Source organism: Coptis chinensis, chromosome 3 (genome assembly GCF_015680905.1).
Source record: "Coptis chinensis isolate HL-2020 chromosome 3, ASM1568090v1, whole genome shotgun sequence".
Lineage (NCBI taxonomy): Eukaryota > Viridiplantae > Streptophyta > Magnoliopsida > Ranunculales > Ranunculaceae > Coptis > Coptis chinensis.
Genome location: NC_141458.1, coordinates 66,337,518 through 66,393,688, shown reverse-complemented (window position 1 = coordinate 66,393,688; position 56,171 = coordinate 66,337,518). Strand labels below are relative to the sequence as shown.

At 36.8% G+C, this 56,171-nt stretch overlaps 1 protein-coding gene across 11 annotated transcripts; it reads right to left on the bottom strand.

The window, feature by feature from the left end:
* Positions 1-29,848: 29,848 nt before the first annotated feature.
* Positions 29,849-42,610, bottom strand: LOC147510461 (homeobox-leucine zipper protein ROC3-like). 11 transcript variants are annotated; one of them, XM_086602429.1, is made up of 11 exons: positions 40,897-42,610; positions 40,742-40,814; positions 39,805-39,876; positions 37,823-37,941; positions 32,319-32,428; positions 31,664-31,801; positions 31,474-31,521; positions 31,129-31,335; positions 30,641-30,696; positions 30,142-30,275; positions 29,849-30,054 (listed from the first exon to the last, which is right to left on the bottom strand). In XM_086602429.1, the coding sequence occupies exons 1-5, from the start codon at positions 40,919-40,921 to the stop codon at positions 32,361-32,363; spliced, it is 357 nt and encodes a 118-aa protein (XP_086458555.1). In that variant the 5' UTR covers positions 40,922-42,610; the 3' UTR covers positions 29,849-30,054; positions 30,142-30,275; positions 30,641-30,696; positions 31,129-31,335; positions 31,474-31,521; positions 31,664-31,801; positions 32,319-32,360. The 11 variants fall into 11 exon arrangements, 4 of the variants coding, with proteins under 4 accessions (XP_086458555.1, XP_086458556.1, XP_086458557.1 ...); XM_086602430.1 differs by having other exon boundaries at positions 30,641-31,335; positions 40,897-42,183; positions 42,276-42,610; XM_086602431.1 differs by having other exon boundaries at positions 30,641-31,335; positions 31,639-31,801.
* Between the last annotated feature and the right edge of the window lie 13,561 nt (positions 42,611-56,171).

The following is a 56,171-nucleotide window of genomic DNA, read 5'->3' as shown; positions in this document are numbered from 1 at the left end:
ATTCAAGTTAATATACATACAATAATCAAAACATCTACAAATGAGCATGCATACAGTGATCTTTGTAATGAAATGTACGAGCAGGGTCGTTTCTGGATCCTTTGGATAGCGTCCTTAAGTAGGTTCTCACAGGTATGTGTCGAAACACAATTTCTCTCTTATTTTTCCACTCAAGTTTTGCTATCTCTAGTGTGTAGTGGGCACATGTTTCCTCACATACTCAATGACAATCAGAGGAGTCTACTACTTATTATCACACCACCCTACTCCTAATTGAGCTAGAGATCTTTATTAGGTTTTATTGGGCTTAGGTGGTAGTGTAGAAGAAATTGGAATGGAAAATTCAAGAATGATAAGTATGAGAGAATAAGGTCTTTGAGATATTTATACTAGAGAAATCCTTATTTTCTTTCCTACTTCTAACATGGTTTTCCATACATGGCTTTTTTAAGCTTTTGTATTCCCTTTTGATTTGATTTGAGGGAAATTCTGCCTTTGATATTTCTTTTGATTTTTGGAAACATATTTCTATTTTTCTTTTTCTTTTCTTCTGAAACAGGTAACTGATTTTGATTTGTGACAAGTTTTTCTCTTCATTTTTCAGCACTTCATCCTATTTTTCATACTCATCATCTAGGTAGACTTATTTATTTGTGGTTAATAGATGGGTAATGAATTTTTGGTGAAATAGAAAGGGTTAATGAAAAGTTCAGTGGGGCGACTAGCGGTAAAATTTTTTACAGGTGTGAATTTTTGGCTATATCGATCCAAAGAAGGCCTAAATTCTCGCCTAGGATTTGGGTAGTGATCAAGTAAGTAGACGTGTGAACTTCTCTATTCGGAAAAACTACTCATCTGTGTCATTACTCATATATCACACATTTTGAGGCTTTTTGGTTAGATTCTTACAGGATATGGAAACTAAGTTGTCTAACCGTGGGTCCGTAAACTTATTCTTTGTGTACATTTAATGATAGTCGGTGCATGAATGCTCATGAAAAGATGTAAAAACTATTGCATACGTATTAAATTAAGTTTCTAAGAACAAGTCCTAATTCTGATGCTAGGGTGAGATTTCTAAATATTTTTCATCACAGAAAAGGAAACAACAATTTGTCACTAAATACGTTTATTTAGACATAAAGTAAAACTATATACAACTATGCATGCTTAATTTTTGCGTAAGGTTCTCACCACCCCCAAACAGTCAGACACTGTGTCCTCAAAGTGTTAAGAGGAAGAAAGAATATACCTGAGAGGCTTTGAGCAAAAATATAGCTGACATCTTCCACACAAATTTATTGTAACACACTATATACATTATACATCATAAAAGTAAAAGCACACTGTTAGGTTATTTATTTCTTTTCATATCAAAACGTAAAACAAATATGTACATCAACTCACATTGCCCCAGTTATGAACTGGGGGATGGTCCATCCTTGCTTCGTCTCTGTAGAAATGTCATTCCTTTGCATCACGCCAATCTATCATAGCTTTCCAGACTTCGCTCCATTTCCTCTTCTTTGAAGTGTCTAGATGAGCTATCATTTTATCGTCATCAGGGAAGGAACAAACTTTTCTTAGATACCTTGACGGGCGCCACCATGTCCGAAATCGCAAGGAACGAATTATCTTGTTTGTTGGACACATAGAGTCTACCTTTACCCAATCATGAAACGTTGCCGCAAACTGTGGGAAGTACGTTCTTATTATCCTGCATGCTGTGACTAGCAAAGTGATATAGTGCTGTCAAAAGGACCGAGCCCTCTTAAGGTTCTCAATTACTAGGTCTGACTGGTCTGTGATGTCGAAGGTGGTATGTTGCTGGGCCAGTGCATGAAACGTCTTACAAGCTGATTTTGAGGCAGTGGAAAAATGCCAATCCCCCATGATGTTCAGAAGAATAAATAACATGGCAGTTCCAACATTCATGGTCATACTGGCTAGTGGAATAGTGATGTCTGGCCATCGGCCAGCTTCTGCACGTTCAATGACCTGGGCAAGGCCATCGCCATAACGAGCGGCAAATTTTTCCCAAGAATAGTCGTTAAAGTTATTTTCTATCATGTATTAAATGGGGATGTCTGGCTGAAAAGGAGGAAGGTCCAGAGCCATATCAACTGCTGGCTCGTAAAAAGGGTGGCGGGTGTTACCAATATGGATTGCAAATCCATTCGGCATGAAACCAACAGTAGGTAGATCCTCCATATGACTGTAAAAGTAAGTTGCCAAACCTGGAGAGTATGTCTGCTCAGCATGTAGTATCAAGGAGTTCCAACCAACTCGAGTGATGAAGTCTCTGAAAAGATGTCCATATGCTGAAGAATTCAGCAACGAATGGAAAGATTGTTCTGGAATGTTCTTACGTTTGTATAATGTTCTTACGTTTGTATAATGTCATCAGTCCTTGTTGAATTAAACGAAGGCCTTCCATGGGATTAAATACATTGCTTAATGCATTTTCAGTGAAGATGTTGTCAGCGGAACAAGCTTCTTCAGTTTCTGTACTGACATGGTTCTTTGCAACGTCGGGATTCCAAAAACCGTTCCTACAAACTGAGTGAATGGTAAGAATGTTAGCTGTTATGAGAGGAGTATTACGAGAAGTACTAGAAAAACCCCCAACGCATCATGATAAGTGTCACAATGGTTGGCAAAGGAGCTGCCTTTTTCCTGGCATGTGCGATAGCGTTCCAGAGAAATTTAATAAAACAAAAATCATTGCAGTTAGTCTACAAGATCCAGAGTAGATGGAGGAGGGGTTTTGTTATTTCAGAAGTTTTAAATGTGCGTGCCGAGCACATTATGAGCTAGCCATTAGATCACAAATAATTGGTTTCTTTGCAAGGATCGCTGATAAACAACACGGTTTTTCCGGTTGTATTCACCATGAAGGATAGTTGTAACCATCAGATGCCTGATATTATCGAATGGTGAATCCTGAAGGTGTATATAACACCCCGTGTTTTATTTCTTTTATTTTCCTAATAATAATAATAATAGATAATAGATAAAATAAAATAGGATAAGTGTAAGTGGAAATAGGAGACGTGGGTTTATGGGATAAACCTTCTTCCCTATTTTGGGGGTTTTGTTTTTAACAGAAAGGAAACAGAATAGGGTTGGTAAAAAAAATCACAGCGAGGGTTTTAGAAAAAAAAATGGAGTTTTACTGAAAGAAGAAAAGGTTTTGAACGAGGAAGATCGTCCTTTCGCACAACAGTCAACTTCGGTCTTTCGGGATTTTTCCCGCTTTCAGAAAGTTGTTCGGTTTATAAATAGTGAGTAGTCTGACGATGTTTATTTTGTTTAATTATTGTTTATGCTAAACATACCAGCAATAATGTTTTACATATTGGAGTATTTAAATTGTCGAAGCCTTGACGCCGGTTGTTACTGGCGTCAACCTCAGAACTCAAGACGTCTTATTCTTTGTGGTGTTTGACTGATAGTTTTGTTAGAAATTTTGGTTGTGATGTATACTGTTAGTTAGCAATTGATGTCGGTTTGGTTGTTTGAGTGTTGTGGAAGCTTGAACCGGCGTTAATGGAGGCGCCAGCCCATAGAAATCGGTACTGTTAACGATTTTGAAATCTTTAAATGTTATGATGTGGTGGTTGTGGGTTAGGTTATGTTTGGTGGCTAGTGTAGTGTGTGTGAGGGCTGCAAATGGTGGTGGTGGAAGCTTGAAACAGGTTGTTAATGGCGGATTGAACCAGATCTAGTTTTGATGATGGGTTATCGATTTAGGGAATTGAGCTTTTGCTTTTGTTAATGTGATAGGGTTTTTAACAAGGATTAAAACCGTTAGGTTGAAATGGGCGGAGGAGTAGAGATGGTGGTGGCTGAAATTTGGGCTGGTGGTGGAGGAGGAAGCCTGGAGAAGACAACCCGTTCCATCTGTTGGGCCGGGCTGAAATGTTTAAGTTTTGTTTGGGCCGAAATCTAATTTTAGGTGTTGGGCCGAAATGGTTAAGTTTTGGTTGGGCCAAAACTCTATTAGTTTTCTTTGGGCCGGTTTCTAATTTATGTGGGCTGGTCCTTATGTCCCCGATTGGGTAAGGTGGAATAGATAAGTGGGTTTTAGACCTTTGGCTTCTAAGGTTTGGGTTTGGGCTTGGCTAGTTGGGTCCGAACTATTACCTTAGTCATGAGCCATGCACATTGACCTTAGCCATGAACCATGGCTACGACCTCGAACCTGTTGAACATGGAAATGACAGTTTGACTTCTACCATGATGTGTTGACTTTGACTTTGACTTTGACCGTTGACCATTGACTTTAAATGTTGTTGACTTTTGGCAGGTTGACTTTAACTGTTGACCAAGGTTGACTTTGACCAGTTGACCCAATTTGACCTTTTAACTCGGATTATGATTTGGGCTATTAGGATAGGTCTAGGGCTATTAGCATGCTTGACTTTAGGCTAAGACCTTTCTAAATATACTTATGTACATGTATTTACTACTCTGTGATATTTTCGTCTTTTACGATATACCACGTTATGACACTTATACATCCATGAAATTAAAAACGCGTAAACCAAAAATACATGAATCAAGGTACTCCTTAGTTCTCTGAAATAATATATGCAATAAAGTTCAATAATGCGTAAACAAATTTACCACCTCTTTTAGAACTCTCCACGCCTCAAGTTTTGGAATTGAGTTTTATGACTGTTGATGTCATATGTTAGGTGAGCATTTATTGAATGTGCCATAAATGGCCCGTTAGCGTTATATATGGGTATTCATTGAATGTGCCATGAATGACCCGGGTATTCATTGAGTGTGCCATGAATGACCAGATTCTTTGGACTGTCCTAGAGAAGAACTAAGGTATTCGCCTTGCGGGTTAGTTGTATTCTTTGATTATGCGAGTGTTTGGGTTTACTTTTGAATACCTAATATAATATCTACATATATTATATAGAAGTTCTAAATTTCTTTTGCAGGAGGGTAGGACTTAATAACATTTTGTCTTGAGGGGGGCCGGTCCTACCCCTTATACAAAGATGAATATCGGTAAGTTTTAATTCAATGATTTAGATATTAAAACGAGTTATTAGAATGAGTTAGGGGTGGGCAATGGGCCGGGTCGGGCTAGCCCGGCCCTAAACATTTAAAGCCTTTCAGATATTAGGGCCGGGTCGGCCCGGCCCTAAAGTCAAAGATAGGGCCGAAGCCCGGGCCGGTCACAAGTCTAAAATCTCGAGCGACCGACCCTAGCCCTCTTTAAGGGCTTTAGGGTCGGGCTTTAGGGCCGGACTTATATATTTTCTTTTTTTTTACTACATCAGTTTTAAAACTCATTTATATTACAAAAATGTACAATAATCTACAAACTCAAAGTCCAACCAATCTAGTAATAATCCTGTATAAGTCCAAAAATTTAAAATGCACATCCACAATCTAATGAACTGAAGTACATCGAGAGTTCGGAATTTGTTCTTCCTTGTACTCAAACCTCACTAAAATTACATTTAACATTGAAATACATAGACAAATAATTATATTATCATTTTAAAGGAAGAAGTAATAGATATAAAGAAGAAACATAATAGTTTTGGTTAAGGGTCATGGAAGTTGTTAAACTATTTGTAATATCATAAATTATTTCTATAATAGATTCAAACAAATATAATATTACCTTTCTTCTAATTTAAAAGTGATTCAAGCTTTGTATATGGAAATGAAAATATTGGCTTTTGAAAAAGTGATGGAGAAAGGTTTGAGATTACAAATGTCATTTTTCTGACAAAGGGTGTTTTTTGGTTTCTATGTTACAAATGTCTGCTCTATATTTTGCTTTAATGGTGTGGAAGGAAACCTTTAGTTTTAGACTTGGCTTGGATGTGAATAAAAATATAATTTATAAGAAATAAGTGAGAAAAGAAATTGAGAATAATAAGTTATGGACTTTGACTTGATGATCAAAGGAATAAAGTCTTATTTTTTATTAGGCTAGTGCTCATTGTTCTTCTTGGCTGCTAAGTTGACAAGTTTTTGTTATATAAAACAAGTTATTGGAAGTACCCTTGGGTGTAAGTGATAAATTACAAAGGACAATGTTATTTTAATTGAAAATATTTAACAAAGAGTTGGACAATTATGGGATGTGTATTTATAGTGAAAGTATGAAACAGGGCCGGTTAGGGCTTGGTTAGGGCTTGGTTAGGGTCGGGCCTATGTTTTAGAATCTTAGCCCTAGCCTTGCCCTAGAAGGCATTAGGGCCGGGCCGGGCCGGCCCTAAACTCTGTGAGGGCTTTAGTTGTGAGGGCTTTATAGGGCTAGGGTCGGGTCGGGCCGGGTTAGGGTCGTTAGGGCCAAATTCCCACCCCTAGAATGAGTTAATATAATGGAAGTTTTGCTTAGGAAGAAACTATACCGGTTGAAATGACGGAACTACCTGTCTTCCAAGCTGAGAATGATTAAGTTATGGAAAAATATAACTTGATTGTTTGGATAATTAGAGTATGATAATGTTTATATGTGGTTAGTCTACTCATACCAGCAAATTCCATTTTGCTGACTCGTGTTTGCTTTGTTTTGGCAACGTGGGTGTGTTTTTGGGAACATAGGTGGAAGGCAGTGGAACCGCGGCGTGTGATTTGGATTCTTGTATGGAGCAGTCAGTTAGTTCTTTTATTAGGTCTGATCTTTTTGGAAGTATGTAATAACGTAGTTTCATATTCATCATGGAATGAGAATACGATGTTGAAGACCTATTATTCTTAGAATGTTATATTGATGATTTTTGGATGGAAGATAGTCTTTTAATAAAGTGAAACTGAGAAATTTTAGAGATTATTGTTTTCAAGTCAATCTTTTATGATGTGGGTTTTAGGTTTTGACATGTGTTGTATCCACCCCGTCATAGCCTGAGTTTTTAGACAATTGAACCGAGTGATGTTTGAGATATTTATATTTCAAATATTCATTTTTTTTAATTGTTTAGAAATTCGGGCTGTGACAGTGTACCCCTTGGTTTGTAATGGAAATTTGAAGTACCTCGGAGATAATTTCCATAGTCAATTCATGCTCGCATCCGTTTGCACGGACAAAGAATTGCCCGTTTTGGAAATAACTATGTTTATAGAACAACATGACCAATTCTCTGGAAAAAAAATGCCTGCTTATGATGTAAAAGAGGGTACCATCCTCGACGTAAAATTTCTGTGTAAAAAAATGGATGAAAAAGACCGTTTTGGAAATTTTCCATAAAATTTTGCTCAGGCACAAAAATTCAAGTGAGGGCCATTAAAGATGGAGTGGTGAAGAAAATTCAGCGGAAAAAGGGAAGTTGGTGTTTAGAGGTGTCTATCCTTGTTATAAATAGGCACCAATCCGAAGATGTAGAAAATACGGATCGAGGTGTTACAGGGTAGTTAGACCACGTGTATCTTCTAAAATATGGCGCAAACGTTGATGTAATGTGGATGAGAAGAATGGGGCATGTGACAAGGAGTGCCTTTTTTTTTTTACGTAAATAGCGTAAGTAGAAGGACAAGTAAGATGTAGATATAATATCACAATAAGATGTAACAACGTACAAAGATGTGAAAACACACCATAATGACACGGGAAATAAAATACAAACTTAAATATTAGATAGAACTATATGCCACATTAACAACATTACTATAATAAAACAACCGAGCATGAAGACTTGAGTAGCATATTCAATCTGCTGCTGCTCAAACTTTTCTAGTGCATCCATGAATCTTGAAACTTGGAGCGATCTAAAAATGATTTTTAGAATAAGAAGTGTAAAGGGGAGAAGATAAAAGAAGTGAAATGTGAAGAATGTGTTGAACTTATTTATAGAAGAAAATTGAGCTGTTTTCTGACCGTTTTTAGATGCGATTTCATGACCGTTTTCTGACCGTTTTGTAAAACGTTAGTTTATATAATATAATATTGGAGATAACTAATATACTATTTAACAAGGCAGAAATTTTGGAGAATGTAGGAATTAACAGACATCCCAGGTTCGAAAAGAAAAATGCAAACACGTAAATAAAGTATCCGACATAAATAATATACAAGAACGGTGAAAATAAACTATCTACTGAGAATCCTCGGGGGCTACAGGAGAATCCTCAGGGGCTGCAGAAGAAGAACCAGGAGTCTTGCGATGGCGTGCAGGATGAGCTCCTATGGAGGATAACTGCTCCTGGATATCACCTAGAGTATCCATCACTTGAACTTGAAACTGATGCTGGTTCGCCATGAGCATTCGCTGGAACTTGTTATGGTGAGTAGTCATTTGGTCCTGAAATGCATTCATGGAAGCTCGCATTTCCTGCTGAAATTCGCCTATGCTGTCTGTTAGCGAGTCGTGGCGAGTGGTCATATTTGTCCTTAACTCGCCCAAGGCATGTTTCATCGATACCTAGCGAGTGTACATGTCTCTCATGCCACTGTTCATAGCACGTAAGGCATCCATAGGGTGGCTCATCTTACTCATATCAGTCTCATCAAAGAAGGGTGGGTGAGATGGGCCTACGTTAGCGTGCTTAGCTGCCATTGATGCTGTGGGTTCCTAAGGGGCCAGTATACATTTCTTGAAAACAAGCATATTCTCATATAGAGGTATAGGGAGTAACAGGGTAGCAGACAGGAAACCCAAATTAACCATAACTTCCGTTACAAGAGGGGCTGACCTGAGAGTGGCATGCGTAATAATATCAAAAAGAAAGGTAACTATGCAGAAGTTACCCTTGCGCTCCTAGAGGATCCAGAGAAGGTGGAGGAAAGTCTTGTTGATATTCGAGGGCTTTGAGGTGCCAATGACGTTCTGTCCCAGCCATTGAGTCACAGCTAGCTGGTTCCATCACATTGAGCGCTGATACGTACATTTCCTATCTATGTTGTACTTGCCCTCAATTAGCGTGTCGAGTATTAGGTCGTAAGTCTGTGGGTACACGGACTGCTGCTGAGTCAGCACGTGGTCGACCAGAGGAATGCCCGTGATCTCGAAGATCAAAGCGGGTGTGACTTCGTGGCGTACACCGTCGACGGTAACCCAAAAATGGCCGCCATTAAAGCTCCCATTGTCGTAAAATTTCATCACCAAATCCTGAGAATATAGCATGCCATTAGCATACAACAAGTACTCCCATCCTCTAGAGTGTATTTCATTATCAAAGAATGGAGCAAACATCCCATTTTTGAATAGAGCTCCAAAAAGTTTCTCCACCATAATTCGCCTGTTTCCGGCCATTAGTGCTCGTAGGAAGAGGCTGACGATTGATTTGAGATGAGGGGGAGAAATGGGACTTGCTGACGGAAGGGAATTGGATTCGGAACTGTAGGAGTCGCGCGCGAGACCTGGATATAACGTGGGCCTCTCTCATGCGAGACTAAAGCGGAGGGGGACTAGATCTGGGTTTTCGGGAAGACGAAGGTTGTAAGGGTGACGCATGTGGTGGGTTGTCTCGAGTTTAAATGGACCGAGAATATGAGATTTGGTTTATGCCCAAAAAATTTCCCAAGCCCAAATCGAGCCTAAAGTCCGAAATAAGCCTAAAAAACTGTAAACGCTCACACATGACTCGTTCGGACTCCGAATTGGATGAATGCGCTATCGAAATGATCGGCACGAAAAATGCTATCCAATTATATGAGTCATTCTCAAAGGTCATAAGAGTTTTTTTGAAAAGAAGGAGGGGTGTTTATTTATAAACAAAGTTTTTATTTATATACCAGGGAGATTTACGTGAAAAACACTGGATGTCCAGAAAAGTTACCATCTAATTTCATAGGCAACTGTCGTGTCGGCTCTGGAGTGAACCCAATCCAGCCAGACTGTGGCTTTACCTTTATGTATTATGGGGCTAGGGGCAGAACGGTACCATCCTGGACCGTGCGTGAATCCAAGTATGCAACATTCGAGGTTGAACACGAATCTCTATGTGCACAACTTAATGCACGGGTTTTTTTTTTTTTTTTTTTATAAAAGGCAACAATATATACATATCTACAAGGTGAGTCTTTTAACGTCAGATCCTCAAGATAAATCGAGTCTTTTAATGTCAGATTCTCAAGACGTTTGCGAGTCTTTTAACGTCAGATTCTTAAGACGATTCCCAACCTATGGGAGAAACAGCGCGGCGATGAAGATTATCCTGCGCAATTGGTGTCAGACAAAAGTATACCTTAAACTGGCTAGTATCAGATAGGAAGTCAAGACCTGGACAGAAGAGTGTTTGACAATGCATACACCATCCCATCTTTTGCGCACGTCGTTTACGAGCAAAAGTACTACGACCATTCTCTATTCATGATGAGTGAGACTTACACCAAATGATTAGCTGAAGTTCGCGAGGCAGAGAGTAGAAAAGGGAAGATAAGGAAGGAAGTGAAATTTTAGGTACTCATCGTTTACCAACAGACACGTTTGCTCGTGTTGTAGAAGACATTTATACTCAGTTCTGAAATAGAGTTTTCGTGGACTAAGGTTCCGGCGCTTGCAACCACACACTTCAAAGAACTTTTGAGATCATAAAATAGAAGATGGCTCGGCTACCAAAATGGCGTACCCTCTATAGAAACAAGATTGAGTACACCAAATGAAACATCTAGTCTATGTAGACCGGATCCTGAAGAAGAGTCTGTTCAACATCTGGGGAGCGTAATTCATGGTAATGTTTGAGGCGTTGTCCATTGACTTGAAATTCGCTGTTATCTTGTGGATTAAGCAAAGAGATTGCCCCATAATGGGTCACAGCTGACACAATGAAAAGACCAGACCATCGTGTTTTCAATTTACCAGGAAAAATGTGTAATATGGAGTTGTACAATAAAACTTTTTGGCAAATTTTAAAATCCTTACACAAAATGTGTTTGTCGTGCACTCTTTTCATATTAGCTTTATAGGATTTCGAGAGATCATAAGCATCACTCTGAATCTCCTCAAGCTCATTTAATTGCAGTTTTCACTTCTCGCCTGCCTCGTTGATATTGTAATTGAGGCTTTTGATGGCCCAAAGGGCACGATGCTCAAGTTCAACTGGCAGATGACAAGTTTTTCCAAAAATAATGCGGTAAGGAGCCATCCCGATAGGTGTCTTAAATGCTATTCGGTATGCCCACAAGGCATCCGATAAGCGGAGAGACCAGTCTTTTCTTTATGGATTGACAGTTTTCTCTAGAATGGACTTTATCTCTCTGTTGGAGACTTCCACTTGGCTACTCGTTTGTAGGTGATATGGAGTAGCAACTTTGTGAGTAACTCCATATTTCTTCATTAAAAACCCAAAAATTTTATTACAAAAATGTGTACCCCCATCACTGATGATAGCTTTGGGGACACCAAAACGAGAGAAAATGTTTTCTTTTACAAATTTCACGACAGTCTTATGGTCATTTGAGCGACATGCGAGTGCCTCAATCCATTGGGACACATAGTCCACAGCGACTAGAATGTAGAGAAAACCTTGAGAAATAGGGAAGAGTCTTATAAAATCAATGCCCCAAAGATAAAAAACTTCCACAATTAAGATAGGATTTAGGGGTATCATATTGCGTTGGGTAATTCGACCTAGGTGTTGACAACGAATGTAAGCTATGCAATATTCGTGTGCATCACGAAAAAGGGTAGGTCAGTAAAAACCACATTGTAACACTTTGGCCGCAGTTTTCTTCCCACTGAAATGACCTTCGCAAGATTGTTCATGGCAAAAGGATAATACATCGGTGTGCTCCCAGTCGGGAATTCAGCGACGAATGAGTTGGTCGAACAATACTTAAAGAGGTAGGGTCATCCGTAAAAATAATATTTTCTGATGGATAAGAACTTTTTATGATCAGGACGTGACCAAGAGGAAGGAACTTCCTCAGTAACTAGGTAGTTAATGATATCCGCGTACCATGGAGATGAGAAAATAGAGTACAAATATTTGTCTAGGAAGGAATCATAGATGGCTTCAGAATCACTATCAATGTCACCAACCAGCCTTGATAAATGGCCGGCCACGACATTTTCAGTTCCTTTCTTGTCTTTGATTTCCAGGGTGAATTCTTGCAAGAGAAGGATCTAGTGAAACAATTGCTGTTTTGCGAGTAAGTACCGAAGTGCGGCATGGTCAGTGTATACGATGGTGGATGATCTAACTAGGTAAGGGCGACACTTATCCAAAGCATAGACAACAGCTAGGAACTCTTTCTCAGTTGTTGTGTAATTACGTTGAGCGTCATTAAGAGTTTTACTAACGTAGTAAATGACAATGGGTTTGTCATCATGTCGTTGGCCTAGTACGACGCCAATAGCAAAGTCGCTAGCGTCACACATCAGTTCGAATGGTATGAGCGGTAGTTAGGGCGGTTTTTAGAGTTTCAAAAGCTTGTTTGCAATTGTAATTGAAGTCGAATACCGCATCTTTAAGCAGGAGATTGGTTAAGGGTCGAGTAACTTTAGCAAAATCCTGAATGAATCACCTGTAAAACCCAGCGTGTCCTAAAAAGGCACGGATATCACGAACTGTACGTGGGAAAGGTAGCAAAGCAATTTTAACAATTTTAGTTTTATCAACCTCGATCCCGTCTTTCGAAACAATATGACCTAGAACAAGTCCTTTGGTAACCATGAAATGGCACTTCTCCCAATTAAGTACTAGATTTTTCTCTTCGCAACGCATTAACACTTTAGAAAGGTTGGATAGGCAGTCGTCAAAGGAATTTCCATAAATGGAAAAGACGTTCATGAAGACTTCCATATAATGTTCCACCATATCACTGAAAATGTGAAGCATGCAGCATTGGAAGGTGCCTGGGGCATTGTAAACACCAAAAGGCATTCGTCTGTACGCAAAGGTTCCAAAGGGACATGTGAAAGTTGTCTTTTCTTGATTGGCGAGATCAATGACAATTTGGAATTAGCCAGAATAGCCATCAAGAAAATAGTAGTAAGCATGACTGGCTAAACGTTCTAGCATTTGGTCAATGAATGGGAGAGGGAAGTGATCTTTACATGTTCTGGCATTAAGTTTGTGATAGTCAATGCAAATTCTCCATTTTAATGGAATGCGAGTGGAGATGCATTCACCATTTTTATTTTGTACAACTTGAATGCCGGACTTTTTAGGAACAACGTGGACAGGACTAACCCAGTCACTATCAGAGATAGGGTATATGATACCCACATCAAGTAAACGTAAAACTTCCTTTCTAATCACCTCTTTCATGGCGGGGTTAAGGCGACGTTGCGGTTCTCGCGATGTCTTTGAGCCGTCATCCAGATGTATGCGATGTGTGTATACACTAGGGTCTATTCCTTTGATATCATCTAAGGACCATCCGATAGCGGAGCGGTGTTCATGAATGACACGAATCAAATGTGCTTCTTCGTCGGTAGTTAAGTGAGAAGAAATTATTATAGGGTGACTACCATCGGGATCGAGATGCACGTATTTCAAATCAGAGGGTAGAGATTTTAAATCTGGAGTTAGAGGAGTGGGGATCAAGGATTCATGAGGGGCCGTCTCTTCAATGGAAAAGAGCGAGTTCGGTTCTTCTAAATCAGATGGCAACGAAGTAGTAGGATCAAATAGTGGTACTGACTCTAATAATGTGTGGACATTCTTAATGTACGAGTCATTATCAAACTCAGGATTATCAAAAGAAAGAAATTGGTGTACCTCGTCTTCGGGAAAAGAGTTTGTGAAATAATCTTGTGCCAGACTATCAACCAAGCTAATCTCACCCTCCATTATAAGATCAGAAAATTGTTTCATTAATTTGAACACGTTTACTTTGACAGAAAGGTTCCCGCAAGACAATGTCATTGAACCGTCCTGACAATTGATGAGAGCGTTAGCAGTTGCAAGAAATGGACGTCCCAAAATGATAGGGATGGAGTCACAGGCTACTTCGGTATCTAGAATGACAAAATCAATAGGGTAGTAAAAGTCTTGGACCTTGACTATGACGTTTTCTACTATGCCCTTTGGGTACTTGATGGAGCGATCTGCGAGTTGTAGAGTCATATTGGTAGGTTTTAATTCATGAAGACCTAACTGCTTAAATAAATAGTAGGGAAGTAGGTTCACACTGGCTCCTAGGTCTAAAAGTACGGTAGCGGTACACTTGTCGCCCAACGTGCATGGTACAGTTGGTTGACCGGGGTCTTTGTATTTAACCACACCATTAGTAGTAGTAATCGAGGGAAACTGCTCAGTGAGGAACTCTTGTTAAGGAACATTCGTATGTCGTTTGATGGCGCACATGTCCTTCAAAAGCTTGGCATGCTTGGGCAAATGCTTAAGCGCGTCTATAAAAGGTAGGTTTATGGTCAAATTTTTGAAGGTTTAACGGATCTCATCGAAATGTTCGTCAGGTTTGTTCTTTGCCAAACAGGCAGGGAATGGAGCTTTTAAGCGGAATCGCACATAAGGATCAGTGGCGTCTTTCCATAAGGATGTGGATGTAGATTTGGAAGGAACAACTTCGTCCACTATAGGTTGCGAGGTAGGAGTTGGAAGGACATCAGTCGTGGCTTTCGTCGATTTGACGTCTGGCATACGTATGTGATTGTCGATGGTTCTGCCAGAATGAAGAGTGGTAATGGCATTTACCTCACCCCGGCTTGGATTACTAGATCCTGGTGCATTGTTGAGTTCTAAGGCAGTGTTTGTAGGCTTAGGGTTTGGAACTGCTTGGCCAGGGAATACGCCCTTTTGACTTTTATCCTGTGCTAACAGCTGAAGAGACTATTGGATAGATGCTAAGATTTGATTCTGTTGATTCATGTAAGTCAGAAAAGTTTCAACTGTTTTATCGGCAGCGGATTATACCAGTGGAGCAATAGGAACAAGTTCACGGTTATTGTTTACGGGTTGATTTTGGTAGCCATATCCTTGAATAGGAGGAACAAGGTTACGGTTGTTTTGGTACCCTATATTTGCATTGTTGGGAAAATTACTTTGTCCTTGCTGGAATTGCAGAGGATTTCCTTGACGATAGGAATTGTAGTTTGCGGGTGGTCGTACAAGAGCGTTGTTGACACCCGGAAGAGCTTGTTGTTGTGCAGGGGGATTAGGGATGTTAAAAGCACAAGCCTCTTCAGAAGATTGGGGAGGGCACTCATATACCAAAGGACAATAAGAATCGGCGTGCTCGAGACTTAAGCAAAGAGGACATGGGGAAGCGTTGGCAGCCATGACCTATTTGGGTTTCTGATTATTTACTTGAACCGATAGAGCATCAACCTTTTTGTTTAGGGACTCGATCAGAGTTTTTAATTCCGGATCGGGTTTGACCTCGAACATAGACGTAACTTTGGTAAGATTGTCTTTAGAAGATCTGGAAGGATCAGTGTTTCCCCAATGGGTGCTTCGTGAAGCCTGTTTCTCAAGGAAAGTGTATGCTTCAGTAGCTCCTTTGACCATGAAACAACCGCCATTCATAGTATCTAATGTTTCCTTTAGATGGTCAGAGAGACCATTAAAGAATGAATGGACTAATACAGCGGTGTCGAGTTGATGATGGGGACATTCGAGAAGCAGATCAGTAAATCTGCTCCATGCTTCTGAAAAGGATTCTTGGGGATGTTGGCAAAAGAATTGAATCTTCTGAAGCATTTTTGTAGTTTTCTTCTGAGTATAGAATTTTATCATGAATGCTTGTACGAGCTTGGCCCATGTGTCAAGGGATTGTGGCGCTTTGCCTGCGAGCCAAGCTGAAGCTTTATCAGCTAAGGTGAAGGGAAACAACCTAAGCAAAACTTGTTCGTTAGTAATGGTCGGATGGCGGAAAGTGGTGACTACTTGCTGCATCCTATGAAGGTGATTGTACGGTTTTTCATGGTCTAGACCATGGTAAACAGGTAACAAACCGAAAATGTTTGGTGGAATGCGAAAATCACCTACAATCACATTGAGTTTAATGCAGGAAGCAGGTCCTTCCTGTAAGGCAGTATAGAAATCTGAAAGGGGTTTCTCGACTGTGGGATTTTCCTGAGCCATAACTAAGGGAGATAATGGCAACGGAGATACTTGACAAGGTTGGTTTACGGAGGAAAAACTATGTCTAAGAGATAACTTACACAGTTGTTTATTGTATTTTCGACGACGATATGTTAGTTCTAATTCCTTATTAGTACCAGACTATAGTCTCATACAAACACAAGTTTTAATTCTAGGCTCATAAGGAACAAATTATGACAGGAGACTTTAGAATTAAGGAAGGAGGAAAGTGAACACGTCTTCCTGAGTTGTTGCTAACTTGAGCAGGTAAGCTAGGATAACGTGTGAATATTCCAGCAGCCAGGTCACCTGAGAGAATTGAGGGAGGTTATTCGTGCTAGCATGTTCCTTAATTAGGCAACCTCAATTCTTCAAGTTTCCTAGACACTGATGGAATAGGATGATGATTTATGATGGTGTATTATGCGGGGTATTATTAAGATGATTATGATGAAATTTTAATTATTAGGATTTTTTTCTTTTTTTCTTTTATTATTATTATTATTATTTTTTTTATTTTTTTTTTTTATTTTTATTTTTATTTTTAGTTTACGTAATTAATGTATTATGGAGACGTGATTACGGAACATGCAATTAAAAACGATAGATGCCAAAATAGAGACTAAACATACCATTAACACATACTGGTTTTACACAGAAAGTCTACACATGCAACTCTATATTACTTATACGTGAAATAGAAAAATGTCCTACGTATGCAATAATCTATAGCTACTGATACATGCAACTATATGTGAGTTAGGGGAATGTCGAGAATGAACTCATGCAAATGAATACCGCGTACGTGAATTGATGTAACATACACATACAAAAATATTCTAAGCAGGTGGTTTGAAATTATGCATACATCCAAATATATTTGAATCATATTAATCGTATTAACTTGAAGATGTAATGATGAACCACATTTACATGCAAAGAGTTCTCATGCCAACACACAAACATGCGAGGTAAAATAGGTTATAGCAAACAACCAAATAATATCCTCGAAAAAGTTTGAGGAATTTAAGAATTCAAAACCTAGAGTCCTGCAATTCCTCGTACAATGATCGAATTAACTCTCGAGCTCGTGAACTTACTGGATGGTGTATAAACAAGACTAAAGAGTCCAAAAGAGTACTGAAAAGGAAAGTGGTCTGTACCTGAAAACCGGAGTGTTGATACTCCAAGTTAGTCTCGCGCGCTACTAATTTAGTCTTGTCCGAGACTCTTTTGTCAGTTCAATGCTTCAAGTTCCTACGGAATACTTAGACTGTGCTAATAGAAATAAACAAGATCTGGTTCACAGGTATCTGTTAGTAGAAAAAGTTGGGGCAACAGGTACGTAACACGTTAGTATTGCAAAAGAAATGGAAATAAAAAAGATGAGGAGGTAGGCGAGGGGGTTTATGTTTGATGTATTCCAGTTATTACGTTAAATGTCCAGAGTCCTTCGGTGTGCAGCGGCGCCATTTGATAAAATGTTGATTTTCACGTTTTTGGTTTTATTCTTAAGTCCAAGGTCCATAGTCCGAAGTCTGAAGACCCAAGTCCGTAAATGTCGTTCGTTTAGTCAAGTTACCTTACTCATGTGGGTTTGGTAGGATAGGTCGAGTAAGGGATCGTCCAAACCTTAGGGCTTGACAATGTGTACAACTGGAATTACAACTTTTGGTAAGTAGGATTTTAGGTTTTTTAGTTGGTTTAATTAAATTAACGGTAATGTAAATAATGTAAATTACTAACGGTGATTTCGATATAAATAAACAAAGATAGAGAAATAGGGAGAGGGTTAATCATACTCTTGCAAGAATCATTTTTTAACAGTTTATATTAACATATCACTACAACACTAATTCGTCTCGAGTTCATAGACAAACCCGAGATGACGTCGAGTATTGATCCCTAGCGAAATGCCCACATCTCTGAGTCACATCGCACTTGCATAAGGAGTTGAACTAATATTTCATCTCTGGAATATCATTTCAGCTCCTTGTTCGATTCTACATCAGTTGGACAAATTGGGAGTCGCCCTCGACACTGCAGAGTCGCGACGCGAGATATTTTGGGTCTCTCGTGAGACTGTTCTGGAGCATCAGCACTCCAAATTTGTACAGTCTCAGTCATTTTGGGACCGGATGTCTAATATACACCTAATTCCTAAGCACTAATTCTAGAATATTAAAGACTCAATCCGGATTCTCACACGAGCAGCATAACCCTCGGGGGGGATTAGCTCATGGTCATTGGAGGAATAATTAAACTTGCTGTATACAATAAATAAGTAAATGCAAGACAAGAATTAAACTTGAAAAGAAATGACTTTAATTAAGAAGAAATAACTTACAGTATTGAAATTGCTGGAAGAGAAAATGACGGAATGTAAAGTGCTGGAATGAAACTACAGACGATAACTTAAGCTTAACAAACTAATGAACAAATGCTAAAGGAGGAATATTGAAGACACCCCCATATATATATAGGTTTTGGAGACCCTCGTGAAGCCTTTAAATTGGTTTTGTCTTTTTGTTAATTTGAGACATTCAAAACTTTGGGATACAAAGTTTTGTCTCGAACTTGTTTTCTTTAGTTTTTGTCTTCTTGCTCCATATCAAACCAAATTTAATGTTTGGTTTTGTCTTTTAGCCCAATTCAATTCAAACTTTGAATTGGTACGTGTCTTCTCCTATTGCAAGGTGGCACAAAATTGTGACCATCACTTGCCACCTGCATATGCTGACTCGTCATGCCTTTTGGGCCCGCAGAGTGGGTCCAGTGGCGGCGCCGATTTTGGCATTTTACAACTTTCTGTCTTTGCGTAGAGTTCGTCGCCCTGGTCGCTCTAGCATTTCACTAGCCAACATCAGCATCCAGATTTATAATATGTGAGCTTCAGAAGTTTGCTGCTTCTTTACTTGTGGACCTGTTCTGCACTGGTTTTGTTCATTTGGAAACTTCGGCTCTAGTCAGGCTTTGTTGGGCTTCACTGGGGTTGAGTGGGAAACTTCAAATATTCCAGTATTCCCGTACTTCGATGCATGTTTTATCATTATATTCACGTTAACTACGGAAACCTAAAAAAGTGTGAAAATTTAATTATTACATGATTATTAAACACATAATTGACCAAAATGCTATGTCTCTCGGGGTTTAATATTACAGTTTTGGGTGCTTATCATCGTCCAGGTGTCAAATCAAATACGCGCAAACCGTCCAAGTGGCCAACTAAACACGTGAGTCGTCAAGATGTCTAACTAAACCTGTGAGCCATTCTGGTGGCCAATTGAACCTGTGAGCCGTCCAAGTGTCAAACCAAACACGTGAGCCGTCTAAGTGGCCAACTGAACACGTGAGCCGTCCAGGTGGCCAACTGAACCTATGATCCGTCCATGTATCTATGAGCAGCTTGGTCACATAGACTTATGATCAAGACTAATTCCCCATTGGAATCCATTAGTAAGGGTACTAATATGGTGGTACATACATCGCCCCCTCTTTGCCAGATGGATTTTACTCAATTTGGCAAAAAAGAAAGTTATTGGAATAAGAGTTTGGTATCACAAACACAAACTCTACGACTTTGACTGCATAGAGTTTGTAATGCAAACACAAACCAACATTTTAATGGTATTGTCTAGATTTGTATAACAAACGCAAATCAGGATTTTGGTTGCACATAGTTTGGTATCACAAATGCAAACTCTGTGACTTTGATTGTCTAGAGTTAGTATCGCAAATGCAAACCAGGACTTTGATTGCACAGGGTTTGGTATCGGAAGCGCAAACTCTGCGACTTTGATTGTCTAGAGTTGGTATCGCAATCGCAAACCAGGACTTTGATTGCACATGGTTTGGTATCGCAAATGCAAACTCTGTGACTTTGATTGCCTAGAGTTGGTATCACAAATGCAAACCAAGACTTTGATTGCACAGAGTTTGGTATCGGAAACACAAACTCTGCAACTTTGATTGCCTAGAGTTGGTATCGCAAACGCAAACCAAGACTTTGATTGCACAGAGTTTGGTATCGAAACGCAAACTCTATGACTTTGATTACCTAAAGTTTGGTATCATAAACACAAACTCCAGGACTTTGAAAAATATGGAGTTTGGTATAGCAAGCACGAACTTTAAAATTTTGGTTGCATATGTGACAAAAAAATTAATTACTTGTTTCAGCTGTGAAATTTCATATGATAAAAAGACTGCAAAAAATTTCCAAGTATCATAATTAACTTTGTCACCCCCACATGTTGGCATTTCACTAGAGAAAAAATTATTTCTACCAAAGAGCGAAATAGTGCTAATTTCATTATCTTGTAATATTAATTAATTCTTCGTCGTTAATAAAAGGTGAGATCCTAGAAAATTAGTCATGAATGTCAGCCTTCAAAATATTGAGTGTTTGAACAAATTTAGCTCTCGTCATGTCGCCGCCGCCCCCATTGATGATATGAGTTAGAAGATTATTGAAGTCAACTCACTTTTTCTGTTGGTATAGAATAAATAACTGCAGTAATAAGTCATCGCCAGTTCTTTGACAGTTGTCTTCAGAATAATATACTCACCAGTAGCATGACTCGTTATGTTATCGGCCATAAGCATAAATGACACAGCTATTGTTAATGGGTGTTTATTCCAAATCGGAACTACTCGACAAGTGCTCGCCCCCAGTCTTGAGTTGTTTATAAAGCTTGAACTTTATTAAAATTCTGATTTCTCGATATTTCTCCAGTGTTCTTCAAAAATAGCTTTTTGACCGTGTCTTTAATTTGCTAGTCAGTGTAGGCAAGTTGGGATTCACTAATGTTTTATGCCAGATTGTACAACTTCATGACGTCGGTTATTTACAGCCGCCCCCAGTTCTGTATTTTTGTTAGAGTGGTAGCTCTTCGTGGCTTCATTAGTAGATTGGGTAGAAAGGATTGTCTTGTGAATAGATAGTGGCCATATTTATTGATTCATAGAGATTACACTTTCCTCCAATACAAAATCATATAATCTGCATATGGAAAGAAATCAACATGAGTATCTTTTGTATCCTCCAACACACCCCCTCAAGCTAGAGCGAAGATATCTATCAAGCCCAGCTTGACAATGGAACTCTTGAGCATTCAGGGTCCAACTGGCTTGGTGAACATATTGGCCGTTTGTTCTACAGATCTAACAAACACTGGAACAATAATAATAGCTTTGACAGTCTCAGGTATGAAATGTATATCTACCTCAATATGTTTCGTCCACTCATGAAGTACGGAGTCGGAAGCAAGCATGATAGCTGAGTTGTTATCGCAGAACAACTTCGAAGAAGGCCCCACTGGAAATCCTAACTCATCATAGAGAGAACGTAACCAAAGAAGCTCACAAGTTCCCTGGGCCATTACATGATATTCAGCCTCTGCAGAAGATCTGGAGGTAACATTTTGTTTCTTACTTTTCCAAGATATCAGGTGTGACCCAAAGAAAGTACATAAACCAGATTTTGACCGTCTATCTGTCTTAGAACCAGCATAATCTGCATATGTATAACAAATCAAGCCTTGTAACGATCCACAGTACCGTCTGCCAAATACTTAATATAAAACACCCATTTGTATTGAACTATTTTCTCACCGAGTGGCAGGAAAACCATATCCCACGTATGGTTCTGTTTTAGGGCCTCCATTTCATAGTGCATTGCAGTAACCCAGTAGGGATCACGCCAAGCCTTAGAAATTGATCTCGGAATTGAAATCGAAGACGTTACAGCCAGAAAAGCCCGATAAGAGCTAGATAGTCCCTGGTAAGAAACAAACTTGCTAATAGGATGGTGAGTGCAACAGGAAACAATGGGACAGTCAATTGGATGCCTATCTCGTGAAGACTTAGGAAGTGGTGGTGGTGGAGGAGGAGGAGTAACATGTGGACCAGATAATGTAATAGACTCATAAACAGAACTAGAGTTACCTGGGGAAGAGGCACCAGGAGAAGGAGTCTGGTAGGGGTGGAACATGGGAATGATGAACATCTTCCTGTAAAGCATAGTTATCAGACCCAGCCCGGATACTGACCCATCAAAGGAACTGGGTCACCGGTTCGACCAATGCGTCACTGATTCAACCAGTGGGTCAATACTTAAGTTGAAAATATTATATAATTCACTTAGTACATACATTTTCACAACTTCATTAGTGGCCCAGGTGGTCTTAGAGCCATTTCATTTTCCAATAAACCAAGGTTCGAGTCTATACAGGTTATGCTTTTCAAAATTAAAATGTTTCTTTACTAGTTTACTATTAGATGTTATTTATATTTCTTATGTAGTTAATAACTAGCAAGAAAAGCTGTTGTGGTGTAATGGTAGAGATCCTAGCTTGTTTAATAGTCACCCAAGGTTCGAGTCTTAGTACCAACAAATTAGAATTTTATAATTTCTAAAGTTATCTACTATGTGACCCAACCCAGTTTGGTGATAGGGTCGCCAGTTCATCGGGTCAAACTGTCGGGTCGGGCCAGGTCTGATAACACTGCTGTAAAGGCTGCTCAAGTACCTGTGAATTAGTATAAAAAACAGTTAAAGGACAAACAGGGATAGAGTTTTCATTTCCAGGTGGAAAATAAGAGTCCATAAAGGTATCTTGTTCTTGAAAATAGAGTTTCGAAATAAAGAATGGTGTATCCTCCAAAAAAGTCACATCCATGGTATGATACAACTTACGAGTATGGGGATCATAACAACGATATCCTTTTGAGAAGACAACGTATCCCAGAAATATACACCTAATTGCTTTATCATCCTATTTTGTTCGACTTGGACTACGATTTTAGACATAGCAAGTACAACCAAATACCTTGGGAGCTATTGGGAATAAGACTCTATCCGGATGAAGAAGATGGAAGGGAGTTTTATTATGCAAAACATGACTCAGTGTATGGTTAAGAAGATAACCAGTAGTCAAAACAGCCATATGCCAATAAGATTTGGGAACATTAATTCCTCGTAAAAGGTAACGAACGATTGCCATAAGACTCCGATTTTTTCTTTCAGCAACCCCATTTTGTTCAGGTGTGTAGGTGTTGGAAAGTTGTTGAAGAATGCCTTATTGATTAAGTTGAGACACAAAGGCATTTGAAACATACTCTTTGGCATTGTCAGATCGAATACCCCTAACGGTAGCATTATACTAGGTCTTAACAATTCTGAGAAAATTAGTAAATGAAGAGAGAACCTCAGATTTTTGCTTGAGCAGATAAACCCAAGTACACCTAGTATGATCATCAATAAAAGTGACATAGTAACGGTGTCCTGACTAGGATGTTACCGGAGACGGTCCCCAAACATCAGAATGAACAAGATCAAATGTATAGGGAGTACGATGCATTCTAGAAATATAACTAGAATGAGTATGCTTTGACAAAGCACAAATGTGACAATGAAACTTATGAGACTTGCAAGCTTTTATTAATTTGGGAAATAACAAACAAAGATACTGGAAGTTAACATGTCCTAAGCGAGCATGCCATAAGTTCAAAGACTGTAAAGAGAAAACATGAGAGCCAGAAGCTGGCAACACAGAGCCTTGCAAGGTAGTGACCGGTGGAGGTTCCCCAAAATAGTAAAGTCCGCCACGCTCATACCCCATGCCAAAAATCATCCTCGTACTCCGGTCCTGGATAAAACATCGGTCAGAGAGAAAAATGACGGCACAATTGAAATTTTTGGCTAACTGACTAACAGATAACAAATTAAGGGAAAGGTTTGGCACATGCAGGACAGACTGAAGCGTAATAGATGGTGAAAGACAAACCTCCCCTTACTTAGAATAGGGGTGGGTGACCCATCAGCAAGGCGTATAGACCGATGGACAGCAGATACAGTGGATGTAAAAAGATTAGACTCACAAGTCATATGGTCATTAGCCCCTGAATCAAGAATCCATGTGGGTTTAGCAGAATCCAATCTAACATGAAGAGCAGTAGGAGTACCTGAGGTAGTCATAGCTGTAGGGACAGTAGAATTCTGGACACGAGAATTCTGAACTATAGTGAAAAGCTGATCAATCCTAGAACTCAGCTGATTAATGTCTACAGGTGCATCTGATGGAATCTCAAAAGATGTTTTAGCCACTGCAGCAGTACAAGGAGCACGATTCTTAGAATAGTTATGAGAACCAGTGTTAAATCTTAACTCCGGATGCAGTTTAAAACAACGGTCTTTAGTGTGTCCCGTATTCCCACAGTGATTACAAACGAATGGCTCCTTTTTGCAAGTTCCAGCAAAAGAAGCCTGAAACCGAGATCCGAAATTAACAGCAAATGCCATCTGATCAATGGGAGTAGGTGTCTCTGACGATGGTGTGACTTTCAAATGGCGACGACGTTCATCACTTTCTACCATAGCATAAGCCTCACTCGGATAAGGTAGTGGAAAAGTACCAAAATTTGACAGCGAAGGGTCTCATACTCATCTCAAAGACCCAAAAGAAATTGGTATACCTGCTCATCTTCCGACACTTTGTGGAGTTCCTTAGCAATAACAGGAGTCATACCAGAAATACTGGCCAGAAATTGGGACTTGCAATGAGCTAACTCGCCCCATCCTTTCTTCATATTTCCATAATAAACCTTCACCGAGTCATTCTTTTGACTAGCATGAGTGACGTGCCCATAAATTTCATACTTACGGATTTGGTTACGAGAATGTTCATACATCTCGTTCAGCCCAGTCCATAAACCATCAACCATATCATAAAACATAAATAATTCATAAACATTAGGCTCCGTAGAATTAAATAACCAGGTTAAGATCTTACACCGGTCAGTATCCTATTCGGCCAATTTCTTAGCCTCTGTTGGTTTTGGTACCTTCCCTTGCCACCAACCAGTCTTCCCTCGAGCCCTAAGAAATAAATTAACTGAGCGTGACCAAGCAGGAAAATTATTGCCACTAAGCAATGAATTAGTAATCCAATGATGCATTAACGAATTAGATGATCCATCTGCAACTACCGTAGATACAGTCTCACTGGCCATTATGAACCGAAAAAATAAAATGCAAACTGCAACAGTGAAAAAAAAATGAGGTCAAAACCCCAAAGGAGAAAGTGTTGAGACAAGACACCCAAATATGAATCCTGCTGCACTAAGAATCGGTACGAAGATCAGCCACCGAAAGAAGCTACTGTATTACCAAAGGCGAAAAACTGTGCAACAACCAAAAAAAATAAGAGGGAGGAACTTAAAATAAGACTATCTTGAAACAAGACACCCAAAAATAGTGCTGCACGAAGAACCAGCAAAACAATAAACAAATCCAGCCACCAAAAAAACACGCTTTTGGATCACCACAGTAGCCCCAACATAGAATAGAATGAATTTAAATAGAAAACTCACCTAACACATTACAAAGAACCGAACACCAAAAAACTGTCAAAGCAAAAAAAAAATGGAAAAGTGGTTAATGTGTTATAGTTAGGAAATGGAGGTGGTGTGTTAAGGAAGGAGATGGTGGTGTCGGCGGTTGTGATTTGGAATACAGATGGCTCCGATACCAAGTAGATTGGGTAGAAAGGCTTGTCTTGTGAATAGATAGTGGCCATATTTATTGATTCATAGAGATTACACTTTCCTACAATACAAAATCATATAATCTACATAGGGAAAGAAATCAACATGAGTATCTTCTGTATCCTCCAACTTCATTGTAGGCCAATTCTACTAGTACGTAGGTCAGTCTAGACTTCACCCCTTAATGCTCCTCTATATGTTTTTCTTTTTGTCTTGTTGTCGATACATACACTCATCTTGCCATTCTTCTTCAACACTGATACCACATTGGACAACCATCTAGGATATGAAATTGGTCGAATAAAATTGACAGAGAGCAGACGATTAATCTCTTCCTTAACCTTCAGCTTTCTATCAGGAGCCATACGACTAGGCTTTTGTTGTACGGGCTTAACATTAGTATCAATGTCAAGCTTGACACAGGCAACATTTGAGTGTATACCTGACATTTGTTCCAAAGACCAAGCAAAAATGTTCTTGTTTTTTTAACCATTTCCCTTTGTTCATTTTCTAACAGCTCAACTGATATGAAGGTTGTTTCTTTGCTTGAATCTACGATTTGAACTTCTAAGAGGCAGTCTATAGTCGGTGGTTCTTCACATGATGATATGGTTGAACAAATTATCTGTGGTTCGGATTGTGCTTGAAAGACTTCTTGTTAACTGCTTAAAATTGGGTTTCCATGCATATCAGATTGACGGTAATCGTGACAACGGCTAGAAGCCATTTGGTCTCCTCGTATTTTGCAAATTTTGTCAAGAGATGGAAATGTCACTGCTTAGTAGAGGGTAGAGATAACAACACCCATATAGTGGAGCCAATCCCTACCTAAAATTGCATTGTAGGAAGATTTGCAGTTCATTAAAAGAAAATCAATGTTGATCGCCTTATCCATGAGTTTGACTGGTAAAGAAACTCTTCCCACCAGAGTTGCTGCTGTTCCATCAAAACCAATTATTGGGTTGTTATCTGCGACGATCAAATTTTCTAAAAGTTTCATGTCATTATTATAGCAACCTGAAAAAATCACACTAGCAGAACTTCCAGTGTCTATCATGACATGCTTCACTCACCATAGACCAACATAAGTTATGATAACGACGACATCATAATGAGGGTGATGGACGCTAATTAGGTCTCTGTCAGTAAAACACAGTGGATTAGGTTCGATGGTTTCAATGCGAGTTCCTTCAATAAAAACGAAGCTATTTTTGTGATATAATTCACGTAAAAATCCCAACTTTGCTCTTTGCTCATATTTCTATTTTATGCGTGACATGTCATTGATTTTGGTGTGACCAACTTTGATGACTTTGTAGCCAGAGATTGACAAATTCTGTTGAGCACTTTTGGTGTTTAAGAATTCATCTAGCTGTCCCTTCTCTACTAGCTTTTGTATGTTTCCTCGTAAAGATCTGGATTGTTCAATTTTGTGGTCAAAGTCATTGTGGAAAAGACACCATAGATTTTTATCATGTCTAGACTTAGTATCTTCAGGTATAGGCATTGGAGGGAATTTGATATTTTCATAGATCGAGGCATATTTGGTATTCAGTGGAGTGAGCTTCATTTCTTCATGAAAATTGTTGGTCTTTCTAAGATCTTGCTTTGATTGTTGAGTTTCCATTGTGCTTTGTTTCTGCTTGCTTTTGGTTTATGTAGATTCTTTGCCTCGAAAATCTTTGTCCCTTGAGGTTTTTGCTGCTGCATCTATTTCAACATTGATGAATTGTAGCGTTCATGTGAACAAGTCATATTTCGTCTGGGGAGGATCTCTTACAAGTGAGTTATATATTCCGTTAGTATCAAAACGGAGAGCTTCTTTGAATGCGGGAATGATCATCATATCTGGCACATCTGTAACACCTGCTTGGATTTGGCAGAAACAGACAACAAATTTTGCAAATGTTTCATCCTTTTGTTATTTTGTGTTTAACAAGATATTGACATCTTTAAGACAAGTCCAATTATGTTGAAATCGATCTGTGAACTGATATGCTAATTCCTGGAAATATTTGATAGTTCTAGTTGGGATTTTAGATAGCCATTGTAAGGCTTCCCCTTTTAAGGTTGATGGAAAATGTTTGCACAAGAGAGCGTCATCCTTACGCCAAAGAACTAGCCTGCTTTTAAACTCCATAACATGGTTGTTTGGATCACCTTCTACTTCATCATAATTAGGCAATTCTGCTATTTGAATCCTTCCTGATGTTCTGCATTCTGTATACTCAAGGAAAAACGTTCAACGATATCTTCATTTACGGCTAAGGCTTTCCAGCATTTTTCTGCTAGATCAGTAGTGTTCATTGTCTTTTTAATGATATCTTTAATATAGTGCTCAGTATATGTTATTCCTGCATTTGCCTGGTGTCGGACGATTTGTGGTGGAACTTCTTGATCTTGTGTCACAGCTTCATGCCCCAAGTTGTTGCTTAGATCTGGAAATCGTTGGTGTTCTGGACTGCAAGATCTGTGACAGTAGTTTAAAATTTCTCGATGGACTGGGGAGTCATTTAGATGATGAGGGTTATCTCTGTATCTGTCTTCAAGATGTCTTATGTATTGATTCCTTTCATTCAATTCAAGTCTCATGTTGTGATTCAGATCTTGCCTGAGGTCATAGCTCGATCATTCCAAGTGGGTTATGTTATTGGATGGTAGCATCCAATTTGACCTCCGTAATGTGCTACTATCCTGGCTCATGAGGTTTGTAGTACCTCGGTAGTATGGTTGGTAGCTTATTGAGTTTGAATCAGACTCCCTTGGGGAGATATGGCGACTGCCATATAACCGATGATGTTGTCCATCACACCTGTTGTCACGACCATTGCTATATCTAACAGGGCGGACATCAGGAGTCCTCAACCGCCTTAATAAATTTGTTGAAATATTTCTTGGCTTGGATTGATTTGGTCGATTCTCAGGGACAACATCAGTGGTCTGGAATCTTTCGCTATTACCTTGTAATCGGTGGAATACACTGCGATTTTCGCCAGATCTTAGGATTCTTGATGGAATGGAGGAAGCAGTATCGTTGTTGTCTGTATGTATTTGCTTCCCTTCATTTATTTGCTTTTAAAAGTCCACGTTCTGCTCTTTTTCTCTTCTATGTTTGTTATGTAGTGCCTCTAAGGTCAGGTCTCCATCATCTGTTTCCATATTTTCTGGATCTGCAACTATATCTGCATCTGCATTTGGCGAATTTGTATCCTTAGGAGGAGAAGATACTGGAGCCTGGGACCTTGGAAATGTATATCTGCACTGTCGTGGTATTTGCAACAACAAAGGTGGAACATGTTGGTTTGATGCAACTTGATCGACACGAACTTCAACATTTGGTATATTGTTTTCCTCGGATGGTTGTGCTATTGCTTGCTTGCTCACTTGAGACTTTGTTTTATTAGCCATTGACAAAGATTGAGAGAGATTCATGGAAGAGGGAACGTTAATAAGAACCGCAGATGGCGCCAATTATGTTTGGACAATAAATCACCTAAACACACTAATGAAGTTGTAAGGGGTGTTGCTTGTAGTCGAGGAGAGACTGAACCATGTCAATGGTTGCCTATGTATTCAGAGTGTTTACTGGAATCAAGTCTTCATGACCGTAGTTCTTTGTAAAAGAGAAGTGCTATTTATAGATGTAGAAAATAAGTAAGAGTTCTTAGAGCACAAGAACTCTCACTGAATAAGATTGGTAAACTGAACCTGTCACTACACCATAACAATCTATTTGTAACGGATGTCCATTACAAAAAATATTAGTAACAGTTATTTTGCATTGACAAAAGCGTGACAAATATTAGTAACGGATATTTGTAACACTTATTATCCATTACAAAATTTACTAACGGTTATAAAGTGTCACTGAAATTAATTTTAGTAACGGATACGTCACAATGTATTAGTAATGGTTACCAAATTTGTTTATCCTCTGCTAGTAACGGATATAAGCATCACTTTGATTTTCTTTTGCTAACGGTTGCATATCCGTTACTAACGAATTTTCACTATATAAAAAGAAAATAATGGTTTCTCTAGCCCTTTTATATGTGGGCCACCTGTACTGGTGCTTGTATCTGTACCTACACCTTTTTTTACTCCACAATGTATCACTTAAGTTCTTCTATTCATCTACAACTCTAACAAACTCTAGTAATTAAATTCCTTCTATTCATCGACACAATGAAACGTAATGAAAAACAACAAAATGTTCTTAATGCCCACGCTAAGCAAGTAAAATAGTAAACTCTAGTAATCAAATTATTCCACTCATCCATATTAAAACGTAATAAAAAAAAAAAAACCCAACAAAATGCTCTAGGCTCATGTGCCAACCAAATACAACTTATATTTTCTCAAAATCTCGACACCCGCAAACTTGGGTTCCAAAAATTCTCATCATTAAAAGAAAACATCAATGTATATATTCATATTGTACCGAGTGGTACCTAGTGAAGAAAAACAATGAGCAGGATCCTGTTTAGCCTTTCTATTGTTATTCTTGATATCCAATATAGTTTCTAGCACAAATTCAATCTGCACGGAGTCAAGGACTGCCAAATAAGTAAACCAAAAAGACATGCTAAACAGGTATGTAGGATTTATAAGAAGAAATGTGCATACTCTTTTATTGTTAATCTTTTGCTGGTCATCTGGCATACTTGGAGAAGAGAACATCATATCATTTACTTTGTTCTGAACACTGAATATAAAATCTTTCACAACAAGGTCGTCACTCCTTAATTTCATCCCACAACCTATTCAAGTAAAAGTAGTATATGTATACATAAGTAAATTAGACAAAATAAGCTCAGTTCTTAACTTCTCATTCAGAAAATAAATTAAAGAAAATAAGCTTAGTTCTTAACTTCTCATTCAGAAAATAAAAATAAAAATAAAAAATAAAATTATGACAACATCTTCATGTGAATTAAAAACTCTTTGTAACCACAATGCAGTGCTACTTGTAACCTTATCACCATTGCATACAAAATAAAAACCAAACTTAAGGCCTTCTTAGTACCCTTAACATTATGATTGGCAGCACCAACATAATTTTCACTACTAAAAATAGTAAATGGAATTAAAGTTGAAAGTATAACTAAAATGAGATGATACTTACCGATTCAGCATGCAGTCCGCTAGAACACAAAATATCCAGGGCCTCAAGATACATCTCTGTCACGACAATACGACATAGATTATTAGTCTATGTTCAAATCTCCATATCCAAATATGAGGCATATATAATAACCTATTGCATGTCACTACACAGTACAAACATAAGTATTTATCCCAGCTGCCCAACATTTGTGTGATCAGCTCTTAAAAGTAACTGATATAATTAATCAATCTCTTCTACAAAATAAATATTGAAGTTAAACTAATCATCTCATGTGGGCAAGTCAAGTCAAGATGAAACATCAATCATACTGTAAGAACCTAAGTAGCACCTGTACCACTTCAATCAAACAATTCCAGCCATGCATCAAAATATTACATAAATTGCTCACAAGAGTATAAATATGTTGTCTAACAGAAAGCTAACATCAACAAACTGTACAACTCTTAAAGAGGAGGAAAACAATGAAGATAGAATTGGAATAACACTTTTGAAGTTAATCTTCAAGTTCGTCAGTGATTCAAAATGAGAAAGCCAGTTGTGGAAAGTGAAACGTATGTCAAGATCAAGCTCTTGAAGTTTATTCCCCATCATAACAGATATCCAACCATCAATGCATGCCACATTATAGACGCCCTCTTATAGTAAGCAGAACTTGTGTATTTCTGATGCATCATGGACAGATATCACTCTATCTACAAAATTCAAGAAACTATATTTAGGCATACGTTATACATACCCTGATGTGCTGCTGCAAAACAAGATCTACGACACATAAACCAACACGAGTACTAGAAATATCTAGAAACAAGAGCATATACTAGAAGGATTACCTCCCTCCATTCTCATAAGATCATTGGAAAGTTTCTTGAACGGTACCTCTGCAATATTCAAAGTTAAAGAAACAGTTATGTTGTTATTCAGACACAACATCTAGGATTGCATTAGACTCTACTACTAACAGGAACAAAGACTGTATTTTGTAAGTTACACCATACCAAGTTAAAAGAGCATCGGACGGACCTGTACTGTGAAAATATTAGGACCCTAGAGTCTCGCTCCTTCAGCTTTGGGAGCAACCTATCTAAAAGGAAGAAGCATTGAATATCTTTGGAAGTTGCATTGGAGGTTCATAAGAGACCATAGCTCGTGAAGATTATTCTGCAGAAAACAAATCTCATAATATTACAATATCACACACACAACACACTCTTGTAATGGACATACAAGTATTACGTGTTACAAACTAAGAACCAAATCACCATTAACTAAGAACTTTTTAAAATTTGGAAGGAAATAGAGTAGTAATAAGTCGTCGAGTCTCGCCCTCTTTTTCTTCTGTCCACCAAGAACATCAATGTGCCCTCTTGTTTGTTCCTAGTCATATACATCAATGGGTACCGCTCTAACAAGAACATTCATGGAAGGATTAAAGTCCTGCTACCCCATCTAAAGTGAGTCCTCCTTTGTCTTTCAAAAAAACCCATCCACCTTATGTGGAAGAACCCCTCCCCCCATTTTTTATAGATATAAGGAAACTAAAAAATGGAGAAAAACAGTGGATACACTTTAATTTATGATGGCACTTGGTTACTTGGAGCAGACAAGGTCCTGCATGGTTCAAGCAGGAGGTGTGTAACATATAACCAATACAAGCTTGTTAATTAAATAAGCATACCTTAGTGCAAGCCACCTCCTTTTCACCATGCATGTCCAACTCCTAGAAATGCTTAGCATAGAAGTTCATGTTCAGATCCACCGAAGGCAGCAGTAGAGGAGATGGTGGTCCTAATATATGTATTAGTCTACAACTATATCGTGAAGCAATATAATGCTAGAAAGACGCTCTAGCTGTATCACCCAAAATTTAAAAAAAGATAAAAAATCTTTTTCAATCATCCGAAACCAAGTGGTGAAACAAAACCCACTAACATATTATCAACTACACTATTTAAAAACTGAGATCAAATTATAACTGAAAGAACAACGCTTCATTTACAAATAAAAATTTTACTAACCAACTCTATTACCTTTGTTTCAATTCAAAACCATACACTTTCAAAAAACTTAAACCAAGACTCCAAGAGCAAATCCAAGTCCGTGTCTTCATCCACTGCACTCCACCATCTATGTTCTAAAAAACACACCCACGTTGCAAAACAAAGCAAACATGGGTCAAACAAATTGAATTTCTTTGGTATGAGTAGACTAACAACAAAAATATATATATAATAATCTATCAAATGAATAATATAACATTACAAACAATTTCAACTTGAAGACAATATAGTTCCGTTTTTCCAAAACGGTGTAGTTTCTTCCCAAGTAAGATTTCACCCCAACATACAAATTCCAAGAATCTCATATAATATTACTCGTCATTCCCACTTTCCAAAATAACTCACAATACAATACCACTTACATTTCATTTATTAACTGCACATATGATAACCTAATTAAATATGAGTTTGGTATACCTTACCTTTAAGCCGACACGTCGTCTTAGGGTAGGATATTTACGTCCCTGCAGAAAAGATTAATAGATCCTACCCTCCTGCAAAACAGAGTTAGTCATCACAATAAATTGATTTATCTCAGCCAGTCAAAATTCTATTCATGACCCAACCTCATTTAAGACATTTAAGTCTAATTGATATAACCTGGTTCGTCCCGCATATTCGGGGAATACCACTTATCATAATACCTATATCAAGGGTAGTCATTCATATGACATCATTACGTCATAAAGTTTCTGCGTGTATAATCATAGATCTCAAACTATCACAAGTCATTAATAGTTTCGTAATAACATATCAAGTTATAGTCAATTCACAGTCACATAGAACTCACAATCATTTACTAGTATTATTCACCGTCACACTTCATATCCATAACATCACACAATTCATATACTTTTACTTTAGTATCACTCGTCTACTTATGAGAACGAGGAAAAGTCACAACCAAGGAGTACATTCATCCCTTGTGAGTATCAACTCATACAAACCACGTAAACATTTCTCATAAGAAATCATAGACATCATATGCCATAACTCCATCACACATTAAAATCAATATTTTTTACTTTGCTTATTAATTATCTTGTTGACTCCTTTATTCAAAGACACAGCCCAACCTTTAGTTCCTACTCCACGATTTGCACTACACACATTTGCCAAATCACACATATCCGTTCACTCACACCGAAAAGTACCACTACAAGACATACGCCCCAAAGCGGGATATCGCCTCCGGGGAAACATACTTTCATCTTGTAAACTTCGAAACTTGTGAGTCACAGCCATCTCTCGGGCTTTCCATACACATAATCACAAAGCCTCTTTGGGCATAACAAATATCAGGTCATTCATGGCACATTCAATGAATACCTTGGGTCATTCCCGCCACATTCAAGGAATACCCATCATAACACTAACGGGCCATTCATGGCACATTCAATGAATGCCCTGAGTCATTCCCGCCACATTCAAGGAATACCCAAACCTACATTCCCGTACATTCAAGGAATACGACCAACCAAGCAAGGCTTAATACCTTAGTTCCTCTCTAGGGCAGTCCAAACGATTGGGTCATTCATGGCACATTCAATGAATACCCGGGTCATTCATGACACATTCAATGAATACCCATCTATCACATGACATCACAAGTCATAATATCTCATTACCAAATCCTGAGGCGTGGAGAGTTCTAAAGATGTGGGCGACACATTAAAACATTATTATCACTTATAATTATACTAGCATTACTCATGTCAAAATAGACCACACATGCAAAGAGTCACTTTCGCGCGTCAAGGCAAATCAAGCACTTAAATATCATTAAATGTAAACAGACTTATAATCAAACAAATACAATTTTTATAACCATACTCATATATACAATATCGTAAACAAATAGTTCATTAGCCCAAATTCAAGTCCACACACACTAATGTCTAAAACATATCCACATATACTAAAGTCTATATTCATATACAACTTCTATCTCCCACATATATATTTATGTAGTCTCAAAACAACAGTAATTTCTAACATAATCACATAGTTATCACACAAACTAATATATATATTATAGATATAGTGTAGTGGCTGCACTTTGCTCAAAGTCGCCTCACGATCCAAATCTTTCAAGATTGGAATCAAACCACAAGTAGTTCTTATCAGCCACATAATCAATGCTAAGGTTTTTTCCTACATTCATCCAAATGACATGTAACTTAATTATTTAGAAACTAAGGTATTTAGATATACTTTTTCATGTAGAACTCGAAGTCCCAACCTTAGCCCATCTAAAAGAAAACTTAGGTCGAAAACGGAAAATAAAAATCCTAATATTCAGCAAACTAGATTTCTGACGGACTATCTTCCGAATGACACAACGCTTTCCACAGGTGTCCAAATGCATCAAGGCTTTTTGCGTTAAAAAAGCTAACACACATAACTTACTTTCTTATGTTTTACAAAAATACCCAATCATCAAGGTCAAATCTTTCTTAGATAATGACAACCAAAGTTATACAAGCTTCCCCAAAGATTTTATTACTATATGTGTCCATATAATATATACATAAAACGTGAGTACAATTAAACAATGCGATCCACAATCAAAGCCTAATATGCTTTACACACTACTACTCACGTCAAAATCTAAATTAGATAATTTACCAACCAAGTTATACAATATCCGACGAAGATTTTATTACTATATATATATATATCCATATAAACAAACATATGAAAACTGGAAAAGTCAACATTCACGATCCAACGGTCCAACAATAACGGTCGGTCAAGTCAAAGTCAACGGTCAAAGGTCAACACCTCATGGTCAAGGTCAAACTCAACATGTCATGGTCAAAGTCAAACTGTCCTAGTCAAAGTCAAACTGACAAAGTCAAAGTCAAAGGTGAAAGTCAACCGTCCATGGTCAAATGTCAAAGTCAACGGTCGATGGTCAAAGTCAAACTGTCCTAGTCAAAGTCAAACTGGCGTTTCCGTGTTTGACAGGTTCAGAGTCATAGCCATGGTTCATGGCTAAGGTCAAAGGTGCATGGTTCACGGGCTCGTGACTAAGGTAATGGTTCGGACCCAACTGGCCAAGCCCAAACCTTAGAACCCGGAAGTCTAAAAGTCCACTTATTTATTCTACCTGACCCAATTGGATCTATATTAAATTATATGGACTGGCCCAAGCAATATTAGAAACGGGCCCAAAAACAGTTAAGTGGTTCGGTCCAAAAATACAAATGAAACGGGCCCACAGACTAATATTAGAACTGGTCCCAAAACTTACTTAAACTGGGCCCAAACTAAACTTAATTACACTGGTCCAAAGATTACAAAACAAATAGAAAAGGGCCCAACCACTTAAGTTAGATTTCGGCCCACATAAAACTAAATCGAAATTTCGGCCAACCACCATCGAAATTTCGGCCCAAAGAACTAATCTAAACTGGTCCAAAACTTAGTGGAACTGGTCCGACCCAACAACTTAAAACAAATCGGGCCCAACCAAAACCAAACCCATTGGCTTTGGCCCAAGCCCAAATCGGTGAACAGTTCACCTTCTTCCTCAAGCAGTTCTCCACCACCACCAAAATCCGACCACCACAACCTCCAATCGGCCACCCAATTCAACCCATCGGTTTTGCTCCTCATAGAAACCCCTACCACTTTAATGAAAACGAAATCCCCCAATGTTAGTAAATCCAAACTCTTCTCAACCTAGATCTAAAATTTCGGCTGCCATTAATGAGTTTTGGGAGCTTCCAACAGCCCCCATACAACATTCCAACATCAAACAAACATCAAATCCAAACAAAAGCGGTTCAAACGATTTTTAAAAACGATAACCCCAAGTTCAAGTAATGGCAAGACCGCCATTAACGATTTTCTTGGGAGCTTCAACCTACTAGAACAGACCCCTCTCCTCAAGCCCGCCCGTCCATCATACATCAACAACCAATTTATACTAGCTTCGACCGCACTCCATGACAACCTCCAAACTCACAACTGCCGACGCCATTAACGTCTCTTCCGGTGTTGACAACCTCACCCAAACAACAATAGTACAACATCAACCCAGTAACCCCGACATCAATCCACAAATCGTTGGGTTTTGATCCCCATTAACAACCAAATCCACAGTTAATCAATAAGAGTGCCAACAGAGGAAACAAGGAAAAAATGACGAATTCTCATTTGGGCTTAAAGCGCCCTTATCGCCCATAGAGCATGGACGGTTCAATCTAAATTTTTCGGAGTTTCAACAGATTTTAATCGGTGTTACTAACGACGGTTTTACCAATGACGAGCGAATATTAATACCAGAATAATTAACCTATTTCGTGAGATAGAAACTAATCTACTCACCTGTATGAACAGCTCGACGAATCCTCCTAGCCCGATTCGGCCCAATGCTCCAAACAAACCCGGCTTCTCTCTGCCTCCATTTTTTAATATATTATATTATCTTCTGAACCCTATTTTCTAGAAAAAAATGTTTATATACTTGGGTCCGAAACCCAAGCCCAACACAGACTCGGGTCCAAAACCAGGCCCATGTATCCCGAGTCCAATCCGACGAATTTTTAAAATAAACAATTAAATTAATTAATTAAATAGAAAAATACGTATAAAAACACGGGGTGTTATACTGTATCTCAAAATTTAAAACTAGATAAATAATCTTTTTGGTTTGACATATATCAAGGACTGAAACTAAACCTTTCCATACTAAAGCATTTCACCTTCCAAATTCTTTCTGTAATTAACAGTTTGAGTCAAGAACAAAGCCAACGTATATGTGGTGCAATATAAGAACTACCAAAGGTTTATAAGAACAAAACCAAAGTTGCCTCTTGCAATTGCATACTTGCAATGGGTATTGCCAATAGTATAATACATGATAAAGGTTTATCTCTTCATGGACAAATCTTTGCCATGCTTGGATTACTTCAAACAAGATAAGTGCTGCAAGAGCATTACGATTTTGCAACTACACAAGTTAATCTGCTACATAATTAGCCATATGTGCAACTCAGGAGAAATTATAATGTACAAGACTAACATGCACGCACGTACCATTCATTGTCACTTGAATCGCCTAGCTAGTAATATATATATCAGTAGAAATATTGAGCAAAGGAATAAATAATACCTCTTCTTTTGAGTCTGACATTTTCAATCCGAAGATGTTGTTCATCGAATGACATTTGTCTAAGAATTGCCAGACCTCCATAGTTAGGACAGGATATGCTCCTCAACGCGACTTGTAGCCTGAAACTCTCATTTTTAAGGTTCTCATTTTCGGCTCAGAGTATCACATAATTGCTTATGTCTTGTTGTGCCTAAACATACAACATAATAAGATAGAATGTTGTGAAATTTAAAATAGAAGCGACATTTATGTTGTGTTATCACATTCAGTAAGGGTTAAACAGGAAGAAGCATAAGAATTGGCCATTAATGAGTATCAACCAAACAGTTGAACCAAGTTAATGAGATTCTTCTTAATTCATATCCATCCACAAGTTTATTTTTACTACGCATGGATACCATTGTTGCTTGGAAAATGTGCATAATAAAGAAAATAGAAATAAAAGCTAAGAACACCCACCTTCATTTGAGTTCGTCGATTTTGGAACCGTAACTTAACTTGACTAGGTTTAAGTCCAAGTTCTTGACTGAGTTTCATACGTTGTTTGTCATTTGGGTGTGGACATTCCTTGAACAAACTAATTAATACTACAACTATCAACCCATTAATAAGAACAAAACCAACAATGAACAAACTTACATAGACTAAATAAGTGATTTCGAAGGAGTGAGAAAAAGTTAAAGAAAAAATACCTTCAACGAGTCACTACAAGTATAATGCTTCCCCATAATCATTTTCCCCCACTCAAGTTGAGCACCCCAAATACTCAATTTCAAAGACATTCAAACTACCAAGTTCTTATCGATCAAGATTGCTACAAACAAGTGGAATCTTGAACTTAGTAGGTTTGAGCAAACTTTCGAGATGCGAAAATTTTGCTACCAAAGGAGGCTACTACAATTAACTACTACCACCAATGCTAATTGCGAAATCAAAAAGAGTAATAGTGTCAAACAAAAGGAGGGAAATACTGTTGCTAATATTAACCATCATGCTAATATTGCCCTCCAATGAGCATACCACCTATCCACACTAAAGAACTGGGTGAAACATATCTTCAAACATTTCAATGCCAACTCAATGAACTCTAAACCACACTCAATTGTATCCTTCACTCAATTGAACTCTAAACCACACTCAATTGAACTCTAAAGTAGAATAGGAAGATGGGCACTGCTGAATGGGGTTAGATTTTGCTGTTAGTGTTTATGAGAGAAATCAGAGAATTTGAGAGAGAGGGAGTGAAGCAGGCAACAACTACATCAAGTGAGTGAGAGAGGTTTAGTTTTAGGGTGTTTTTTTTTGGTTATTTTCTTATTTTTCCAAAAAAAAAAAAAAAAAAAAAAAAAAAAAGTGGGAAGTGAAATTGGTTTAAAACTTGGTATTTGGAAGAGATATGCCAACCGTTAATAACTCTCGTAGAACCATCGGGTACCTAGGGAGATTACCTGACAGATGGTCAGATTATACCCGACGGACAAAATGTGTTGGGAACTTCCTACAGATAGAATCCATTGGGTATTCTTTATGGCATCGATCTATTGGGTAAACTCATTTTTTTGGTAATGCTCACAATAACTACAACTCCACACTTTACTATTTATATAGAGGTCGGTGTATCAATTAACTAACTAATGAAAACTGGGTTTGCACTTATAGGTGCTTGGGTTATAAAGAATGATTGAGTAGGTGAAGAAAAATGGGTCAAGCGGTAATATATCACTCAATATAACCTCTTTCAATAAAAGGAGAAGCGTCAAGAATAGGTAACTCCAAAAGATAGTACTAATTCAATCAAAGTAACAGACAAAAAAAAGACATCTGCAATGTAACTATATATCATCATATTCACAACTCTTAACATCAACTCCTTTCCTTTCTTTCTTCCGTAAATCAAAGATTACTACAACAAAGAAAGACATCATTTTCAGATTTTCAAAGTTTGGCATTGCACTAAACTTAACTAATTGTATGTCTCATACCTTAGGTTGTTCCCTCCTTGCATGTAATCTGCTCTAAGTAGTCCATTTCCCGCAAGTAGGTGCTTGACACACCTAAATAAAGTAAATAATAACAACAAAGGTTATGAGGAATCCCTGAGAATACTAGCTTACACCTTATTAAGCAATCAACTGAATCAAGTACTACTACAAAAATCCTCGTTGTATTTGAGATATGTAAATTCTAATTGCAGTGCCAAACGTAAGACAAAACTGTCTTAAGCTAGCTGCATTGCCTTGTCACCAAAAGTTTGTTTGTTATACAGACAAGATGATGAGCCACAGATCGTTAAAATTTAATTGGTGTGTCTACAAATGAAGTCAAACTGGAAACTATGCATCTTGACAAACTAAAAGCTTTCTCTGATTAATTAGCATGTAATATGTCATACAAGGATCCCAAAAGAGTAGTGTTACACTAACGTTTCACAAAAGTAGAATATATCAATTCAAACTTATCAAAAGAAAACATGAAACATGAGCATTAGGTATACGTAGCATTAATACCCTTCCATTTTAGATATCAAATGATGCACTGACAGATAGTATGCATGTGTAACACTTAAGGGAGATGGCGTAATCAAGTAATAATGAATACACGTAAATTTCTAATTAAATGTGTAGGTAAAAAGTGGCGTAATCAAGTAATAATGAACACACGTAAATTTCTAATTAAATGTGCAGGTAAAAAGTGGCGTGGGGTTTCCTAGTAGGAGACCGAGATTAGTCACCTAATTAAGTGAAACAAATAGAACACCTACTTACAAATTACATCAACCATGTGAACTATGTCCATGACGAAGTTCAAAAACTTCATAACATCTACCTTAAAATTGTAAATCATACATCAAATAATCAACTACAATACCAACCACCTTACAATAAAAATGAACAAATAAACTAACTGAAAAGGTCTTACCTTAAGAACTGAAAAGTTAGGAAGAAAGGACGGAGCTTGAGCAAATTCGAACAAATCCACTGTTTTTCAGGATCTGAAAATGCAAGTAAAAGCAAGGATAAGGTGCAATCGAACTTTCATCTCTTTCAATTCATACCTGATGATAATAATCATACCACGACTTCCTCCAAAATTAACCATTGAAACAGTTTATTGAATGGCCAACATAGAGTAAAACCAAGAAACCCCATTTCTCATATACTAAAACCCTAACCCTAGGTCTATAAATTATAAAATAGAACTAAAAAGGGGTGGTAAACTTGTATACTATGGCTTCCAAACCCCGTCTCTCTTTCGCCATTTCATCGTGCTCTATAATCTATATGGTGGTTTTGGTACACAAGTGCGTTTTCTTTCGGTAATGGTCTAATGGAACTATGGAATGAAGGTTTCTCTTTGTTGAAAAGGAAATAAAGGGGGAATAATAAAAAAGAAAGTGGGTGTTCTGAGTTTTCAGAATTTTTCAATGAACCCAAAATTCTTTGGTCACATTTGCACATCCGTTAGTTAATAACTCGATAAACTTCACAAAAAAATTCGGTAATTTACTAACGGTTAAGTAACTTTGTAACAGAACTCTACGTGTTATTATTTTACTAACGGATCAATATGCGTTACAAATGAGAAATCGCAATTGTTAGAAAATCCATGTTATGGTGTAGTGTGTGAGCTGTCCAGGTGACCTACTGAACCTGTGAGCCATCTAGATGTCTAACTAAACCTATGAGCCGTCCAGGTGGCCAATTGAACATGTGAACCATCCAGGTGTCAAACCGAACACGTGAGCCGTCCAAGTGGCCAACTAAACACGTGAGTTGTCCAAATGTCTAACTAAACCTGTGAGACGTCCAGGTGGCCAATTGAACCTGTGAGCCGTCCAGGTGTCAAACCGAATACGTGAGCCGTCTAGGTGGCCAACTGAACCTATGAGCCATCCAGGTGTCTATGAGCGGCTTGGTCACATAGACTTATGATCAAGACTAAATCCCTAATGGAATCCATTAGTAAGGGTACTAATATGGTGGTACATACAATAATGAAGGAGAAAGTGGTTACAAATAGAACAATAGATGAGTAAATGACTGATATCAAGAGAAAAATGGATTGGGCTAACATCCTAACAAAATTTTGATGGATAAGACTAGGCATACTGGGCTTAACACCAACAAAATGTATTATAAGTTAAGAGAGACTATACCTAATAAGCTTAGTAGTACTTAAGTACTTAGGTCTGGCAATTATGAGGCTCTTTAGAGAGTGAGGTCGTCACCAGCTGCCTTACCTACCTTACCTGCTTAAGGGGTAAATCGGTCGTGATTACAAAAAACTAACAAGAGATGAAGAAGATTACAAGGTAAGGACACCAAATTAACTACCCCAAAAAGGATTCATCCCAAATTTGCCTGCAAGATATGTGGAAAGCCTTAATTACTTGCAACCACCAAATCGCAATTGCATCCAAACGCTAGGGTATGCAAAGTGTAAGAATAAAAACCTTTAATCTACACACCAAAAGTAGAAGAGTGCAACACAGCAGGAACAACCAAACATATACCAAAAATCCAAAAAATCAAAAGTGGAAACAAATCCTTAAAATCCAGTTTGCTAGAACCCAAATGATCAAACCCTAAACAGAAAAAATGTTTTTTTTTCATTGTACCCAAGTGACAAATTAAGAAGAGAAAATAAGATGATTTGGGTAATGGGGAAGGGAATATTTGGTTTTGAAACCCTATAGAAAACTAGCTAGGGTTTGAAGTGGGTTTTTAGTCGCCTTATCTTTCTTTCAGGCGCACAAAAATATAATGTTTTAATATACTATACTCTTGAGTAGAGCGGTAGTAAGAACAAGCTAAGTTAACAACTAAAACCATGTACGCCAATGATTTTAGCAATCAAATTCAAGCTCGATTAAAATAAGTAGATATGTAACGCCCTATTTTTATTAAATGTTGAAAATTAATTATTTTACAAAATTTAATATAATATTGACTATGTCTTAAGTTGACTATTAATTTGGAATGAATATGTATATGTTTGACTTTTTGAAAATGAGAGAAAATAGTTTGTTTGGTTTGAAAATGGTTTAATAGAAAAGTTTTTAAGTTTTAAATTATTGTGTAGAGATTTTGCTAGTAAGGAAACATTTTTTTTGAGAAGAAATAATTACTTTATTTAAGAAAGATAAAAAGGGAGAAAATGTAGAGAGATTTGGATTAAAAAGGAAGTATCCTTAATTGGGGTGAGAGATTTTTAAGTTATGGATAGTAAATATTTCATAAGAAAGGAAACTAAGTTTATTCAAAGGAGAGATTTTTGGAAAGAGCGGTTTTTATTTATAAATGAGATGTGTAGAGAATTGTAAAATAAGGAATAGTCTTTAGCTTATTTTTGGGATCTAAAAGAAAATGGACTTACTAGAATAAAAAGAAACAAAACAAGAGAAAAAGAGGAAGAATGAAGAAAGAATGACATAATGATAAAATGGTTTTTAATATATACTTTTGGTGTTTTAATTTCTTGGAGGTTTCTTACTACTTGGAGTTTTCTTGGATTATATATGGAGTATTTTATTACTTGGTGATATTGGATTTTACATGGAATATGACTTTCTTGTTCTATGATTATTTTTTCGCGTAAACTAAAAGTGATTATCGATTATTTTAGTAGACCTCACTTATGATTATTTTCAATTAGTGATTGTCGTTTAATTTTATTTGCATGAAATAATTAAATATGAGGAGATGTATAATTCGGCGGTTTAAATTTTAAGAAATTAATTGGTATTAAGCTTTGGTGTACGTATGAGAAGATGGTAGCATATATTAATATTTTGATTTAATTGTATTTGCATGAAATTTATTATCATTACTTTGTTCTTATAAATAATGTATAACATATATGAGAATAAAAATGGGTGTGTCTTGTCATTGTGGTTTGAGCCATTATTTTGGAATTTTAAAAGAAGCAATTTAGTGTTTGTTGGGCTAAAATAACAGCGTGTGTAAATGATAGATTTTTTAATTAATTATGAAATATGTATTAAATGAGATGGGTAATACTATTATTGATTTCGATGGCATGTGATATATGTAGCAATGTAGAAATGTTGTGATGAAAAAGTGATTTATTGTTAATACATTTGCTTGGTGTTTGGGCGTCTGTAATGGATTAGCAAATATTTGGACATGAATGAAAGTACATATTGTTAGGTAACATGGTATATATGGAATGCAATAAAAATATTGTGCAGCGTTTTTGGATTAATTATGACATTTTGTTATACGCTGAAAATTTATTTGCGATTCTATGGTCTGCAATATTTGTTGGCCACTTATGTTGTTATTGAGAAGTATGTAATTGTTGTTTTAAATTATATGATATGATATGTTGCATAGAATTCTCTAATCAATTACAGTATTCATTAAATGCAACATTTTTGAGAAATAAAGACATAATTAAATGTTTCGTTATATTTTTGGGATGCTACTAAAATATATTGTAGCCATTATGGAGATTCGTGATATTTCCAAAGGATTTGAGGTTTATAGTGCAATAATTTATTTGGCACGTGAAATAATTATAATGATAATGATATATGAGTTATAAATGCATGGCAACCTATTTTATTGGCACCTGATAAAGTGGAATAGATGATATTCCAAAACGTTGTGTTTTAGTACAATTATTTTATTGGCACGTGATAGAGTGTCGAATGATTATGAGATATAATTGTAAGCTAGATATTTGGATAATTTACATAACAAAAATCCTAGGTCCTAGTTACCACAACTCATTTGATTATATGATTACCCCTTGTGAAGGGTATGTGATTTTGTTTCAAGGGAACTTGGAGCCCTTGTAGCCTAATAATGGCTTTGTTTATCTCGTCGCTAATTCAGTATGAGACACGCGATATTTTATGCCTAATAAATTAAGGCTTACTCACATAGTTTTGGCATCCGTGTGGGGGTTACTTTGTATGCGACATCCCACTTAGGGTAACTACGCCGGTGTGGTTCTATTATGTGAGTGAGGTATGCGGATGTGCATGTTCGACTCGATAGAGGGGAGCGATTGTGATAGATAGGAATCTAGGTAAAACATAGAGACGGCGCGATTCTAGGGATACTTGAAGAAACTCTAAATAATAATTATGATGATATATCAAAGTATACATTAAATCTATAATAAATGATTGACTATGGTTGTGAAATTTGTCATGGAGATTGTTCTCTTTGGTTTGATGGAATGATTGGAAATTATGTTTATGATATACTTTATTTTATTATATTTTATTTCTACTCACAATTGTTTTGTAGAAAGGTGGGTTAAGGTAATTATTTTTCAGGAAATGACTCACTCTGTGATTAGACCTATGTATGTGTAAATGTATAGTAAGTTTAATTTTTATTCTTTTTATTATATGATATGGATTTAATTAGAAGCTAAGGCGTCTCAGTGGAGGAACTATATGCCTTATTGATTATATATATGTATGTATAAGCTTGGTTTGTAGTTTAGGACTGCTTATACCAGCATTGTTTATAATGTTGACCATATTTGCATGTTTTCTTATCGGGTGTGTTCATAAAATAAACATAAGGATGTCTATCTTGCCCGAAATTCGAAACCTGTCCAAAACCCGAACAAAATACCCGCACCAAACCCTGCCCGAACCTGACAAAATCTGAACCCGAACCCAAACCAAAATACATAGGGTAGCGTTTGGTCACATTCTCTAAACCCGGCCCAACCCGAGCCTGACCTGATAATTTAGCCCTAAACCCGTTAAAAGGGCTAAAACCCAAAACTGAACCCGGACCAAAATTGAACCCCACCCCAAATCCTTTTTCAATTGCATACTACTAATCTCATATAAAAGAATGAGTTAGATAAATATTTGGATTATGATCTCATTCATGTTTACAATGATGAGTTATTTAATATATTGGATTATGAAAAAATATATGTAGGGATTTCCAATTTTTTCAGTAATTGCACGTGATCATGTGTTTATAGTTCATTCTGAGTCAATCTATTTCTAAATGATATCAAATAATTATGTCCGAGTATAGGTGATAATTACTTCCAAGTTAATTAGAAGTTTTATTTTAGTTGAAGGATTGGTGGATAGCCGAAGAAGAAATAAAATGTAGATATATATTTCAAATAAAGTTTCTTATTGTCTTCTTTCTTTATTTATACCGGGCTTTATCCTACCCGAAACCCAAACTCGAGCCCGATGGATACCTGAAATATAGGGTTAGGGTAGGGTTTGGTCAGACTTCTCAACAAAATACCCGACTCCGAATCCGACCCGTTGAAAACATGTCCGGGTTCGGGTAAGCCGATACCCGTTCAAAACCCGAAAAGTCAGGTTTGGGCTGGGTCAGGTACCCGTTTGGACATCCCTAAATAAACATAGCTGATAATTCTTGACATGATTAGTGTTGAAAAAGGTTGATTGCAGCATGTGGTTTACTTTAGTGTTTCAATAAAGAATATGTGTGCGTGATTTCCATTTTGGGGTGTAATAGTTTTTCACTTGAGGCAAATGTTGTATTTTGTTACAATTATAATGGAAGAGTTGTACGTTCAAGGAAGTTTGTAACTTAATCATATTTGTGAATTTTCTGTTATGATAAGAAGTATTATAACACCCCGTTTATTTTCTTTATATTTTTCCCTATTTATTAGGGTTTAAAAAGTAATAATAATATAAAAAAATAAAAGAAAAATATAAATATAAAATAAGATAAAAACGTGGGAGAGTTAGAGGGGTTTGGTTACAACCGAACCCTCCCTCTTTGTTAGTATTTTTTTTTTTTTTGGTTTTTGAAATACGAGAGAGAGAGAGCACCTTACCGTTGCTTTTCGAGTTCACCGGTTATCTTCGGGTGAGTAGTCTAAACCTTATTTTTATATAATTGATTTATTACTATTGTTTAGATTAGTTGTGTATTTACTTCTCTATAATGGAACTTTGAGATTGAAATTATTTGTTTAATCAGAGACTTTCGGTATACTGAGTTATTGGCACCAAAAGTTTAGCTTTGATATATAGGTGTTGTCATGTTGCAGAGTATTTGTATACAGTAGTGAGTAAACCATGTATTCATTGATTGATTGGTAGTATTAAATAGGCCGGCAACTGTTTTGAATGTTGTGAAGTCATTGGATTCATGTTATAGAGTTTTGATTTTCAGAATTTCAGAACTATTCTTGGTAATTTAAGCATAGAAAATTCGTTTTTGATCTTTTTTATATGAATCTAATGCCTGTTTACTGTAGACACGCATAGCTACAACTTTCATGTTTTGTAAAATTTCATATCTAGTCATTTTGCATACTAAAATTGAAGTTGAAGTCTGACGCAGAAACTGGGACTAAACTGAGCAGTATGGAGTAATAAAATCATATAAAATCAACAATTTACTCTTTTGTGTTGATTCCAAAAACATTAGAATCTAGACTTACAGAGATACAACCTCATACGTTGACCTGAGTTCATACTCGTGTTTAAGATTATGAAAACAGACTTTAATATATGATGGCTGTTTGTGCACATATTCTGGACATGTTGCATTATAGGAAATGTATAGGACACTATACTTTGTACATTTGTGCAAAACCAAAACCTAATGAAACCTTAGAGAGGCTTTTATCCGACGCAGTGAGCCTCACTTAATTTGGATAAGTGACGGAAAAGATATGACCCCGACAATTTTATGCATCAGTAATTCTATTCGTCAGAAAACAATTTTCTGCATAGGGTTTGATCACAAATTGCATAAAGATAAGCGGAGAGTTAGTGTCACACCCCAACTTTCCAGAAAAATTAAAAACTGATATTCAATCATCTGGAAACCCAGGGTGAAACAAAACCCACTAACATATTATCAACCACGATATTAAAATCTGAGATCAAATTAAAACTGAAATAACAATGCTTCATTTACAAATAAATTTTTTTACTAACCAACTTTATTACATCTGTTTCAATTCAAAACCGTACACTTTAGAAAAACTTAAACCAGAAGACTCCAAGAGAAAGTCCAAGTCACGTGTCTTCATCCACTGCACTCCACCATCTATGTTCCCAAGAACACACCCACGTTCCAAAACAAAGCAAACATGGGTCAGCAAATTGAATTTGGTGTATGAGTAGACTAACAACAAAAACTATATAATAATCTTTCAAATTAATAAATATAACTTACCAACCATTTCAACTTGGAAGACAATATAGTTCCGTTTTCCTAAAACGGCGTGTAGTTTCTTCCCAAGTAAGATTTCACCCCTAATATAAAATTCCAAAAATCTTATATAACAGTACTCATCATTCCCACTTTTCAAAATAGCTCACAACATAAATACCACTTACATTCCATTTATTAAATGCACATATGATAACCTAATTAACTATGAGTTTGGTATACCTTACCTTTAAGCCAACACGTCGTCTTAGGGTAGGATATTTACATCCATATAGAAAAGATTAATAGATCCTACCCTCCTGCGAAATAGAGTTAGACATCACAATAAAATGATTTATCTCAGCCAGTCAAATTTTCATTCATAATCAAACCTCATTTAGGACATTGAAGTCTAATTAATTCAACATAGTTCGTCCCGTACATTCGGGGAATACCACTTATCATAATACCTATATCAAGGGTAGTTATTCATATGACATCATTACATCATAAAGTTTCTGGGTGCATAACCATAGATCTCAGACTATCACAAGTCATTAATATTTTCTTAATAACATATCAAGTTATAGTCATTTCGCAGTCACGTAGAAATCACAATCATTTACTAATATTATTCACAGTCACACTTCACATCCATAATATCACACAATTCATATATTTTTACTTAAAAATCACTCGTCTACTTATGAGAACGGGGAAATATCACACCCAAGGAGTACATTCATCCCTTGTGAGTATCAACTCATACAAACCACGCATATATTTCTCATAAGAAATCATACACATCATATGCAATAACTCAGTCACACATAAAATCAATATTTTTACTTTGCTTATTAATTATCTTGTTGACTTATTTAATTATTCAAAGACACATCCTAACCTTTAGTTCCTACTCCACGATTTGCACTACACATATTTGCCAAATCACACATATCCATGTGCCTCACTCACACCGAGTACCACTACAAGACATATGTCCCAAGCGGGATATCGCCTCCAGGAAACATACTTTCATCTTGTAAACTCGTAACTTGTGAGTCACAGCCATCTCTGGGCTTTTCATACACATAATCACAAAGCCTCCTTTGGGCATAACAAAATATTAGGTCATTCATGGCACATTCAATTAATACCTTGGGTCATTCCCGCCACATTTAAGGAATACCCATCATAATACTAACGAGTCATTCATGGCACATTCAATGAATGCCCTGAGTCATTCCCCCCACATTCAAGGAATACCCAAACCTGCATTCCCGTACATTCAAGGAATATGACCAACCCGCAACGCAAATACCTTAGTTCCTCTCTAGGGCAGTCCAAACTATTGGGTCATTCATGGCACATTCAATGAATACCCGAGTCATTCATGGCACATTCAATGAATACCCATCTATCACATGACATCACAAGTCATAATATCTCATTACCAAATCCTGAGGCGTGGAGAGTTCTAAAGATGTGGGTGACACATTAAAACATTATTATCACTTATAATTATACTAGCATTACTCATGTCAAAACAGACCACACATGCAGAGAGTCATTTTCGCGCATCAAGGCAAATCAAACACTTAAATATCATTAAATGTAAACAGACTTATAATCAAACAAATACAATTTACATAACCACACTCATATACACAATATCGTAAACAAATAGTTCATTAGCCCAAATTCAAGTCCACACACACTAATGTCCAAAACAGATCCACATATACTAAAGTCTATATTCATATATAACTTTTATCTCACGCATACATATTTATGTAGTCTCAAAACAACAGTAATTTCTAACACAATCACATAGTTATCACACAAACTAATATATATATTATAGATATAGTGTAGTGTAGTGGCTGCACTTTTGCTCAAAGCTGCCTACGTATCCAAATCTTTCAAGATTGGAATCAAGCCTTCGTAGTTCTTACCAGCCACATAGTCAATGCTATAGTTTTTCCTACATTCATCCAAATGACATGTAACTTAATATTTAGAAACTAAGGTATGTAGATATACTTTTTCATGTAGAACTCGAAGTCCCAACCTCAGCCCATCTAGAAGAAAATTTAGGTTGAAAACGGTAAAAATCCTAATTTTCAGCAAACTAGATTTCTGACGGACTATCTTCCGAATGACACAACTATTTCCACATATGTCCAAATGCATCGAGGCTTTTTGTGTTGCAAAGCTGACACACAGAACTTACTTTCTCATGTTTTACAAAAATACTCAATCACATTCTAAATATGCCAAAACTTGGCTTGAACACAGTGCACAGAAACTGATTTCTGACGCACTATTTTCTGTCAGTCAAACTTCCAAACACCATAATTAATTCCACGGGTCTCGGAATACGATACGGCTAATTGGAATAGAAATCAGACTTCCAAATCTTACTTTTTTATGTTTTATAAAAATTCTAACTCTCACCCTACCTATTTTAAAACTGGACTTGAACACAGTGCGCAGAAACTGATATCTGATGCACTGTTTTATGTCAACCAAACTTCCAGACCTTATATCTATCACCACAGACCTCGGAATTCAACGAGGCCAATTGGGTTGGAAATCAGACACATAAAACGTATTTTTTTCATGTTTTGACGAGAGTTTGAATCTGACTCTAACTATGTGAAAACTCGATTCCAAACCAGACACAAACCAGATTTCTGCAGTTAGAAAATTCTGACATGCTAACTTATGAACACCATAACCATATACACAAACCTCGGAATGCAACGAGGTCAATTGGGTTGAAAAGTAGACTTCCAGACCTTACTTTTTCGTGTTTTCTAAAAAAAACTATTTCAAACTCTAACTAAACCAACATTGAGCTTAAAATCAGACTAGCGCTAACCTTTCTTAAAATTTCAGCAAATCTATTCTTACCTTCAATAATTGTTTTTACATCAACTATAGCTATACTGAACTTTTACATACTCATAAGAATCAAAGATTCAAATATATATTAAGGGCTTCCAAATAATTAATGCCCTACAGACCACCAACAACAATACAAGCAAACCCATATATACCAGAGTGTAGAGAGAATCCATGTTAGACCAGAAGTAAAACTATACTCACATGTAATCAACTCCTTGGATCTATACAGACACACTTTTTCTTGGATTTTATAACTATTTTGTACTTTTGTAGAATCTATATTATGACAGTCCATTTATGTCAGAGAGCATTTAAACTATAACAAAAAATAGTGACTCCACGAAGAAGGAATTGAATTGCTTGATAAAACTTTCAAGTCTGTAAACACATAACTAGAATAAACAATTATTGTCAATCAAAAATATATATATATATATAAAGTTAGTCTACTCACTCGTGATACGCTCCTGTTGCCAGCAAATCCCCCAGCAAGAAACATCCATTTCTTCTTTGAGTAAAACTCTCTCTCTCTCTCCACTCAAGCACTCTCCACCAGTAAACACTCCTTTTCCTTTTCTCTTGTACGTCTCTCTCTCTTTTTTTTTTTTTTTTTCCTTTTTTCAAAAACCAGAAAAAACCAACAAAAAGGTTAGTCCGGTTGTAACCAAACCCCTCTAACTCTCCCACATTTTTATCTTATCTTATTTTATCTTTATCCTTTTCTTTTCTTTTTAATATTATTATATTTTTTTTAAACACTAATAAATAGGGAAAACAAAGAAAAAAAATAACAGGGTGTTATAGTTAGAGTTTTTGTAAAACATGAAAATGTGAGTTTTATGAATCTTCTTTCTAACCTAATTGGCCTAGTCACATTCTGAATTCTGTGGAGGTAGATATAATGTCAAGAAGTTTGGTTGAGAGAAAACAGTGCGTCAGAAATCGGTTTCTGCGCATTGTGTTCAAGTTCAATTTTAATATAGTTAGAGTGAGAGTTAATTTTTTGTAAAACATAAATGAGTAAGTTCTGAGAGTCGTCTTTTCAATGCAAAAAGCCTTGTCTCAATTGGACACCTGTGGAAAGAGTTGAGCCATTCGTAAGATAGTCCATCAGAAATCTAGTTTGCTGAAAACTATGATTTTTACCGTTTTCGACCTAAGTTTTCTTCTAGATGGGCTGAGGTTGGGACTTTGAGATCTACATAAAGAAGTAAGTATACCTATCTTAGTTTTCAAATACTCAAGTGGTGTATCATTTGGATAATTGTAGAAAAAGTTATTGTCTTGACAAATTGGCTAGAAAACCTACCGTGTTATCCTTTATGTGCATGAACCTATTTTGGGAAATATGTCTAGTAATGAACTAAGAGTCTCTTAAACTCTTCTTGGGTGTTTTATTTATTGTCTGTAGTTTGCTTTTAGACTGTGGTTTTATTTGGAATCGACATGCTTCATAAGATTATTTTTTTTAGAATCAAAAGTAGATAAATGTCAATTTGTGAGTTTTTGGATTTAAGGTTCATAGTATATCTCTGAGTATGAAACTTTACGTATTTAATTGTGGGAGTATTGGAAACTTATTGTATGTAATTCTATATAGTATAAATTGTTGTTTTCCTTAAAGGTACATATAAGGATGTTGATATTTATTGGTTTAGAACTATGTAAAGCTTGATTCTAATCTTGAAAGACTGGATACGTAGGCAGCTTTATGTACAGGTCCAGCCACTATATTATATATTATATATTAGTTTTTGTGATAACTATATGTGTATAATGCTAGTATTTAATTGTGTACGTAACTGTGGCTATTTGAATTGTATTTGATTGATGACCATTCATGTTGCGTTCAATGATATTTAAATGCATGATTGATTTGCATTGATGCGTGAAAATAACATTTTGCATGTGTGATCAATTGTTGTGCATGATTAATGCTAGTACAATGATAAGTGAGCTGAGAACAATATTTTCAACGAGTCAACCACACCTTTAGAACTCTCCATGCCTCAGGATTTGGTAATGATATATTATGACTTCATATGTCATGTGATAGGAAGGTATTCATTGAATGTGGCATGAATGACATGTTAGTGTTATGATGAGTATTACTTGGATGTGGCGGGAAGGACCCAAGGTATTCATTGAATGTGCCATGAATGACCTGTTAAGGCTGTTAGTGTATGATGGGTATTCCTTGAATGTGGCGGGAATGATTCAAGGTATTCATTGAATGTGCCATGAATGACCTGAGATATTGAATACCCATAAGAGATTGTGATTATGCATATGGAAAGCCTAGAGATGGCTGTGACTCACAAGTTACGAGTTTGCAAGATGTAAATATGTTCCTGGAGGTGATATCCCCGCTTGGGACATATGTCTTGTAGTGGTACTCGGTGTGAGAGAGGCAGACGGGTATGTATGATTTGGCAAATGTGTGAAGTGAAAATCGTGGAGTAGGAGCTAAAGGTGAGGTTAGTAAATAAGTGATTAATAAACAATATACATTGTGGAATTGAATGAACTAAAAGTATGTGAAATTGTGTGATGTTATGGATGTTATGTATGTGATCTTTTATGTGATGAAATGACTATAACTTGATATGTTATTACAAAAATATTAATGACTTGTGATAGTCTGAGAGCTATGGTTATGCACGTAGAAACTTTATGACGTAATGATGTCATGTGAATGACTAACCTTGATATAGGTATTATGATAAGTGGTATTCCCCGAATATGCGAGACGAACCAGGTTGTATCAATTAGACTTATTAAATGTCTTAAATGAGGTTTGATTATGAATGGAAATTTGACTGGCTGAAATAAATCATTTTATATATTGTGATGTCTAACTTTGTTTTGTAGGAGAGTAGGATCTATTAATCTTTTATGCAGGGACATAAATATCCTATCCTAAGACGACGTGTTGGCTTAAAGGTAAGGTGTATCAAACTCATATTTAATTAGGTTATCATATGTGCATTTAATAAGTGGAATGTAAGTGGTATTTATGTTGTTGTGAATTATTTTTGGAAAGTGGGAGTGACGAGTATTGTTATATGAGATTCTGGAAATTGTATATTGGGTTACTTGGGAAGAAATTACATGCCGTTTTGAGAAAATAGAACTAACTTGTCTTCCAAGTTGAACTTATTGTAATAGTATATTCCTTTATTTGAAATATTGAACATATTGTTTTTATATTTTTAGTCTTACTCATACCAGCAAATTCAATTTGCTGACCCATGTTTGCTTTGTTTTGCAACGTGGGTGTGTTCTTGGAAACATAGGATGGTGGAGTACAGTAGATGAGGACACGTGTTTTGGATTTGCTCTTTGAGATTTCTGATTTAAGTTTTTCTGAAGTGTACGGTTTTGTTTTGAGTCAGATGTAATAGAGTTGGTTAGTTTCTTTGTAGTTTAATAATGTGATTGAAGGATTGTTCCTTTTGGTTTTAAATTTGATCTCAGATTTTAATATCGTAGTTGATAATATGTTATTAGGGTTTCGTTTCATCCTAGGTTTTCAAATGATTGAATAGGGGTGACGATTGAGATAATTATATCTTGAATAATTTTCTATTTTAAATATTCTGGAAATTTGGGATGTGACAAGTATGGTTTTATGTAGAAATATTATTGTTTTTAAAATGTTCAAAAAAAAAAAAAGTTTTTGGTAGTTGAGAGTATTTCACACCTCGAAAATCGAAGAGTTAGAACAAATATATATTGTTTTTCCGATCATTTCGAAATTCGGAGTGTGACAAGATATTTCTCCAATATTTTGTTTATAGAAAATTTAAGACAAGCCTATTGTAAGAGCTTCCTTTATTATTTTCTCCTATTGTTAACCTTGATCACAATAAAAATCATTAAAAAAAAACTAAAAACAAATAAATACATACAAGTTTTCTTTATCCGTTTCCTGTTTTATTTTATATTTATAATTAAAAACCTTCAAACCAGATTTTCTTCACCAATATGAAGAATTTTGAACCTTAGAAAATCTACATTGAATTTCCTAATTATTGATACTTGCAATGTGGATTTTCCATTGTCACCCATTGAAGAAGTTCTACTCCTTGGGCAAAAATGATCAAATAAAGGGACAAATATGGAACTTCATTAGTCAAGAAAGTTGTTGATTATGAATCTTTTTAGATTGAGGCCAAGAAAATTCCAAGAATGACAAACCCATGATTTCAGGCCGTAGTTCGGTCGTCCACATGCACTAAGTTAGCAATTGCTGAGGTGGGCCAACCATATTTTAAGCCCAACGGCCCACCTGCCTCCTACCATGCAAGCCCACAAAGTGATTAAGTCATCTTGGAAGGATTCTGAGTATCCTTTGCCAATACTCTTTAGGGTCCCACATTTACTAACTAGGCAGGTACTTTGCTCATGGCATGTCCCCTTTTTTGCTCTCTATCTAACAAAATTTTGCACGTTACTGGTCAGGGGTACTATTTGTAATTTTGGCATTCCTTTCTTCAACACATGGCCTCCAAAGCCACACTGAGACACTGAGTATACTTCTTCATTCATAAGAAACAATTATTTCAGCTGTATATAAAAACGATTTTTATATACAGCTGAAATAATTGTTTTTTATGGATGAAAAAGTCTTTCCATGTCGACCAAAAAAAAACTTTTCATGCAACAAATATGCTATTAGACTTGACATTTTTCTTTTTGGTGTTCTTGTTTTTCTTTCCTAAGTTTTAGGGTAATCCTTTATTTACAGAGCATGTCTTCAGTGCGCGAGATGTATGGTGCGGGTAATGTGGGCCTTTGGATCAGTATTTTTGCCATGCAATACACACGCACTCTTTGGTATGAGTGACTCAGATTTAATAGCATACCATACGACCTGCGCACTATAGATTTAACCTTATTTACATTGTCTCAATATTTTCCCTCTAAAATTACAATGTTTGGGTTCCACCTGGACAAATTGAGTGAGTAGGACTTCTAAATTATTTTTGTACTTTCTTCTTCTTTTTTTTTTTTTTTAACAAAAGAGCTGAGTACATAATTGAAAATCTGTGGTCCATGAGCCATCTCATCCTTAAACTGATCCATCTTTTACACCTCACATTTTCGTGTCTACGTGGCAACAAGAAGCTACTTGGTTTCGTTTCATAAGCTACGTGGCAATGTGAAGTGTTTTGAATTCATGTTCGATCTTATCTTGCCACATATGTACTTCTAGGGGCATTTATACGTCAAAACGTATTTCGAGTTTTAGATATTTACTCGTCCCTATACATTTCAAG

What these genes read in the sequence shown, in the direction of transcription:
- LOC147510461 (XM_086602431.1), bottom strand. Translation starts at nt 40,921, where the DNA reads ATGGTTAATTTTGGAGGAAGTCGTG. An exon ending in TAATTTTGGAGGAAGTCGTG is followed by an intron (nt 40,815 to 40,896) that starts GTATGATTATTA and finishes TTGCATTTTCAG; the next exon opens with ATCCTGAAAAACAGTGGATT. An exon ending in TGTCAGACTCAAAAGAAGAG is followed by an intron (nt 32,429 to 37,822) that starts GTATTATTTATT and finishes TACATATATTAG; the next exon opens with GACCACCATCTCCTCTACTG.